We start from the raw sequence: 72,089 nt of genomic DNA on the forward strand, positions 1-72,089 counted from the left end.
GAACTATGTAAAGAAAGTTTTTGTCAGTCATTCTTCTAATGGGGTAGCTAGTATTTCTCCGTCTATCTTTATATACATATATATTTTTTGTTTTTCCCACTTGTAATTTTCTTCTTTTATGCGCAGATGGGGTAATTCATTTAATCCAAATTATTGAGTTATTAAATTAAATAATTAAATCCTAAATGTTTGGAACAACTTAATTGAGTAATTTAATGGTGAATTATATAATCATATAATCATATAATTTAATGGTAAAATAATCAATTTGGTACCTTGAATAAAAAAAAGTCAAAATTCAGTTATTTTAATTAAAAAAATGTAAGTTTGATTTTTGAATAAAAATATTAAAAAATTAATTTATTTAATTAAAAAAACAAAGTTGAATACCTTGGATGAAAAAAAGAAAAAAGTGATAGTTAAAGATGAATATACTATAAAATGAATGCACAACAATCATATTTTAATGTTAAAAAAAACAAGTTTAAGATTTCAAGTAGAGCTTCTTGTTTGGGAAATGTTAATTGCATGTAACGAAGCTAAATTTTCTTTCCTAGATTAATCAAGTTTCGTTTTCAAAATAAAAATCCACTACAACTTTTTTTCAATCCAACCATCAAGAAATTGATAACTCGCTATTTCAGAAAATGAAAACTCAACAAAAATATTATACATCAATTTGTTTAATATAAAAAAAATATTTATTTTCCTATTGACAAAAAGGGACACAGAACATTTTGATTAGTATATATACGAACTCGAATTAAATGACATAAGAAACAATTAATAAATTTAATGACACAAATAGTTGGTTGAAGTGATTTTTTAATAAATAATATGTATTATCTAATAATAATAATAATGACAAAATTCAAACATCATTTAAGCCTGATGTAGTCGACCTAAAACTAGTGATAGTAATTTCGATTTTAATTTAAAATTTTCAATCTATCTTAATTCTAAATGGGAGGAGATTCTTTATAAAAATAGAAAATGAGACAAAAAATATTCTCATAACTAGGGATAGGTATATGAGATATTAATTAAAATAGGCAATCACTTTCCCGTTTAAACCTTTTTCGGTAACAAATTTGACGTTTTACCTTTTTAAGCAAACTGTATTTTTCAATCTGAAAATACCCCTCGTTTAATTTCTCAACCTTACCGTAGCATTTCGTCAATTAATTGTCTACCTTCTGCGAAAAATATTAAGATTAAATTATCTGCCATGAATAAAATTTATAAATTGAAAAACGAATTAATTTTTTATAAAATAATTTATTGTTATATATCCAAAATAATGGATATATTGAGAACGGTAGGTTTTTCTTGAAACGGTGTGTTTTCTTCTCAAATAGGTTGTTTGAATTTGGAAAGGGGTGTGGGAAGGGAATGGATGCATTAAGAGCTACGAAAATTTGAAAAAGGGTGTGAAAATCTTGTAAAGGGGTGCGGATGCAGGTGCGGGAATGAGGGTGCGGGAATTTGGTAAGGGGTGCGAGAATTTGGAAAAGGGTGCGAGAAGAGGTGCTGGTGCGTGAAAGGGTGCGGGAAGAGGTGCTGGTGCGTGAAAGTGTGCGACAAGCATTCCAGGTGTGGTAAGCATTGTGGGTGCGTGAAAGGGTGCGACAATGGCTGAAAAAGTGCGACAATTATCGAAAGGGTGCGTGGAAGGGGTGCGCAGGCAACAGCGAGCGGTGCCCGCACGCAAGCACCAGTGCGTGCGCGGCAAGCATTGCGGCTACGTGGAAGGGTGCGGGGAAATTGCGAAAGGGTGTGGCAATGGCTGAAAGGGTGCGGCAAATTGCGAAAGGGTGCGGGAAAAAAAGAAGTGGTGCGGGAAAATTATAAAAAGGGTGCGGGAGAATTATAATATATATTAATACTTATTATATTATATTATATTAATATATAATATTATATTATATTATAATAATGGGGGTGCGGGTACGGGTGCGCGCACGCACTGGATCGTGCATGCGGGCGCACGCTAACGCCTGCATGCGTGCGGGCGGGTAGGAGCGCGCTGACGCCTATGTGCGTGTGCGTGCATGTGCGCTGGCGCCTCTACACCCCTTACCAAAATCTTGCACCCCGTTCCCGCACCAGCTCGTGCACGCCTGTAAGCAGCACCAGCGAGCGCCCGCCCGTACGCTGCACCAGTGCGCGTGCGCGCACCCGCACCCTTTACCAAAATCCCGCACCCCTTACCGAATTCCTACACCTGCACGCAACGCCAGTACGCACGCACCTGCCTGCACGCACCAGCGTGCATGCACTTGCACCCCTTACCAAATTCCTGCACCCCCATTCCCACACCTGCATCTGTACCCCTTTCCAAATTTTCGCACCTTTTTTCAAATTTTTGCATCTCTTAATGCACCCATTCCCTTCCCGCACCCCTTACCCTTTCAAAAACTGTCGCACCTTCACAGAAGCTGTCATACCATTTCCACAATTTCCGCACTCTTTCAGAAACTACCACACCCTTTCAGCAATTACTGCACCCTTTTAGAAGCTGCCACACCCTTTCCGCAATTCCCACACCCTTTCAGAAACTACCGCACCCTTTCAGCAATTATCGCACCCTTTCAGAAGTTGTCGCACCCTTTCGTAATTACCGTAATTTCCATGCACCCGCCATGGTTGTCGTAGCCTTTCAGCAATTCCTGCACCCTTTCAGAAACTGCCGCACCCTTTCCACACCTTTTCAACAATTCTTGCACCCTTTTTAGAAGTAATTGCACCCTTGCCGCACCCTTTTAGCAATTTTTGTACCCTTTCCGCACCTTTTCAGATACTGCTGCACCCTTTCCGTAATTCTCGCACCCTTCAGAAGCTGTCGCACCCTTTCCACACTTTTTTAGATACTACCGCACCTTTTTCGTAATTCCTGCACCCTTTCAGAATCTACCGTACGCTTTCGCAATTGCCACAATTTTCACGCACCCGCCATGGTTGTCGCACCCTTTCAGCAATTCTCACACCCTTTCAGAAGCTTTCACACCCTTTCATAAGTTGTCGCACCCGTTCCGCAATTGTCGCACTGTCCATGCACGCTTTCAGAAATTCCTGCACCCCTTTCCAGATTCCTACACCCACACCCCTTTCCACAAAGTTTTCGTACCCCTTTCCAGATTTCTGCACCTACACCCCTTTCCACAAAGTTTTCGCACCCCTTTCCAAATTTTTGCACCATTTTCGCACCCTTTCTCAAATTTGCGCACCTCTTAAAGCACTCATTCCCTTCCCAAATTCTCGAATCTCTTCGCGCAACCTATTTGAGAAGAAAACGCACCGTTTCAAGGAAAACATACCGTTTTCGATATATGCATTGTTTTCTATATAAAAGAATAAATTATTTTATAAAAATTAATTGTTTTTCAATTTATAAATTTTATTCATTACAGATAATTTTTAAAAAAGGGTAACATTTTTGATATATCAGAATAAATTATTTTATAAAATATTAATCTATTTTTTAATTTATAAATTTTATTCATTACAGATAATTTAGAGAAAAACGTAATATTTTTTATATATAAAAATCAATTATTTTATAAAATACTAATCTGTTTTTTAATTTATAAATTTTACAGGTAGTTTAATCTTAATGCTTTTCGTGAAAGGAAAGCAATTAATCGGGGAAATGCTATGGTAAAGTGAGAAATTAGGCGAAGGGTATTTTTGGAATGAAAACACGGTTTGCTTAAAAAAGTAAAACTTAATAATTGTTGCCAAAAAAGGTTTAGGCAGGAATGGTGCTGCCTATTTTAATTAATATTCCTATATATATCCCCTCTTGGACCCACCTTATCCTAGCTCTCCCTGTCATCCTCCTCGTCCCTATCTCATTATTTTATTATATTTAATTAAAATACTAATATATTATTTGTGTATTTTGTTGTGCATATTAAGTGATTAAACATAACATAAATATATTAAACATAACATAGTTTTAGTTAATTTTGTTATTTAATATATTTATGTTATGTTTAAAATATACAAAAAGGGGATTTTTTTTATTATGTTATTTAATAATATACAAAAATATATTTTTGTTATTTAATTTTCTTGATGGTATAGAGATAGTGAAAGGATTTTTTCCCACAGGTGGAAGACAGAGAGAAGATTTTTTACGCAATTAGGAGAAGAAGAATCATTATTATCACTGTAACAGAGATGGGGTCATAGATAGAGAATAGGGTATTCGACCTTGTCTCTCCATTCTCATCCTTATTTAAGGCACTTGACAATAGAGGTGGCAATGACCCATTATAATGCGGGTCTTGCAAGTTGGGTCGTTCCAACTTGGATTAGAGGGCTCATGTGCTTTTGTGGGCCACCCACCTAATAGGCCATGTCAAGAAAAAAAAAAAAGGTGTGGGCCTTGCCGCAGGTTGATTTATATGAATATTCAATAGTCAATTTCAACACCAATTATTAACAAATAATTTAAAAATAATGGTATCTCTTTTTATATTTATATTAATTGCTTTTATCCATCTGGTGGAGAAGATTTTGATGAGTTTTATCTGACCAAGCATTTATTTACCGAATTTCTAATCCCATGTGCCTACAAAATAAAATCTGCATTTATTATCATGGGTACCTAAAAACACATAAGTGATTTTAAAGTGTCAAATGCATAAACTTAATATAAACATAATATAATATCATTAATGATGTCCAATAATGTTCATCCTTTCAATATATTCGTTAAATGTTTTGGGAGGTAATACTTTTGTTAAATGATCTACAATCATAAAATTAGAGCTAATGTATTTAATTGATACTCTTTGGTTATGAACTTGTTCATCAATGACAAAGTATTTTTTTTTCAAATGCTTATGACTTTTATAATATTTGTTGTTTTTAGAGAAGAAAACTGTGACAATGTTAAGTTTTCAGCGACTCAGTAATACTATTGACAACCTAAGTTATGAAACAAAGTTCTTCAACCATAATCCGAATAGTGGGAAACAACAATTGTTGAAGTTTTGGGTAAAACAACTGCACCTTGACTTTTTGAATGTAAAATCATATATTTTTTCACTCCTACCAATGTTACCATTTTCAATGAATCTAACATTTCTAAATTCAACTATTCTTGTGTCAACGCATCTAACATAGTTTGAATTTGAGAATTCAATCACTTCAAATTGATTGAGCCTTTTATAAGTCAGTATATGATCTTTAGTTTCTTTGAAGTATCTTATAACTTTTTTTACAACTTTCCAATGATCCATACTTAGATTACTTTGGTACCTACCTAGCATTTTGGTAGCAAAACTAATGTCTAATCTGGTGTAAGTTTTATCATATATTAAAACTCCTAACAATTGATGCATAAAATTTTTTTTTTTAATTTTCTCTCTTTCAAATTCATTTTTCAGACATTGCATAAGGTCAAATTTATCCACTTTTTGAATTCAAACTAACTCTTTTGAGCATATATCCATCTTAAATCTCTCTAAAATTTTATTAATATAGGTATTTTTTTGTAGACAACCTTAACAATCTTTATGATTTATCATTATTTTTATTCTAATCACATAAGTTGCATCTTCCATATTTTACATTTCAAAATTTGCAAAGAGATATTTCTTGGTTTATGCAATAAACAAAAGTTGTTTATAGCAAGTAATATGTCAGCAACATATAAAACTTTAAAAATAAACTTGCTCCCACTAACCTTCATATAATAAGGTCCGATCAACAACATTTTCTTAACAAAAAAAGGCAAAGGACTATTTCTCACCCAAGTTTTAGGTTAATCTTAAAAAACATATTTGTAGCAATTGAAAAACTCAAACAACTATCTATGACCTAAGTATTGTCAAATTTTTTAGTTAGAGACAAAGGTAAAATAATCGTTTTACTATTAATATTAAAAAAACATAAAATTTATTATATTTTCTCCCTAAGTTTTAAAAACTAACGATTTCATCCATGTTTAAAGTTTTCAAACTTTGAAAAGTAGCATTCCTCCTCCCCCCCCCCCCCCCAAACCTTTTCAAATTTTAATACATAATCATAATTATAAAGCGTGCAAAAAAGTGATGTAATAAAAATTAGCTACTTTATTAATAAAACTTGTAAGATAGTAATTATATGAAAATCTTTGTTATAAAATAACTATATAACTCTTGGGTAAATCAATATGTCACAAAATAATGATAATAATAATAAAGATAAATATATGTCTACCAATACTAGAATGACATAAACGCCCTTTTCTCCTCATGCAGCTGCTCACTAGATCGTTAGATCCTTGTCTACCCCGCTACTCACCTCTACTTGTAAACACATTAATGTGTGAGTAAAACTCAGTAAGTGGAGACCTTTCAGCATCCATGGCTATTAAATTATCTGGTGGTAAAACTCGCGTTCTGTTTGTAAGCGAACTATTGTCACATCATAACACATCGGTGCCCTGACATGGGTCATCCATGAAAATTATAAAGACCCAAACTGGAATTGACATATTTGATGCCCTAGTGAAAACTACTATAATGTCTTGCGTATATGTCAAACAACCTATTAGGCTATCTAATTGGGACACCCTGATCATATGAGAAAATCTCTGATAACAGTTTATTCTTTTACCACATAAGCTGATCGAAACTATTGACTAACTATCTGAAGATGACCCTTACCTCAATTATATACATGATGCATCTCACTGATCATGTGAATAATATCTAAATGTTACATCCTTACCATACACAGTTGAACTAAATTGGGTGGCTGTGTCTTAACATCAAATGCATGATGCATTTCATAGGTATTCAACCCTATTGCTCTTACAAATATCATCACTTATGTACATAGTTGGTGACTATCTAGTTGTATGACACTAGCCTTAAGGTTACTAATTTTTTTACTCAAATTCGACTTACTCTGAGTATATGTCATCACCCATACAATTGTGCACCTTATCTCTATCTTTCTTGAATTCTTTATTCTCTATTAGCTCAATATTCTTCTTAGGTACATTGTCGTGTGCATCTCAACCCATGACCGTGTGCCTCTTGAACCATATGCACGGGCGTGTGACACTCAACACACGTTCATGTATAGAGTAGATGCACATGGAAAGTTGACCTGGACACATTCCTATGTACTTGGATCCACATGTATGAGCTACGTGTCCTATAACATAACTCGTCTACTTTTGGAAAGCCATACATTCCCATACCACACGATCGTACATTTCTCCCTTTAAAACAAGTGCAAGATCTTTAGACTTTCAAAATTTTTGGAATAACACATGAACATGTATGGAACCATACACGACCATGTGTCGTTATCTAGAAATCGTATTCTAGGATTTCTACACTTTTTCGATCACAAAACCAACAAGACTACTTTTTCTAAGGCATACATAAAAGTCTTTACACACCCTAAACATGATATTCATATGATTTATTTAATCAAGTGCACATACATGGCTCTAAAGCATTAATCGAGCCAAAACATATAACATTCATACAATCAAGAGATTAAACATGCATATAACTCTTCATATTCATATATAACATCAATTTCATCAACTAGATCATCACCAGTATATTTAAACATTTTTAGATCATGTATATGATAGAAAATTCCAAGGATTACATGATCAAATAAAGGAAGTTGATCATTTACTTGGATTCCAATGACAAAGCCTCCCTTGCATAGCTACAATGATTTCGGTGATCGACTATGACTTCTTAGGCAACCATAGATTCCTCTGTCACACTTTCTCACTTTTTGAGCAATTGGAAAGCAAAAGAATGTAAGAGAATTAGGGTTGATCGCGTTTTTATTTTATCTCCAAGACACAACACATGGGCGAGTATGGACCATACACGACTGTGTGCCTAGTTACACAATTAAAACAATTTCATGTTTCGCCACGATCACAATCTAGCCCAAAGTTTGACTTTTTGTTGACTCTACACGATTGTGTATATCTCCATACATGGGCGTGTACTATTGGAATTTAAAAATCACCAAATTTAAAACTAAAAAAAAGAATAAAATGCCTTTGGGCTTACCTATGGCTGTTACACTAGGGGTTCTATCTTTTTCAAACTGTTGTCCTCTTTAGAACTTTCAAAAATGATAGTTTCAACCCCACTCTTGAACTTTAACTTTTGACATCCCTTCTAGTATCCTTTTTAGCCTCCTATTTCGTCTGAGTCAATGGGAAAAGGTGGTATGACAAAAAAATGTTTCTTCATTGCATTGTGTGATGAAGAGGTATCATGCGATAAAGAGAGTCTTTTCATTACACCATTATGAGATAAAAAGAGTCTCTTTGTCATACCACCGTGAGACGAAGAGACATCTCTTCATCATACTAGTTTTACCATTGGCTCAAGCAAAGGAGAATGCCAGAGAGGACACCGGAAGAATGTCAAAAAGTGAAGTTTAAGAATGAGGGCAAAATTGCTATTTTTAACAGTTTTGGGAGGGTGATTGAGTTTAAAAAATATAGAAACCCTAGGATTGGGGGGGAAGATGTTAATTTTCAAAGTTTGAAAACTTTAGGTAAGGGTGAAATTGTTAATTTTTAAAACCTTGGGAAAAAATATAATGAATTTTATGTCTTTTTAATATTAATTATAAAATGAAGATTTTATCTTTACTTCTAATAGAAAAATTTAACAACAGTTAGGTCATGGGTGGGTGTTTGAGTTATTTAATTGTTGCAAGTGTGATTTTGAGATTAAGCTAAAATTTGGGTGGGAAATAGTCTTTTGCCTTAAAAAAAAAATTGATAGTATCATTAAACTTAAAATACCATTGTAGGGAGATTTTTTTAAATTGATATATTGATTTCTTTAATTTATACATTATGTGATCCTAATATTTTAGAAATCTTTTCTAGCTTCATGATGACTTAGGAGGTAAACATAATAAGTTCTTTGATTCTTTAAACTTGTCTCCTTTTAAACAAGCATATTTGTCAATTCATTAATATTCCACTTATCCTTTATAGCGTTGTAATTAATTTGAAATGACCCAAATTGTTCGGTAGGAAAGGAATTAAGTATAAATTGTAGTAAGAAGTATACGTCCACATTCATTCGAAGGTCTTTAATTTTGTTGCTAATTTTGTTATCTCAAGAACTTGCTCATGCATGGTATGTGAATATCATATTTCATGGTGGTCAAAATACTCATTAATATACCAGCAAATGACTTACTAGCAGTTTTGAAAATGCTTTCACCTTTATTAGCTTGACATCTTGGCTATTAAGGTAGTAGTTCATTTTATGGATTTTTGTTAAACCATTAGAGTTCTCAAGATTCATGACTTTACCTATACCATATGATTTGCTTAACCTATAACTATTTGTATCTGACAAACAATCATTCATCATTTGTTCACGAGGAACGAGAGTTAATGGTATGATGAATGGTTGTCCATCATTCTTCAATGAACATCCATTTCCTCATTCTTCTAGTCATCCTTAAGCCCTAAGGGTAATTTGGTCTTTTTATCTTATGCATGATTGTTCATATTTGATGAATAATCGTTTGAGAGGTCTTTTCTGACATTGATGAATGATGAGCAGCACGCATGCATGTTTGTCAAAACTTGATATAAAAAATTAAGTCATGAATAAGTGTTTGCTATCATACAAATGGTCGTTTATGAGGTGTAAAAACACCAGGCTAGGCATGAGACAGTCGTTCATCTTAAACAAATAGTCATCCATGACATTTGGAAGCCTAAAAATACGTTATTTTGAATTGTAATGTCATCTAACCTACTCCCAAACAGTCATACATGTATTCCAATATTATTTTAACACTTAAAACTTTGCCACAACATAAACAACACATAAACATAATTGGTACATATAGCAAAGTTTCCTAAATCATGGAATTCTTTATAAACAACTCAATCAAAGTATAGGTAACATAGTCGACATATCATAATCATTTTCCATCAATCTATAAATTTAATAACTATAAAAACCAACCAATGCATATCTAATTATGCTTTGTAGTGCTACATCAAAGAATTAACCGCACATACACTCATGTATTCAATGCAAGAAAATAATCCTACATCATATTCAATAAACATGGCAATAAATCCATCCACACACATTATACATCTCAAAATTCTTATCTAGACACTAATTAACAACTTGCTTTTTCACTAAATTTTGAGAATCGAATGAGCTAGAATTAAACACCTAAGATGACGATATAATTAATTCCAGATTGAGGATTATGACAAGACACACTCTCAAACTTTCCCAGTTCTTGAAGTTGAACATAAATTATCAGAATATGCTTTTTTGCCTTCTTGTTAAATTGACAATGTTGTCCAAGATTAACAAACCACCATTTGACAAACCTCTTGTTAGCTTTGCTTTCATCCTTCAAAAACTTTTAGGACAAGCCATCGATGCATGTTACTGATGTATGGATTTTCATACATAAAAAATTAGTATGTACTGTGCTTTTAGCCTGAAACATGAAGAGTAAAAAGTCAATAATATACATATATGATATCGTAAATTTAGAGATTTTAAGGAAAAATAAAAGTACAAACTTTTATTCTCCTTCAAACTAACAATTTCAACTAATAGATATATGATAAAGCATTGAAGATTCAACTAACAAAGTGTGATAGAAAAAGAATTTGGATGTGCACATGTTTGTTTTGGATTGGTAGAGAAGAAAATGATAGGGGAAGGTATGGAAATAATTGCAGAAAAGAATGAAAATTAGAATTTGACATTTGGTTTTGAAGGGCATTGACCTTTCAAATTGCTAGAGAATTTGAGTTCTTAGGTTGTATTTTTTGTTGTTTCTTTTTCTCTGTACTCTAAAAGCTCTATCAAAGTTTCCAAGTAGAATTAGAGTTGTAATTGTTGTTAATGATTCTAGTTAGTGAAAAGCACTTTAAGTTGGTGTTAGAGCCGATAATATTGTGGTATGGTTTCAATTAGAATGGAAAGTAGAAAGGAAAGCTCACAATCCAAATCTAAAAGGTCACTTCTCTATTGTTACTCAAAACCGATTGTCAATGCATCAAGAGAACAAATTGTTGGTTGAAATTTTGTTGCACAATTATCATAATACAAGATCGACAACAATTGAGATGAATCCACAATGCGATCAAGACTCATGACAATTTCCTCTATATTTTGGTGACATATTCAACTTGATGGAAAGTCCAAGATGTTGAATCAATAGATTTAAGTGAAAATTGACTATCAAAATTGGTTACCTTGTTGTTAGTCTTGCCCCTCAGATGATGGAGATGAAATTAGAAACGATGGAGGAAAAAAAGGTGATGGAATTAGATGAAAAGGAGGAAGAAGATGTGAAGGGAGGAAAGGAAGGCGTAGTGACATAACCTAGTCCAAATTTAATTCCCAACCCATCTCAATTAAATCCAAACACTAACCCAAAACAACCCCTTAACCCTACTCAAGACTAGACCATTAGCCCAGTAACTTATCATTCTAACCTAAACTATTCAATAACCATCCACCCAAATTCAAAATTAAATAATTATCTCACAACCTCAATATTTCACCTCCTCAATCTAACTACGCACAAAATTCTAGCCAACTATCACTAAATGAAACCCAACCTAATTACACAAACACACCCATCCCTAACTCACTTGAACAAACACAACCCAATTGTTACACCTTTAACCTGAGCCAACTGAATTCTTGTAACCTAACCAACTCATCTTATCCATTTCTCTTTATTTCCCAATTTAACTTTACCATAACAACAAAACCGACATCTCTAACCACTTTGCCACTGCCAATGCCCTCCCAAACTAAATTTCAAATTTTAATGTTCTTTCTTCTTTACCAATAATTTCCACACCTTCCCATTTTATTCTCTTCTCCATGAATCCAAAACAAGCATATGGACATCCAGATTCTTGGATCACACTTTGATTGTTGCATAATGAAAGCTCTATTAATTTGTTGGGTTTGCATTAATATACAATAACACTTTATGCACTAACATTGATTATACATACAAGTATAAATGTTGATATGTCATAATGCAATTAAAAGATTTTTAAATTAGAGATAACGTAACATCTACTCAAATGATAACATATCAATACTTATACCTGTGTTTGTAACCATTATTTTTTAAAATCATTCAATCTTATTCACATAATTAATTATTATTTGTTATGAAATGATAGAAGGGGAAAAATGAAAAGAAGAAGGAATCTCTATATATGATAAGAAAAGAGGAAACTTCAGAATGTATAAAGAAAATAAAAGAAAGTATATAATTTATCTTTAAATAAAAATGATTCTATCCTTTGCATTTGTTGCCACAATTACTTGGTTACAAGATCAATCTTTTCTTTTACAAAATAAAAAATGTTTGGTTGCAAGATTAGTCTTTTCTTTAACAAAATAAAAAAAGCACAAACATGAGAAACATGAAAAGCAAAGAATACATGTATGTTAGAAGAGATTAAAATGAATGACATGATCAAGCAAGGTATATAGTTGATTCAATCTTCAAATTATAAAGAAATGATTCCATTTTGTGCCTATGCTCTCAAGTATATATATGAGCCTGAACCTTTTATCATTAATATCATATATCAAAACCATTGGAACGGTAGTTGAGTGCATAGCTACTTACGCATGGAAGCTGAGAGGTTGCAGATGCTACAAAATTTTGCTGCGGAAGGAAACGTGGATGCTTTATTTTCAGTACTTGAAGAGGATCCCCATGTTTTCATTTCTTTCTCAATCTACACTATCTTACGTAAGATTTTGACTAATTCTCCTGTCTAAAGTCAGGAACTTGTAATCAAGTCATAGCATGAAATATTCCTGCAATGAAATTAACTGTAACGATCCAATTCACTGCGGGTCAGTAAAGATAATATCAATGTCATAAAGGAAAATTGTGAGTGAAACGAAATCAAATTAAAATGAAGATAAATGATAATAGATACAAAGAATATGATAACTGTATATATAAAATATTTTAAAGAAAAAGATTTTTCTTAGAATTCAATGACAAAGGTATGGTTTAGAAAGATCTTGATAATAAAAATATACATTATATATAGCAACGCAATGGATTTAGAAAGCTCAGAGTTGAAGCAATAGTCTGGTTCCATAAATAATGAAAATTTTCGTTCCTTTTCATATTTTCTTAAAATAAAAAGTAAGAGTTTGGGGAAAAGAATAGAAGAGAGAGAAAGAAGTAGAGTGATTTTGAAGTATATTACTCATTCAGTGAATAATGTTGCCATTTCAACATCAGGAAATTTATTTTACTATATTTCTTCTTTCATGTCCATGCATTTATCTTCTTATGTTTAACCTTGATTAGATGGGGCCATAAATTTATAGGAACCATATTATTCGCTTTCTATGTATTTTACTCCTAAACACCAGGTGTGAGCACTTGTCGTTGTTAATGAATGAATGGGATGAACTGCATTTTCCTATTTTATTTAACTGAGTTCATAAAATCCAGATTGAATGTTGAATATTGAAGCTGTGTAAACTGCAGTTTCCATTTCTTTCTACCAATTTATAATAGGAGAGATTGCAGCTTGAGCAGGTACGCTACACATTCACAGAGCTCGAATTTGGGTTCTGAAAAGGAGAATAAAGATAAAGCAAATGAGGTTGAGGAGTATATGGCTACTCCAGTTTTTGTGCATACAAAGTGGGTAATCAAATTCTTAACAGTACTAAAAAATTGCTGCAGTTTTTTCTAAGTAAACCACAAGCCATAAATGAGTGATCATAGTTGGCAAGCAAAAATGATTCATCAAATATCTCAAGGATGTGTTTTGTTTTACTATTCTTAGCTCATAATTTTCACCCTGTCATTCTTCTTACTATTTCCTGATAAAATAAAACCTTAATAAATTGGGTTTGATTAGAGAATAGAATCTATTGTTTGGATGTTAATCAAGTCATCCTTGGTGGTTTTCTCATTACTTTAAGGTCATTAAGGTGTATAATGCCTTAGGAGACTACTGTTGGGATGATATTGCGATATTTATTCAGTCTGTCAGCATCCAGAAATACAATTGTCACAATATCTGTAAATCAGTTAATTTATAATCTGGTTGTACTATACAAATTTTTGTTCAATGATAGTCCAGCTTTGAATCATCAAAACATGGAGTGTAGTAGGCACCATTATGCATAGAGAAGGTTTTAGCTAAATACAAGCAACTCATTCAATTCTGTGTTTCTTCTGTTCTTAGACTCCAAGATCAAGATCTTACTCCACATACTTTGGAGCAACTGAGGAAGGCACTTGGACAATATTTCAGCACCTCTTCATTTGTTAGAAATGGGTGTGGAAACGCAGCCATTGAACCTGTAAATCCAAGTACTCAATGCAGAGTTTCAGATTCAACAGTACCATAATTATTTCTGATCCCGCCTAAGAACAAAGATGATTCTCCCTGTGCTCTATCTGAAAGTTACATCTCCTCACTATGGAAATTGAGGAATCAGGTCTTTTTCTTTCTTTTTCACCCTCTCCATTGACACAAAAAAATAAATAAATAAATAAATGAAAATGATCATGCTCACAAGGTTGACATACAGTGATAAGTTTCACCATCAGTTGTTTTCATGATATTGGCATGCTTACAACTGTGATGCTTTGTGAGGCTGCAAGATTTGGTTTCTTTTGTAAATAAGAACTGAACTAGTTTTCTTTACTTCAGGTTCTATCTATGAACTGCCCTTCTTTTGCAAGGACCATTTCTGAGCGTGAGTGGTTGAAAAATTCTGCCAAGATAGGGAACTTGTAAAAAGCTCTCCTATCATCTCAGATTATTGTAAAATGCTTCAAAGTTCTGGTATGTTTAGGAAGTAGTCAGCTCAAAATCCTTGTTTGCCATTTTGCTATTTTCTTGTATGCTTTATTAATGATAATTTTGAAGTATCAATTCCCTGATTAGGATTTGTGTCAGCTAGAGCCCTTGATTTTAAGTAACTTGCACCTTAGAATTTGATTTTTTCGTCGATATTTTAATATTTGTCTCTTTATATATACCCTAGTTAACACGAATAATTCGCATTTACTTTGCGTTCTTGTTCAATTTACATATTAAATATCACGTATCATATTTTTGAACTTAAAACCTATTAAACGATCGTTTAATGTGTGTTTCCTTTTCTTATTTTTAAAGAAATTTAAAAAGACGTTGTGATATTTAGATCTAAAGTACAAAAATATTCTTTTAATTTTTAATTAATTATCATAATGCCAACAATAAAATTGATTTTTTTTTTCAAATCCCTAACTCTAACTTCTCTATTCATTGTATTAGGTTCACATTCATAACCGAAAAAAAAATTCACATATTATTTTTACACCAGATCGGTGCATTTTTGTCGGGTTTAACTCTTCGTCTTCGTTTTTCTTTGAAAAACTTTCATTTTCTTATTTTTAACTTAGCCATGTTTGTGTGCACTCGCTTGGGTTATTTTCATTCCTGTGTGCACACGTATGGATTTGTCTCATTTTTGTAGATCTCTTTATGGCTATGTCATTAAAGTTAGAAATATGTGTGACTTGTTTTTGGTGCTTGCTTTGATTTTGGCAATAAAACCAATTTTTTTTTCAAACCCCTAACTTGAAACTCTTCATTCATTGCATCAACATTCATTTAAAAACATAAAAAACAAAATTTCACATTTTTTTTAACACTAGATCAATGCATTTTTTGTTAAGTTCAACTCTTTATCTTTGTTATTCTCTGGAAAGCGTTCATTATCATTTCTTTTTATTGTTTGTAACTTTGTCATGTTTGTGTGCACTTGATTAGGTTTGTTTCATTCCTATGTGCACCCATTTGAGTTTGTTTCATTTTGTAGATCTCTTTATAGATTTGTCGTCAAAGTTGGATATATGTGTGACTTGTTTTTGGTGTCTACTTAGATTTCAGTTTGACCTAGTTACAACTTACATAATTTTGTCTATTTTATGTGTTTGTAATTTGAATAGAGTTTTTATTAAGAGTTTTGATACTATAATTTGAATTTGAATTATGTATCATGATATATTAGATTTAATAATCGATCAAATACTTTATATTTGAATTAGTACATTAATTTTAACTAGAAAATCTATGAAAAGTATTAAAATTATTATTGATATTGTCGTATTTTAAAAATATATTATTGACGATGTGTCATATTAAATTTGCATATACATATTTCGTACTTGAATTTGCATATACTATTTGTGGCATCATACCTTTATAATTCTTATATCATTTTCTTTTTAATTATGCATTTACTATAGGTTTATATTAATGATTGTGAATTTATCAAACTTCTATAATACACTATATATATTGTATGATACAATATAATATGATATATGTAAAAAATAATAAATATTCGTGCCTTTTAAAATTGGTAACACAACAATGCTTTGCCTTTTAAAAGTTTAGCCTCCAATCTAAACCCCCACTGTTATTTGTGCTTTGCTTTCGTTCTTTCAAACAATTACTACCCTAAAAACATATATTTTTTTTTGGAGTAAGAACAAATATTTTAGCTTTAGCTAAATGAAAGAAACTCTCAATATTTAGAGGGGCAATGCGAGGAGGCTCTACATAGGATTATATCTATGCAAGATACATTAAGTAATTACTTTTTTTTTTTGGCATTTTCTGGCTTCAACTTGACCCTAAATAAAAATCTTCTAAACCAATAAAACTAAAGTAGAATGTCTCAGAATGGTCAGACAAAATGAAAAGATGAATAGGCAGAATGCTATTAAAACCAAAGAAAGCTACTGCTGTTGGATAAACAACAGAGTATAAGAATACTATTAGTGACAGACAATCCAGTTGACAAAGTATTCTCTAATAGTCAACATACATGAACACAATAAAAGCTTTCATTATTCCAAAGAAGAACAACATTGCCTCAGAACAAAAGTATTTGAAGGTTTACAAGCATGTATATCTAAATTTCTGTAATAAAGAAAAAAATACACAGTGGGAGTTATAAATACAAGCAGCATGAGGCCATGTACCTACACAACTACATGCACAAAGCAGCACATTTAGCTACAGAATCACTAAGTTCAGAATGGCATAACTTCTCCACAAAAATACTAATCAGACACCATACTGATAATTCAGTTTTGAGCACATTGGTTTCCTGTTATCATTTACAAAACAATAGTCCTATTTCTAATGCAACAACTCAAACAAAATCCGGAAACATTTGAAGACAGCTCTTTTTCTGAATCATGCTAAGTGATATTTTTTCCCCACTTGGCTTGCAAAGTCAGGTGTGAAAATTTAGAACCATCAAGTACCAACAATTACACATTTGAAACCATACATTTTACCAACTAAATTTGGCACCTTTATCGTCAGTTTAATTTTTGTCCCTTAAATTAATCTAAGAATTAATTTAAAAAAAAAAAACTGAAAAAACATTAAAAAAAATACTTATAAAAACCAACATAGGTGTATGTTTTCTCCAAACTTATCCATTTTCAAGCACCTTGTAACAAATGACCATTCTACCCTTACAACACACATAAGAGCATGTGAACACCCTCACACGAATGCAACAAGCAAAATGAGAGGCAAAATTAAAAAATAACCTTGGATGTACATGTGAGTGTTATGGATGTCCTTCTATTTCACTTGGCATGTTAGTTTGATAATAAATTTTAATTAATTGATGAATCAAGCAAGATAATATTAGTAATAAAAAAAATATTACTAGAGTAATATATACTAAATCCCCCATTTATATTACACTTACGTCATGTTTATAATGTAATTAAATTTGGGGTTGATTTTATTTTAGCTTATTATATAAAATTAAAATAATAATTCATCTATTTATTTTAGTAATAATATTATTATATAAAAAATTAGTTAATACATACAACTTCTTCCATAGTATTACAAAAGTCTTAATGAATAAAAAAATAACAATAAAAAATATAAAAAGAATATATAATTATACATATAGTATATGTAAAGATATTTATAGATTAACGTAATCAATATTATGTGTATTTTTTACTTTAAAATTATTGCATACATTCCTTCAATTTTGAAAAGAAAATACGAAAAAAAATAATATTCTATATATTAATAATAAGTATAAGTATGAATATAAATATCGATATGTTATTATATAATTAAGTGATTTTAAATTAAAAATAAAATAAAAATTAATCACGTAATAACACGTAAATATTTATATTTGTTTTTATACCATTATAGGTGTTTATACCCCTTTAAGAACTATGTAAAGAAAGTTTTTGCCAATCATTCCTCTAATTGGTTAGCTAGTATTTTTCCGTCTATCTTTATATATTTTTTTTTTCTTTTTTCCCACTTGTAATTTTCTTCCTTTATGCCCGGATGGGGTAATTCATTTAATCCAAATTACTGAGTTATTAAATTAAATAATTAAATCCTAAATGTTTGGAATAACTTATTTGAGTAATTTAATGGTGAATTATAATCATATAATCATATAATTTAATGGTAAAATAATTAATTTGGTACCTTGAATAAAAAATAGTAAAAATTCAGTTATTTTAATTTAAAAAAATGTAAGTTTGATTTTTTAATAAAAATATTAAAAATTTAATTTATTTAATTTTAAAAAACAAAGTTGAATACCTTCGATGAAAAAAAAAAAAGTGATAGTTAAAGATGAATATACTATAAAATGAATGCACATGAATCATATTTTAATGTTAAAAAAACAAGTTTAAGATTTCAAGTAGAGCTTCTTGTTTGGGAAATGTTAATTGCATGTAAAGAAGCTAAATTTTTTTTCCTAGATTAATCAAGTTTCGTTTTCAAAATAAAAATCCACTACAACTTTTTTTCAATCCGACTTTTGAGAAATTGATAACTCGCTATTTCAAAAAATGAAAACTCAACAAAATATTATACATCAATTTGTTTAATATGAAAAAAAATATTTATTTTCCTATTGCTGAAAAGGGACGCAGAAAGTTTTGATTAATATATATACGAACTCGAATTAAAAGACACAGGAAATAATTAATAAATTTAATGACACAAATAGTTGGTTGAAGTGATTTTTTAATAAATAATATGCATCATCTAATAATAATAATAATGACAAAATTCAAACATCATTTAAGCCTGATGTAGTTGACCTAAAACTAGTGATAGTAATTTTGATTTTAATTTAAAATTTTTAATCTATTTTAATTCTAAATGGGAGGAGATTCTTTATAAAAATACAAAATGAGACAAAAAATATTCTCATAACTAAGGATAGGAATACATATATCCCCTCCTCGACCCACCTTATCCTAGCTCTCCCTGTCATCATCCTCGTTCCTATCTCATTATATTATTATATTTGATTAAAATACTAATATATTATTTGTGTATTTTGTTGTGTATATTAAGGTGGGTAAACATAACATAAATATATTAAACATAACATAGTTTTAGTTAATTTTATTATTTAATATATTTATGTTATGTTTAAAATATACACAAGGGGGATTTTTTTTTCTTGATGGTACATAGATGGTGAAGGGATTTTTTTCCATAAGTAAGAGATGAAGAGAAGATTTTTTTCATAGTTAAGAGATGAAGAATCCTTGTTATCACTGTAACAGAGATGGGGTCATAAATAGAGAATAAGGTGTTGGACCTTGTCCCTCTCCATTCCCATCCCTATTTAAGACACTTAACAACAGAGGTGGCAATGACCCACTATAATGTGGGTCTTGCAAGTTGGGTTGTTCCAACTTGGATTGGAAGGCTCATGTGCTTTTATGGGCCACCCACCTTATAGGCCATGTCAAAAAAAAAAAAGGGGGTGGTGGCCTTGCTGCAGGTTGACTTATATGTATATTCAACAGTCAATTTCAACACCAATTATTAACAAATAATTTTAAAATAATGGTTTAAGGATAATGGTCTCTCTTTATATATTTATATCAATTGCTTTCATCTGACCAAGCATTTATTTACCGACTTTCAAATCCCATGTGCCTACAAAATAAAATCTCCATTTATTATCATGGGTACCTTGGACTTTTGATTTCTTTCTTTTCCGTACTTGGATTACATCTCCGTTTTGGTTATCAGCATGTATATTGGAGAATCACTTTTTTTTTTTTCCATAAAATTTGACATAACTTTTAAATAATTAGGTTTAAACATTTAATGTTACATACCGACAAATAAATTGCTAGAGTTTGCAGAAGAATATATTATAAAATGAATGCATGTGATCTGCATAAGAAAAATGAATAAAGCTTTTTTTTTCGTAATTTAATCTAGATAAATTATGAAATGGATTTAAAGTTTTTATTGGTATTTTACATGGTAAATTCTTGCTGAAAATAACCTCAAATCCTCAATTTCACAAATTTTTGTATAAGACATAATTACATTAATAAAAAAATAATTAAACATCAAACTATCATTAATGTAAATCACAATTATATTCATGAAAAAATGATTAAACATCAAATTATTATATTCATAAATCTTAAACTTCATATTTTTCATATAACTTAAAAAAATATATATTGATCTATCGTATTTCGAACATACTAAACATAAAAGAGAATTCATGAAAAATTTAAAAAATATTGATTTCTTTCACTTGACTCCTTGACTTGATGATGGATAAAAGAATATACGTTTTTTCTATTTGTGAGTTGTTAATATTGTGTGTAGTGTAAGTGTGTTAAGTAGTAGAGAAAGAATCAATTTATATTTATAAAGTTAGTTGTGATTTCTTATCAAAAGTCACGTGCTTATAAATAGTCTCATTTTTTCATTTTGAAAAGTCATATGTTTTCATTACCATAAGAAGTTATATCTTTACATTACCAGTAGAATTTAGGCATTGAAACTCTCATTAAATTTTAATTATTTTATTAAATAAATACAATTATACTTGATAAAATAAATTCTTAATGTCACGTGAGTTATAATCTTACATTCTCTCACTTGACTTATATGATATTACTTTTATAATTTAATAGGAATAACATAATATGCACAAAATTTTATAACAAAATCTTTCTTGGACCGATTATAATATTATATCATTATTAAGTTAAAATATTAATGTAAGTCATGGGAGTTACATGTTATTTTTTCAACACAGTCCTCTCCATACATACCGCAACACCAACTTTCAACTTAAAATGACTTTTAATAAAGGTTATTATAATGGTCTAACTTCAACGTCTTTCTTATAAGAGTATTCATGCCAACATATTATTCTAAAACAACATGTATACAAATAGAAAACAAGAAATATCAGAAACACATAAGTGATTTTAAAGTGTCAAATGCATAAACTTAATATAAACATAATATAATATCATTAATGTTGTCCAATAATGTTCATCCTTTCAATATATTCATTAAATGTTTTGGCAGGTAATACTTTTGTTAAATGATCTACAACCATAAGATTAGAGCTAATGTATTTAATTGAACTTTTTGATTATGAACTTGTTCATCAATGACAAAGTATTTTATTTTCATATGTTTATGACTTTCGTAATATTTGTAGTTTTTAGAGAAGAAAACTGTGACGATGTTAAGTTTTCAATGACTTAGTAATACTGTTGACAACCCCTAGTTATGAAATAAAGTTCTTCAGCCATAATCCATGAATAGTGGGAAACAACAATTATAGAAGTTTTGGGTATAACAATTGCACCTTGACTTCTTGAATGTAAAATCATGTATTTTCTCACTCCTACCAATGTTGTCATTTTCAATGAATCTAACATTTCTAAATTCAACTATTCTTATATCAACACATCTAACATAGTTTGAATTTGAGAATTCAATCACTTCAAATTGATCGAGCCTTTTATAAGTCAATATACGATCTTTAGTTTCTTTCAACTATCTTATAACTTTTCTTACAACTTTCCAATGATCCATACCTAGATTACTTTGGTACCTACCTAGCATTTTGGTAGCAAAACTAATGTTTGATCTGGTGTAAGTTCTACCATATATTAAAACTCCCAACGATTGATGCATAAAAAAAATTTTTTCATTCGCTCTCTTTCAAATTCATTTTCCAGACATTGCATAAGATTAAATTTATCCCCTTTTTGAATTGGAACTAACTCTTTTGAGCATTCATCCATCTTAAATCTCTTTAAAATTTTATTAATATAGATTTTTTTTTGTAGACAACCTTAACAATCTTTATGATTTATCACGAAATATTTCTATTCCAATCACATAAGTTGTCCTTTCCATATTTTTTATTTCAAAATTTACAGAGAGATATTTCCTGGTTTATGTAATAAACCAAAGTTGTTTGTAGCAAGTATGTCAACAACATATAAAACTTTAAAAATAAATTTGCTCTCACTAACCTTCAAAAACATTTTCTTAACAAAAAAGGGCAAAGGACTATTTCTCACCCAAGTTTTAGCTCAATCTCAAAATCACATCTGTAGAATAGCCACCTATGACCTAAGTATTGTTAAATTTTTTAGTTAGAGACAAAAGTAAAATCATCATTTTACTATTGATATTAAAAAAATATAAAATTTGTTATATTTTCCCCCTAAGTTTTAAAAACTAACGATTTCATCCATATTTAAAGTTTTCAAACTTTGAAAAGTAACATTCCCCTCTCCCCCAAACCTAGGTGTAACACCCCTCTCTAGATACATACCCTTGATGGAAATATATCAAAAGAAATATGTACAATTGGATTATTTGAAAACTTTAATGCATGATCATAATTATAAAACATGCAAAAAAGTGATGTAATAAAAATTAGTTGTTTTATTAATCAAACTTATAAGATAATAATTATTTGAAAATCTTTGTAAAAAAATAACTATATAACTCTTGAGTAAATCAATGTGTTAGAAAATAATGATAATAATAATAAAGATAAATATATGTCTACCAATACTAGATGACATAAGCGCCTCTCTCTCCTCGTGTAGTTGCTCACTGGATCGCTAGATCATCGTCTACCCTACTACTTACCTCTACTTATAAAATATTAATGCGTAAGTAAAACTCAGTAAGTGGAGACTTTTCGACATCCATGGCTATTAAATTATCTGGTGGTAAAACTTGCGTTCTGTTTGTAAGCTAACTATTATCAATTGTAGCACTTCGATGCCCTGATATGGGTTATCCACGAAAATTACAAAGACCTAAACTGGAATTGACATATTCGATGCCCTGGTGAAAGTTACTATAATGTCTTGCACACATGTCAAATAACCTATTAGGCTATCTAATTGGGACACCCTGATCATACGAAAAAATCTCTGATAGCATTTTATTCCTTTACCACATAAGCTTATCAAAACTGTTGACTAACCATCCGAAGATGACCTTTACCTCAATTATATACGTGATGCATCCCGCTGATCACGTGAGTAATATCTTAAAGTTACATCTTTACTATACACAGTTGAATTGAATTGGGTGGCTATGTGCCTTGACATCAAATGCATAATGCATTTCATGGTATTCAACCCTATTACTCTCATAAATATCGTCACTTATGCATATAGTTGGTCACTATCTAGTTGTGTGACACTAGTCTTAAGGTTACTAATTTTTTTACTCAAATTTGACTTGCTCTGCGTATATGTCATCACCCACACAATCGGGCACATCATCTATATTTTTCTTGAATTCTTTATTCTCTATTAGCTCATTATTCTTCTTGGGTACATGGTCGTGTGCTTCTCAACCCATGTTCATGTGCCTCTTGAACCATATGCATGGGTGTATGACACTTAGCACACGTTTGTGTATAGAGTAGATACACATAGAGAGTTGACTTGGACATATTCCTATGTACTTGGATCCACATGTACAAGCCACGTGTCCTCTAGTACACCTCGTCCATTTTTGGAAAGCCATACATAGGTGTGTATTTCAGACCACACGATTGTACATTTCTCCCTTTAGAACAAGTGCAGGATTTCAGACTTTCAAAATTTCTGGAATAACACATGAGCGTGTATGGAACCACACACAACCATGTGTCGTGATCTAGAAATCGCGTTATATTATTTCTACACTTTTTGGATCACAAATCCAACAAGATTACTTCTTATAAGGCATACACATACGTCTTTACACACCCTAAACATGATATTCATATGATTTATTTAATCAAAGTGCACATACATGGCTCTAAAGCATCAATCAAGCCAAAACATATAAAATTCATACAATCAAGAGATTAGATATGAATATGACTCTGCATATTCATATATAACATCAATTTCATCAACTAGATCATCACTAGTATATTTAAACATCTCTAGATCATGTATATGATAGAAAATTCCAAGGATTACATGATCAAACAAGGGAAGCTGATCCACTTACTTGGATTCCAACGACAAAGCCTTCCTTGCATAACTACAGTGATTTTGGTGATCAACTATGACTTCTTACGTAACCACAGACTCCTCTTTCACACTTTCTCACTTTTTTAGCGATTGGAAAACAAAAAAATGTAAGAGAATTAGGGTTGATCGCGTTTTTATTTTATCTCCAAGACGCAATACATGGGCGAGTATAAACCATACACAACTATGTGCCTAGTTACACAATTAAAACAATTTCTTGTTTCACCGCGATCACAATCTAATCCAAAAGTTGACTTTCTGTTGACTATAAATGATTGTGTATATCTCCATACATGGGCATGTACTATTGGAATTTAAAAATCACCAAATTTAGAACTAGAAAAGAGACTGAAATGCCTTTGGGCGTACTTGTGGGTGTTACATTAGGGTTTCCATATTTTTCAAACTGTTGTCCCCCTTAGAACTTTCAAAAATGATAGTTTCAACCCCACTCTTGAACTTTAATTTTTGACATCCCTTCTAGCATCCTCTCTAGCCTCCTCTTTTGTTTGGGTCAATGGGAAAAGGTGGTATGACAAAAAGATGTTTCTTTATTGCATTGTGTGATGAACAGGTATTGTGCGATGAAAAAAGTCTCTTCATTGCACCACTGTGAGATAAAGAGAGTCTCTTCATTGTACTGCTGTGAGACAAAGAGACATCTCTTCATCACACTAGTTTTATCATTGGCTCAGGCAAAAGAGAATGCCAGAGAGGACATCGGAAGAATGTCAAAAAGTGAAGTTTAAGAGTAGGGGTGAAATTATTATTTTTAACAGTTTTGAAGGGGTGATTGAGTTTAAAAAATATAGAAACCCTAGGATTGGGGTGAGGGGGGGAAAGATGTTACTTTTCAAAGTTTGAAAACTTTAAGTAAGGGTGAAATTGTTAATTTTTAAAACCTTAGAAAAAAAAATATAATGAATTTTATGTCTTTTTAATATTAACTGTAAAATGACAATTTTACCTTAACTTTTAACAGAAAAATTTAACAACAGTTAGGGTATGGGTGGGTGTTTGAGTTTTTCAACTGCTGTATGTATGATTTTGAGATTAAGCTAAAATTTGGGTGGGAAATAGTCCTCTGCCCTAAAAAAAAAAATTGATAGTATCATTAAACTTAAAATACCATTGTAAGGAGGTTTTTTTAAATCGATATATTAATTTCTTTAATTTATACATTATGTGATCCTAATATTTTAGAAATATTTTCTAGCTTCATGATGACTTAGGAGGTAAACATAATAAGTTATTTGATTCTTTAAAACTTGTCTCCTCTTAAACAAGCATATTTCTCAATTCATTAATATTCCACTTATCCTTTATAGCGTTGTAATTAATTTGAAATGATCCAAATTGTTCGGTAGAAAAGGAATTAAGTATAAATTATAGTAAGAAGTATACATCCACATTCATTCCAAGGTCTTTGATTTTGCTGCTAATTTTGTAATCTCAAGAACTTGCTCATGCATGGTATGTGAATATCATATTTCATGGTGGTCGAAATACTCATTAATATACCGGCAAATGACTTACTAGCAGTTTGAGAACACTTTTTCACAATTTTATTAAATTCTTTAATATCATTACTTGTAGGAAGAATTGACTTTAAGTTGTATGCAACTATCATTCATATTAACATTAAGCTTAATCTGTTTGATTTTTTCAAAACTTTAATATAAACATTTTTATTATTAGTACTTTTATAAGTAATAGTTGTGAGTTCTTAATTTGGAGTGTCAAATCAAGATCCAGAACACTTAAATAAAACTTAATTTGTTCACTTCAATAAAAGAAATTCAATCACTTAAATAAAGAAACAAAACAAACATGTAAATAAAGTGACATGAGTATGAATACTTGCAAATGAAAAAAATTAAAATGCTTATACATTAATTCTTTGATTGATAAAATTTATCATATAAATTCATATTCGAAATATAACATAAAATATATACACTAATTAAGATCTATTTTGCTATCTTTGGATATGTAAGATAAAAGTAATATAACAAACTAATTACTACAATCATATTTGTCAATTATGAGGATAGTTAATTAACTTTTGGACTAATCTTGAAGTGTCCCTTAATGGAAACTTCAATTTACTCATAAATAAGCATTATTGAATAATCTTAATGTCATCTTTAAGTATAAAAGTTTGTGGGTAATTGAAAATAATAATAAGAAAAAATTATAATTTAAAATTTATTTACATTAAGATTTGACTACTTTGGTGACTAATAAATCATTTATAAAATAAATTTTATATTATAATAAATACAAACTCATTAGAAATATTTACAATTTAAAATTTATTTACATTAAAATTTAGCCACTTTTATGTCTAATAAATCATTCATAATATAAATTTCAAATCATTAAAAATATTTATAATTTGAAATTTATTTACATTCAGATTTGGTTACTTTGATGACTAAAAGACCATCCATAATATTAATTTCAAGTTATAATAATTTTTTAATAATTTTTTTAATTCTTAATTATTTTCCATTGTTAATATTTTATATGTCAATGTTAAAGTTAATAAATTAAAAACCTTTTATACATATAAAATCCATTATTAAAAAGAAAAAAAAGTTTAAGAACTAATAACAATAATTGTTAAGAAATTAGGATTCAAAAACTATAGAACGATTTACACCATTTTTTTATCTTTTTTAATTAATGCAATAATTTGATTATGTGACTTTTCCTTGTAATGCCTCGAGGTAAGATTAAGTTTAAAGCAATCATTTTATAAGTTCTAAGTTGACCCATGTTGATTGTAGGCCAGAATGAGTTAAAATTAAATAAAAATATTTAATTTTAGGCTATGAACAATCATTTATAAGACAATGAATGTTTATGCAAAAGCTTTCCACATCTGTAGAGCGGGATAAACAATGTATGCAATTTAAAACAAGATGAACAATCGTTTATCTATAACATGAATGCCCGTTCCTTCAGTTATGAAAATTGCATTTAAAAGTGGCACGTTATCATGATTCTAGGGATATTTTACCCAAACGCACGAAACATCTAACCCTTGTAGGGGGTGTAAGGAATATCTCACAGGTGCTCTCTCATAACAACCTCAAGACTTGTACCTTTAACTATGATACAATCATACTAAACATGCATACTAACTCCAGTGACCTATTTATAAGCTCGTAATGCTTTAACCTTTATTAGCTTGACATCTTGTCGATTGAGGTAGTAGTTCATTCTATGGATTTTTGGTAAACCATTAGAGTTCTCAAGATTCATGACTTTACCTATACCATATGATTTGCTTAATTGACAACCATTCGTATCTGACGAACAATTGTTTGTAGTTAATGGTATGATGAACGGTTGTCTATCATTTTTCAATGAACATCCATTTCCACGTTCTTTTAGTCATCCTTAAGCCCTAAGGGTAATTTGGTCTTTCTATCCTATGCACGATTATTCATATCTGATGAACGATTGTTTGTGAAGTCTTTTCTGACATTGATGAATGATAAGCAGTGCACAAGCACGTTCGTCAAACCTTGATAAAAAAAATTGAGTCACGAATAAACATTTGTTATCATACAAATGGTCATTTATGATGTGTAAAAACATTAGTCTAGGCATGGGACGGTCGTTCATCTCAAACAAATAGTCGTCCATGACATTTGGAAGCCTACAAGTACCTTGTTTTGAACTGTAATGTCATCTAACCTACTCCTAAATAGTTAACACATAAACATAATTTGTATATATAGCAAAGTATCCTAAATCATGAAATTCTTTATAAACAACTCAATCAAAGCATAGGTTACATAGTCGGCATACCATAATCATTTTCCATCAACCTATATATTTAATAACTGTAAAAACCAACCAATGCATATTTGGTCTTGCTATGCAGTGTTACATCAAAGAATTAACCACACACACACACATGTATTCAACACAAGAAAGTAATCCTACATCATATTCAATAAACAAGGTAACAAATCCATCCACACGCATCATACATCTCAAAATTCTTACCTAGACATGAATTAATAACTTGCTTTTCACTAAATTTTTAGAATCGAATGAGCTAGAATTAAACAAATGAGATGACAGTATAAATAATTCCAAATGGAGGAGTATAACAAGACACACTCTCAAACTTTCCTAGTTCTTGAAGCTAAACATAAATTATCAAAGTATGCTTTTTTGCCTTCTTGTCGAATTGACAATGTTGTCCAAGATTAACAAAACACCTTTTGAGGAACCTCTTGTTAGTTTTGTTTTCATCCTCCAAAACCTTTTTAGGACAAGCCATCGATGCATGTTATTGATGTACGAATTTTCATAAATAAAAAATTAGTATGTACTATGCTTTTAGCCTAAACATGAAAAGTAAAAAGTTAATAATATACATATATGATATCATACATTTAAAGATGTTAAGGAAAAATAAAAGTACAAACTTTTATTCTTCTTCAAACTAACAATTTCAACTAATAGATATACGATAGTGCTTCAATGATTCAACTAACAAAGTGTGATCTAAGAAGAATTTGCCTGTGCACATGTTTGTTTTGGATTGGTAGAGAAGAAAATAACAGGGAAAGGTGTGGAAATAAGTAGAGAAGAAAGAAAATTAGAATTTGACATTTGGTTTTGAAGGCCATTAACCTCTCAAATTGTTAGAGAATTTGAGTTCTTAGGTTGTACTTTTTGTTGTTTCTTTTTCTCTACTTTCTGAAAGCTCTATCAAAGTTTCTAAGTAGAATTGGAGTTGTAATTATTGTTAATAATTCTAGTTAGTGAAAAACACTTTAAGTTGGTATTAGAGCCAATAATATCGTGATGTGGTTTCAATTAGAATTGAAAGTAGAAAGGAAAGCTCATAATCCAAATCTAAAAGGTCATTTCTCTACTGTTACTCAAAACCGATCGTCAATACACTAAGAGAACAAACCGTTGGCTGAAATTTTGTTATAGAAATATCACAACACAAGATCGACAACGATTGAGATGAATCCACAATGCGATCAAGACTCATGACAACTTCCTTTGTATTTTGGCAACATATTCAACTTGACAGAAGTCCAAGATGATTTAAGTGAAAATCGACTATCAAAATTAGTTACCTTGTTGTTAGTCTTGTCGTTCAAGCAATGGAGATGAAATTAGAAATGATGGAGTAAAAAAAAGTGATAAAATTAGATGAAAAGAAGGAAGAAGATGTGAAGGGAGGAAAGGAAGGCGGAGTGACCTGACCTAGTCCAGATTTAAATCCCAACCCATCTCATTAAATCTAAACACTAACCTAAAAAATCCCTTAACCCTACTTAACAGTGAACCATTAGCCCAATAACTTATCATTCCAATCTAAATTCAAACTTAATCAATTATTTCACAACCCCAATATTTTACCCCTTAACCTAGCTATGTACAAAATTCTAACCAACTCTCACTAAATGAAACCCAACCCAATTACACAAACACACCCACCCCTAACTCACTTGAACAAACACAACCTAATTGTAACACTTTTAACCTGAGCCAACTAAATTCTTGTAACCTAACCAACTCATCTTATCCATTTCTCCTTATTTCCTAAATTAACTTTACCATAACAACAAAACCGACATCTCCAACCACTCTACCACTACCAATGCCCTCCAAAACCAAATGTCAAATTTTAATTTTCTTTCTTCTCTACTAGTAATTTCCACACCTTCCCTTTTTATTCTCTTCTTCACCCATCCAAAACAAGCATATAGACACCCAGATTCTTGGATCACACTTTGTTCGTTGCATAATAAAAGTTTTATTGATTTGTTAGGTTTGCAACAATATACAATAATACTTTATGCATTAATAATGAATATACATACAAGTACAAATGTTGACATGTCATAATGTAATTAAAAAATTTTAAATTAGCGATAAGGTAACATCTAATCAAATGATAACATGTCAATACTTATATCTTTGTTTGTAACTATTTTTATGTAAAATCACTCAATCTTGTTCACATAATTAATTATTATTTGTTATGAAATGATAAAGGGGAAAAATGAAAAGAAGAAGGAATCTATATATATGATAAGAAAAGAGGAAAGTTTAGAATGTATAAAGAAAATAAAAGAAGGAAGATATGTAATTTATCTTTAAATAATGACGATTCTATCTTTTGCTTTTGTTGCCACAATTGCTTGGTTACAAGATCAATCTTTTCTTTTACAAAATAAAAAATGTTTGGTTACAAGATTTGTCTTTTCTTTAACAAAATAAAAAAAGGTTGTGTAATGTTTGTTTAAAAACTATAAGGGTAGTAATGTAATTAGAGCTAAGGATGCATGGGTCATTTCTTTTAGTTAGTTAGGGCAGTTTGGTAATTCTATTGGGCTTTCACTTGTGTTGACCTAAGTATAAAAGCTTGCGTTGGCTGAGAGCTATAGAGAGGAGAGAAATAAAAGAAAATAGAGGCGGCAGGCTGCTGGTTTTCTTCTTCTCTGTTTTGTGCTTTTTGTGGCTGCTGTGTGGCTGAGTTTTGCTCTCTGAGTTTGATTAGCGGTGTCTTATCGGTGAAGTCAGGTTCTCTTTGACTTTGTTTTATCATGTATTTACTTTGTATGTTGTTTTGGATGTACAGAGATTGAGATCCGTGTATTTGTATATTGTAATCGAACTTGATATTAGTGGATTTGACTAGAGGAACACATCTGCCTTGGATGTAGGATTTCTTTTACAAAATCTGAACCAAGTATATCATGTTGTTATAATTTTTTCCTGTTTTTCACTACTATATTATTCAGATCAGATTATCTTAGGGTTCGGTAATATAAATCTATAACAAGTGGTATCAGAGCCATTAAAAATTCTTTCGATCTATGATTTTTTGACCTATTTTCATTTCTTTTCAGTTTATATTCGACTGATTGTGTATATCTTGAGATGTGTTTGGCTTTCGTGCTTTTCAATATATTATGGTGAAATATATGTGTTGTGTCTCTTGATATATTTGAATATATTTTGAAAAGATTGTGTTCTTGTTGTGAGTACTTTGTTTTCTTGGTACTGCTATGTATTCTTTTGGTATCTGTAGGATTAAAGAAACTAAAAGAAATAGCAAAGAACATAATGGGGTCAACAAGACTAGAAATAGAACAATTTAATGGAAAAAATGAGGGTTGTTTTGGTGCATCAAAGGTGTGCAAAGGCCTTGGAGGGTGTAGATGCTTTACTTTCTGATATGATAGAATCTCAGAAGGCTGAGGTACTTGAAACTGCCTATAGCTTGCTTATTTACATCTTTCTAGTAATGTTTTAAGACAAGTTGATGATGTTAATACTACTGCAAAATTATGGTTAAAGCTTGAATATCTTTATATGACTAAATCTTTGACTAATAAAATATATTTGAAAGAGCAACTTTTTGGTTTTAAAATGGATCCAGGAAAGTCTTTAGAAGAAAATTTAGAGGAGTTCAATAAAATTACTATTAATTTGGCTAATATAGAAGAAAAAATTTCAGATGAAAATCAAACCATTATTATTTTGAACTCACTGCCTGAAACTTTTAAGGATGTAAAAGCTGCTATCAAATATGGTAGAGAGTCTCTTTCTTTAGAAGATGTCTTAGGGGCTCTTAAGTCAAAAGATTTAGAAATGAAGATAGAAAAGAAAACCATAGGTGAAGGTTTGCAAGTTAAAGGCAGAATTGAGAAGAAAATTCAACAAAAAGATAAAAGAAATAATATAGCTAAATCTAAGCCAAAAAGAGTTTGTTGGAATTGTCATAAAGAAGGCCATATGAAAAGAAATTGCCCTGAAAGAAAGAAAACGAATTTTCCTTCAAATAATGAGAAACACGAGTCTGTAAATCTACTTGATGGCTATGACAGTGCTGAAGTTTTGGTATTATCTGAGGGGTTGTCTAGGGAAGAATGGGTTTTAGATTCAGGATGCACCTTTCACATGACACCTAGAAAAGACTGGTTTTTAGATTTAAAACAGATAAATGGGGGAAAAGTCTTAATAGGTAATGATGATGCATGTGAGGTAACTGGTATTGGTGCAATTAAACTGAAACTTGTTGATGGTTCTATTAAAATTCTCAATGATGTTAGACTAGTTCCTAAATTGAGAAGAAACCTAATATCTTTAGGTTTGTTAGATTCCAATGGCTATTCTTATAAATTTGAAAAAGGTGTGTTTAAAATAATGAGATGAGCTTTAGTAGTAATGAGAGCTAAACTGATAAATGGGTTATACATTTTAAAGGGGACAGTTGTTAGTGACTCAATGTCGTCTAAACCTGATAATGTGGATGAAACTGTTTTGTGGCATAAAAGGCTAGGACACATTAGTTTTTTAGGCTTGCAAGAACTTTGTAAACAAAACTTGATTAATTCTAAAAGAATTTTTGCATTAGAGTTTTGTGAGAATTGTGTCTTAGGGAAGTCATAAAGGTTGAGGTTTGCAGTTGTTACTCATAGATCAAAGAATATTCTTGATTATGTGCATTCAGATCTGTGGGGTTCTCCTCAGGTACCTGGTTCTCTATCTAATGCTCATTATTTTCTAACCTTTGTGGACGATTTTTCAAGAAAAGTTTGGGTTTATTTCTTAAAAACAAAAGATCAAGCCTTTGAATTTTTTAAAGAATGGAAAACTCTTGTTGAAAATCAAACCAATAAGAAACCAAAGGTTTTAAGAACAGACAATGGTCTTGAATTTTGTAATAAACAGTTTACTGATTTTTGTAAACAATTTGGAATCTTGAGACATAGAACCTATGCAGACACTCCTCAGCAAAATGGTCTTGCAGAGAGAATGAATAAGACCCTGCAAGACCATTCTGAACAAGGTAAGATACATGTTAGCTGACTCAGGATTGAGTAAGAAACCTTGGGCTGAAGCAGTTGCTACTGCTTGTTATTTGATTAATAGATCACCCTCTTCTACTATTAATTTTAAGACTCCTATTGAATTGTGGTCTGGTAAATCACCAAATTTAAATCATTTGAGACCTTTTAGATGTCTTGCCTATATCCATGTGAAACAGGGTAAGTTGAACCCTAGAGCCTTAAAGGCTGTTTTCTTAGGATACCCTACAAGCACTAAGGTTTATAAAGTCTGGTTAATTGATGACTTAAAATGTGTGGTTAGCAGGGATGTTGTGTTTAATGAATTTGTTTTTTATAAAGATTTATATATTTCTAACCAATCTCAGTCTAAACAAGTTTATATTAAGGTAGAGAATTCTGACTTGAGAAATTCTACTAGTGTTGAGTCAATTGATGGACCTGGTTTGGGCTTAGATCCAATTCATGCTCCAAAGTATAAAGATAGGGGTTTGAACCAGTAACCATCACAGAGTCAGAGTCAAAGTAGTTTAGACAGTGATACATATTCTGATCTTTCTGATAATCAATTGGCTAGAGATAGGTCTAGAAGAGCTATTAAACTACCATCTAAATATGCTCGTGCAGATCTTATATCATATGCATTTAATATAGGTGATTGCATTGAATTGAATAAACCATTAAATTTCAAACAAGCCTATATGGTAAACACAGAAAGGAATAGTTAAATGCCATGCAAGCTGAAATTGATTCCCTACATAAAAATAACACATGGATTCTTGTTAAAAGACCTGTAAATAAAAATATTATAGGTTGTAAATGGGTTTTTAAAAGAAAACCTACTGCTCTAGGCTTTGAAAATGGAAGGTTTAAGACTAGAGTTGTTGCAAAGGGTTTTTCCCAAATAGAAGGAATTGACTATCATGAGATTTTTTCACCTATAGTTAAACATATATCAATAAGACTTATTTTATCTGCTGTGGTGTTATTTGATTTAGAACTTGAATAGCTAAATGTTACTATTGCCTTCCTTCATGGCAATCTAGAAGAGCAGATTTATATGGAGCAACTAGAGAGTTTTGAGAAACCTAGATCTAAAGATATGGTTTGCTTACTAAAAAGGTCATTATATGGCCTAAAACAGGCACTAAGACAATGGTATAAAAGGTTTGATGACTATTTGCTCTCCATTGGCTTTTCTAGAAGTAACTTTGATAACTGTGTTTATTTTTATAAAACTGAAATAGGCAACTATGTTTACTTGTTGATATATGTGGATGATATGCTTATTGTTTCAAAGAAAATAAGTGAGTTGAATAGGTTGAAAAAATTGTTAAAGGATGAATTTGAAATGAAAGATTTAGGACCTGTAAAAAGAATCCTAGGAATGGATATTAATAGAGATAGAATTAAAGGTATTTTAACTCTGTCTCAATCTGAATATGTTAAAAAGGTTCTTGAATTATATGGTATGCCTGATGCTAAATCTATTAATGCTCCTATAGGAGCTCATTTCAAATTAATGTCTATTTTGCATGATTTACTTACTGATGAATCTAAATATATGAAAAAGATTCCTTATGCAAATGTGGTAGGTAGCTTAATGTATGCTATGATAGGATCCAGGCTTGATATTGTTTATGCAATTAGTTTGGTGAGTAGGTTTATGGGAAAACCTTGTAAAACACACTGGAATGCTGTGAAATGGGTGTTGAGATACTTGAAAGGTTCATGTGATTTTGGTCTTGCATACACTGCATCTGATACTAATAGTTTACATGTTAAAGGATACTGTGATTCAGATTATGCTGCAGATTTAGACAAGATGAGGTCTCTAACTGGCTATATTTTCACATTTCAAGATAATGTGATAAGTTGGAAGAGTTGTCTTCAACATATTGTTGCTTTGTCTACAACAGAAGCTGAATATGTTGCATTGACAGAGGCTACAAAAGAAGCTTTGTGGCTGAAAGGTATAACAGAAGAGTTGGGGTTGCATTGTGGTACTCCTATGATCTATTGTGACTCACAAAGTGCAATATATTTGTCTAAAAATAGTGTTTTTCATGTGAGAACAAAGCATATAGATGTTAGGTTGCATTTTATAAGGGAAATTTTGTCTAAAGGTCAGGTAATTCTGGAGAAAATTGCTTCAGAGGTTAATCTTGCTGATGTTTTGACAAAGGTAGTTCCAATAAACAAGTTTAAGAGTGCTTTAGACTTGTTACAAATTGGAAAGGTGTGAGTCTGTCTTGCAGAGGTGTTTTTTGCTAGTTAAATTCATGTTTTGAGTCTTGTAGTTTTCAAACAAGGTGGAGTTTGTAATGTTTGTTTGAAAACTATAAGGGCAGTAATGTAATTAGAGCTAAGGATGAATGAGTCATTTCTTTTAGTTAGTGAGGGCAGTTTGGTAATTCTGTTGGGCTTTCACTTGTGTTGACCTAAGTATAAAAGCTTGCGTTGGTTGAGAGCTGTAGAGAGGAGAGAAATAAAAGAAAGTAGAGGCGACAGGTTGCTGGTTTTCTTCTTCTCTGTTTTGTGCATCTTGTGGCTGCTGTGTGGTTGAGTTTTGCTTTCTGAGTTCAATTGGCAGTGTCTCATAAGTGAAGTCAAGTTCTCTTTGTTTTGTCATGTATTTGCTTTGTATATTGTTTTGGATGTATAGAGATTGAGATCCGTGTGTTTGTATATTGTAATCGAACTTGATATTAGTGGATTTGACTAAAGGAACACCTCTGCCTTGGATGTAGGATTTCTTTTATGAAATCTGAACCAAGTATATTGTGTTCTTATATTTTTTTCCTGTTTTCTGCTGCTATATTGCTCGGATCGGATTATCTTGGGGTTCGGTAATATAAATCTATAACAGGTTGAACATGAGAAACATGAAAAACAAAAAATACATGTATGCTAGAAGGGATTAAAATAAATGACATGATCAAGCAAGGTATATAATTGATTCAATCTTCAATTAATGAAGAAATGATTCCATTTTGTGCCTACACTCTCAAATAAATATATGAGCCTAAACCTCCTATAATTAATATCTCCAAGGAAAGGAGCTCAGATGGCTAGCTCTATGATATCACCTTCAAGTTATACGATACTTAGACCTAATTATACATAAAATTGGATCGAAATTATGTATAAAATTCTAAAGAATGTTTACAAATTTACATTAGTTTAAATAGTTTCCACACCATTTTTGGCCTTTTTGATGTTGGAATAGAATTACATGTACGAACTTTATTTTTTTCTGATTAATTATTCATATAAACTAACATGTAAAAAGTGATTAAATGATATAATTTTTATTTAATCTCCTAGAAATAATTTGTGTGAAAAAGACTTGAGATTTTAAATTAAAAGTAAAGATTTAAGTTCTTTCCAATAACATTTTTAAGATTAAACTAAAATTTTATTGTCACCAAAATTTTTTTTTATTTATTAATTTTTTTGGTTATTTCAAAATTATTAAATGACAAATTTTAAAATAAAGACAAGCAAATGTGTTTGTGTCCTTAGGTTATCATGACCGATTTACTATAAATGAGGTCTACAAATTTTATGGGCTACCATTACAATAGCTCTCCAACAATAAAACTGACTTTTTTTTTCAAATCCCTGACTTTAACTTCTCTATTCATTGCATTAGGTCCACAGTCATAACCCAAAAAAAAAAATTCACATAATATTTTTACACCCGATTGTTACATTTTTACCGGGTTCAACTCTTCATCTTCGTTAATCTCCAAAGAACTTTCATTTTCTTATTTGTAACTTTGCCATGTTTGTGTGCACTTGCATGGGATATTTTCATTCCTATGTGCACTCGTATGGATTTGTTTCATTTTTATAGATCACTTTATGGCTATATTGTTAAAGTTAGATATATATGTGACTTGTTTTTTGTGCTTGCTTTGATTTTGCCAGTAAAACCAATTTTGTTTTTTCAAATCCCTAACTCAAAACTCTTCATTCATTGCATCAACATTCATAAAAAAAAAAAAAATTCACATAATTTTTTTTACACAAGAGCAGTGCATTTTTTGTTGAGTTGAACTCTTCATCTTTGTTATTCTCCGAAAGGCTTTCATTATCTTTTTTTTTTGGTTTGTAACTTTGTCATGTTTGTGTGCACTTGCTTGGGTTTGTTTCATTCCTATGTGCACCCATTTGAGTTTGTTTAATTTTTATAGATCTCTTTATAGCTTTGTCGTCAAAGTTGGATATATGTGTGACTCGTTTTTGGTGTCTGCTTAGATTTCAATGTATATTGGTAAATCGAGGTTATGACTTACATACGATGAGAAAGTTGTTTAAATCTATGTTGGAAAAAATAAAACTTTTTGGAATGTCATTATATTTGAATCGGTGTTTGCTTTGATTTCAATGTATGTTGGTGAATCAGTTATTTTGGTTTTGATTATATTTGCTGAAGTGCTTATAAACAAAGCAAAAAATTGATACGTGTCCTTTTATACAAAGGGGTTGAAGCCAACAATATACAATATAATATGATATACGATACAATACAATATGATATATGTAAAAAATAATAAATATCATATGATATATATAAAAAACAATAAATATCAATAGCTAGGTCTATATTAAGGATCGTGAATTTATCAAACCCCTACAATACACAATATGTATTGTATAATATAATACAATATGATATATATAAAAAACAATAAATATCTTATAGTATCTTTAAAATTAATATGATATAACAGAAATATCATATGATATAATTTATATTACAGATGTATATGATTACAATTTTTTTGAAGAAGTGATAATGTGATAAGAGTGTATTTAAAAGATTTTAAAATTTTAGTCGGTGTTGTCATATTTTCACGATAATTACAAAATTTTAAATTTATTATTATTTTATTATTATTATTATAAAAAAACTTATCATATAATTTAACACACAATATAAAAAATTAATTTTTTAATGCATTATATGATACATGATTTAATTAGCGTAAATTTATGTTAAGAAATTTCTCCTATTGAAAAGGAAAAAAGTCTCTAAAAAATAATTTGATGATTTTAAACATTTGAATTTTACTTTTTTTTTTTTTCCCTCAAATTAAGACTCCTTTTGTTGATATGTTTTGATAAAAGTAACACTGACACTTATATGGACTTTCTTTTTTTAATCTGTTAATAAATTATTATGTAAGTATATAATTTATTTATATAATTATATAATTAAATAATTTATATTATCATATAATTGAATAATTAAATAATTTATTTTATTTTTAATTCAAAACTATCAAAAAATACGATATAAGAAACCATACGGAGAATGAAAAAATCATATTCATTGAACTACAAATGACTAAATTACAGCCGAGTTGAGTAATACAGCAACTACATAAAACAACATACAAGGATTTTGAGTAATTGATTCGTTTATAATTAGTCTACCATGGAATCCGGTGAAGCTTCGACAGCAGCCGGTTTCAAGGAGCTTTTACCTGAACATTTAGTGACATAAATTAACATGATATAACTTGAGGTCTCCCCAAATTATCAAAGAAGAAAGTACCAGTATTTGGCTGCATATAAACATGATAACTCACCTTTACGCTTTAAGTGTTTAAGCTTCAAACCCCTTTTCATATGAAATTTGGTTGGCGTTTTGTGGGCATCTTCTGATTTACCTACATCTAAAAAATAAGATTCTTGGATCACACTTTGATTGTTGCATAATAAAAGCTCTATTAATTTGTTGGGTTTGCATTAATATACAATAACACTTTATGCACTAATAATGATTATACATACAAGTATAAATGTAGATGTGTTATAATGTAATTAAAAGGTTTTTAAATTAGAAATAATGTAACATTTAATCAAATGATAACATGTCAAACTTATACTTGTGTTTGTAACTATTATTATTTAAAATCACTCAATCTTATTTACATAATTAATTATTATTTGTTATGAAATGATAGAAAGAAAAAAAATGAAAAGAAGAAAGAATCTATATATGATAAGAAAAGAGGAAACCTTATAATGTATAAAGAAAATAAAAGAAGGTATGTAATTTATCTTTAAATAAAGATGATTCTATTCTTTACTTGGTTACAAGATCAATCTTTTCTTTCACAAAATAAAAAATGTTTGGTTACAAGATCAGCTTTTTCTTTAACAAAATAAAAAAAGCACAAACACAAGAAACATGAAAAGCAAAGAATACATGTATGCTAGAAGAGATTAAAATGAATGACATGATCAAGCAAGGTATATAATTGATTCAATCTTCAAATTATAAAGAAATGATTCCATTTTGTGCCTATGCTTTCAAGTATATATATGAGCCTGAACCTTTTATAATTATTATCATATATCAAAACCATTAGAACGGTAGTTGAGTGCATAGCTACTTACGCATGGAAGCTGAGAGGTTGCAGATGCTAGGAAACGTGGATGATTTATTTTCAGTACTTGAAAAGGATCCCTATGTTTTGGAGCGTATTGAACAAATACCATTTGTGACTACTCCCTTGCACACAGCTGCAAGCGAGGGAAATGTCTATTTCGCCAAGGAAATACTAAACTTAAAGCCTTCATTTGCTAGGAAGCGAGACCATCTTGGGCGTAGCCCCCTCCATTTGGCTTTGGAGGGGAAACACCTGAAGGGTAAGCTTACGTACCAGCAACTTGTAACATGGTTGATAAAGCATGACAGTGAGCTTGTCCGTGTCAAAGCAAAGGGGATGATTACTCCTTTGCACTATGCAGCTCAAGTAGACGACGAATCCAATTTGGCTGATTTTTTGTATGTTTGTCCATCATCAATCAAAGATTTGACTGTTAAAGGTGAAACTGCTGTCCATGTTGCCCTCAAAAACAGGAGTCTCAAGGCCTTTAAAGTCTTGTTAGGATTTCTTCGACGCTTTGACAAAGAAGAGATTCTAAACTGGGAGGACGAAGAAGGAAAAAATGCATTGGATACTGCAGTATCTGTAAATCATCGTGAGGTATATATATAAGCATCCCATTTGTTTTTAACTTCTGGAAGGCCGGACTAATGAACCATTTTGCCTTTTCATTTTCTTCTCAATCATACAGGCGGTGAAGCTGTTGATCAGACGTGTCAATAAAAAGAACGGTAAAGGTTTAACAGATTTGGACACCTTCGATGATCGCAAAGATTCGCTACATTTAGTACTTAAGGACTGTCAACCTGCTCCTCCTAAAGTTAAAACAACACCCATAAGTCTTTCAAAAAAAATTATTATAGATTTATTTGGTTCACGAAATTCACTAGTGGAGTACTTTTCTAGGCCCCTAAACTTTTCAGCACTAATTCTGAAAAGTTTAGGTCTGGTTTACCAAAGAATAAACCAGATTCATTTGGATGCCCGAAACATACTACTTGTGGTGGCTGTATTGGTAGCCACAGCCACATATCAAGCTGCACTAAGCCCACCCGGAGGATATTGGCAAGATGAGGGCAATCTACAGCCTGCCAACAGCACCACCAACATCTTCAATACAGGTCCATCAACAGAACGAGCAGGGCATATGATTCTAGCGTCTTCAACGCATTTTGTGTTTTTGATGTGCAATTCTTTGGCTTTTTTCATGTCTGTGTACGTAATTTTGATTCTCACAACTCTCCACCAATTAGTCATTCTCCCGACAACCCTTTTGGTATTTTCGTTTTGTCTTGCGGTTGCTGACACTTCCTTTTACAAGAAACTTACAGCTGTAGGGTATTGTTTTGATATTTTTCTGTCTGTAAGTGCACTTATAGCATATGGTATCCCACTATTATATCATCTCCAGGGAAAGGAGCTCAGACGGCTAGGCCAGCGGAGGAATCTACGTCTGGGAAGCTTTTAAAAACTTAAAATGTGAAGTCAGCATTGTTTGTAATGTTATACCTGCTTTGAATATTTAATAAAGTTGCTTCTTTTACAAGTAGAATGGGATCTCAGCTAGCTCTATGATATCACCCTCAAATTATACGATGCTTAGACCCAATTCGATATAAAATTGGATCGAAAATTAACCTAACACCTCTAAATAAAATTGTGTATAAAATTCTAAGGAATGTTTACAAACTTACATTAGTTTAATATAATATAAAGATTGTTTATATTATTATAAACTTGGGAATTTTAATTTCTTGATGCTGCATACATGAGCTTTGAACTGCATAGCTACCTACCAACCTGACCAAGAATAAATCCTCATAATGAAGAGGAGTTGGCTCTCCTTACCTTTTTAGAATGGCAATTAGATACCCAACACCATTTTTTACTAATTAATTATTCATATAAACTGACATATAACAAGTGATTAATGTTGGTATAATTTTTATTTAATCTCCTAGAAATAATTTGTATGAAAAAGACTTGAGATTTTAAATATAAAAGTAAAGATTTAAGTTCTTTCCAATAACATTTTTAAGATTAAACTAAAATTTTATTGTTACCAAAAAAAAATTATTTATATATTTATTTTTTTTGTTATTTTAAAATTATTAAATGACAAATTTTAAAATTAAGATGAGCAAATGTTTTTGTGTCCTTAGGTTGTCATGACCAATTTACTATAAATGAGGTCTACAAATTTTATGGGCTACCATTACAAAAGCTCAATACCAAATTTGAAGTCGCATTTATGATAATTATGGGGTCAGCTTTTTAATAATATTAACAATTTGGAGCCTAGTGAAATTTCTAGAACTTCCGACGAGATAATGTAATAAACTAAAATTGTGAAAGGCACTTTAAGGTCATAATCACCCAGGCATTAACTTCTCAAGCGTGCAACAATGGCTGCCTCTGGCTCTTCCAATTCTTCACCTGTTCCTTCGGGCCCCAAAATCCTCCTGGCGAAGCCGGGTCTGGTCTCTTCAGGACCCGTTTCCGGTAAATTCGGGCGCAGTGGTGCTGAAGACGAAACGACGGTTCATCGATCTCGTCTTCCATCCCTCAATCTCCTCTCCGATTCTTGGGACTTCCACATCGATCGCTTTCTCCCGGTAACGTCTCAGTGACAGCTCTGTATATGTGAAATATCCGTTGGTATTTTTACTTGTTTTATGAGTTCAAGGCCGTCTGTTTTCCTGGAAAATGAGAGAAAATTGAAAAAAATTGCAAGTTTTCAATTTTTTATAGAAGTTATAAATAGTTTTCAATTGGGTATAATTTTGAAGTTCTTAATCATGCTTAAAAAATTGCAAATTTTTAGTTCTATCTAGTAGCTGTAAATAGATTTCAAATGGCTATTATTTTGAAGCTTTTAGTCATACTTTAAATTTAAAAAAAGGGGCAAATTTTGAGTATTATGTAGTAACTATATAGAGTTGTAAATTGGCTATTATTTTGAAGTTTTCTAATCATACTTTTAAGTGTAACTTGCTGACTATGAGCTGAGGTGGCATTCTAGAAAATGCTTACGTCTGCTAATATGTGTAATGACTGTGAGTAAATTAAAGTAATTTGTGATGAGTTGGTTATGTGCTGCAGTTTTTGACTGAGAATACGGAGTTCACTGTGGTGGGTATAATCGGGCCGTCTGGAGTGGGCAAGTCCACAATTATGAATGAGCTTTATGGGTTTGATGGAAGCTCACCAGGTGAGTTACCCACTCCCTTAAAGTTGTTTATTTGTTATGAATTAAGGTACACACTTATTGTTACGTATATTATGTTCTCTTTTGGTGGCTACGATTTTAGGGTTAATTTTGGCATTGTGTAAAAGGCTGCACTGAATTTTAGTTTTGGGTTGAAAATAGGTAGTCATAAGCACCATTAACGAGTGATTTTAAGCAAAGCTTTTAAATACCCAAAAATGCTTTTGTGTCGTCTTTTAGTGTTAGCTGAAATAAGTATTGGAAAACAGCATTTTGAATTGCATTTTAGTGGAGCTTTCAATTGCCTAGAAATGTGTTTGCGTCAATTGTTTCGGTTTTGACTGAAATAGCCAATCATAAACAACATTTTGAAATTATTTACAGTGACGCTGTCAGTTTGATTGTTTAATCTTGGCTTAAAGAAGCCAAAACATGAAAGCTTTAATTGATGGTAGCTTTTTTCGAAAGCGATTTTGCAATTTAAAATTGTTCTTCTTAAAGCGATTTTAATTGAGTGGTTTTAGAAAAACAAAACAATTTTGATGGTGTCTTGTTATTTCTAATTATTTTTTTAATTCTTCACTGAAATAACTTGTGTGCTTGTCTGCAGGGATGCTGCCTCCTTTTACTATACTATCAGAAGATACTAGAGCCATGGCAAGGCATTGTACTTCAGGAATAGAACCAAGGATTTCTGCTGAACGGCTTATACTTCTTGATACCCAGGTTTTCATTTCTTTCTCAATCTACACTATCTTACATAAGATTTTGATTAATTCTCCTGTCAAAGTTGGGAATACAGAGATGTTCCAAATTTATAATGTAGTCAAGAACTTGTAATCAAGTCATAGCATGAAATATTCCTGCAACGAAATTAAATGTAATGATCCAATTCACTGCAGGTCAGTAAAGATAATATCAATGTCATAAAGGAAAATTGTGACTGAAACGAAATCAAATAAAAATGAAGATAAATGATAATAGATACAAAGAATATGATAATTGTATATATAAAATATTTTAAAGAAAAAGATTTTTCTTAGAATTCAATGACAAGGTATGGTTTAAAAAGATCTTGATAATAAAAATATACATTATATATAGCAACGCAATGGATTCAGAAAGCTCGGAGTTGTAGCAACAGCCTGGTTCCATAAATAATGAAAATTTTCTTTCCTTTTCATATTTTCTTAAAATACAAAGTAAGAGTTTGGGGAAAAGAATAGAAGAGAGAGAAAGAAGTAGAGTGATTTTGTTACCAGAATGTTTTAAGTGAATAATAATTACTAGTGGAAAGAGAATGAAAGCATTTATTAGTACAATGTTATCTCAAGTTTGTTAAATTTGGGGAGGGCATAACTTGGTAAGAAAATAGAAGAAAGACAGAATTAAAACAATTTTCAAATATTATTTATGATTACTATCTCTATGTTTGTTTATTTAATTTTAATAACTCCATATCATCTTCATTCCTGGTCATCTAATCGATTATCATCTAATGGCGGTAAAAGTTTGTCAAATCTTCTGAATAAAATGAGTGGCTGCTAATATTTGAAAACTTTGAAGTATATTACTCATTCAAGGAATAATGTTACCATTTCAATATCAGGAAATTTATTTTACTATATTTTTCTTTCATGTCCATGCATGTATCTTCTTATGTTTAACCTTGATTAGATGGGGCCATAAATTTATAGGAACCATATTATTGATTTTCTATGTATTTTACTCTTAAACTATCTTCTGCAGCCTGTTTTAGCTTCTTCTGTTTTAGCTGAGATGATGAGACCTGATGGCTCATCCACAGTCCCAGTTCTAGGTGGTGAATCTTTATCTGCTGAGTTGGCACATGAACTTATGAATATTCAGGTAACTGCAAAGCAAAATCTTATTTTATTGGGAAGGGAATGCTTAATATAATAATCTGAAAAGTTTGTGATATGGGCATTTGGTGAATATTGTTGAAGGTAGAATGCCTAATAAATCAGTATCTTTTTGGTTTGCTGCAAGGAATCCTTCTAGCTTGGTGTTCTACTATCTTCCATTTGTCACATTCTGCTGGTGATATCTGAGGGGATCCATGATGATAACATGTGGCGTTTGATGTTGACGGTAGTATTTTTGTCTTGAGCACTACTTTCTACTCGTTTTCATCGTTATAAATTCCAAATAGTTAATGCCAGTTATATCTTAAGTTGACAGTTTCTTGTCTTTAGTTTATTTGATGTGTTATGGAGATTTTTTGTTTTTGTCATGTGTCTTTTGTTTGGTCAGTGGACAAATTTTGTGCAGCCTATTTCTGATTTCTTAGATCATCGTTTTGAATTATTTCTGATGGTTTGGGTCCTTGGCTTTTCCATGTTTAACATGGTTCCATGGTAAAAGTCATGGTTCTCAAATTTCTGCTATAGTAGTGGTGTATTATGATTTGGAAGTGTAACCTATTCTTGTGGCCTTCAGGCTCTTTATATTTGAAATAATAAAGGAAATAAAATAAATAAAAGAAAGAGAATTTCTGGTATCAACTGGTCTGTCATTAGGGTCTCTTACATATATTGGGTGGTTCTCCATTTCTGAATGGTGATACTCTTGTCATTACTTGTGATCTACACAGTGGCCAGCAAAACAGTAGTTCTCTGGTGAAGCCATTAAATGTTTACTTGGTATTAGCTCTGAAGGTAACTGGACAAGTTGTTTGCAGATCCAGTGAAGGTCTGTCAGTCAAAGTTATCATATCATTAACATGACCAGATTTTGGGGTTGTTAATATATCATTATTTCTTGGGAACCTATGCTGATAGGAATGTATTGAAGGATCAATCAGTAAATAGTTGGAAGTTTAGAAGAGCGCAGCTATTATGGAAATTGAGTAAAGAAACATGGTCAGGGAGGATTTTAGTTAAGGTAATGAAACATAATTTATGGCTTATTAGACAATGCCTTTAATTGGGAAATAATTCAAAAAAGTAGACTTTTAAAGATGTATACAATCGAACTCAAGATGGATACAGGTTGAATATCGAAAAAAGATTTAAGCTTTAAACAAAGCATAAAATCTCATTGTCTCCCTTTCAATTTCTTGTGCAAAGTAGTATTGTGTTTCAACAATTATAAGTAGGTTTGGTAAAAAAAACCTCTTATTGTCACTTTTATTTATTTATTTTTATATATTCTCTTCCCCTTTATCTTTGTTGCAGTCGATGCCATGCTTTTTTAATTTGGGAAATCTAGTTTTGATCATATGCACTAGATCTTCAATTCCATTTTCAATTGTTTGCAGGTTGACTTATTAAAACATGGCATACCCGATCCATCTTCTTTATCCTCTTCCCATTCACAGAACTCGAATTTGGTTTCTGAAAAGGAGAATAAAGATAAAACAAATGAGGTTGAGGAGTATATGGCTACTCCAGTTTTTGTGCATACAAAGTGGGTAATCAAATTCTTAACAGTACTAAAAAATTGCTGCAGTTTTTTCTAAGTAAACCACAAGCCATAAATGAGTGATCATAGTTGGCAAGCAAAAATGATTCATCAAATATCTCAAGGATGTGTTTTGTTTTACTATTCTTAGCTCACTATTTTCACTCTGTCATTCTTCTTACTATTTCCTGATAAAATAAAACCTTAATAAATTGGGTTTGATTAGAGAATAGAAAAAATTTCTATTGTTTGGATGTTAATTAAGTCATCCTTGGTGGTTTTCTCATTACTTTAAGGTCATTAGGGTGTATAATGCCTTAGGAGACAACTGTTGGGGTGATATTGCAATATTTATTCAGTCTGTCAGCTTCCAGGAATACAATTGTCACAATATCTGTAAATCAGTTAATTTATAATCTGGTTGTACTATACAAATTTTTGTTCAATGATAGTCCAGCTTTGAATCATCAAAATATGGAGTGTAGTAGGCGCCATTATTTATAGAGAAGGTTTTAGCTAAATACAAGCAGCTCATTCATTTCTGTGTTTCTTCTGTTCTTAGACTCCAAGATCAAGATCTTACTCCACATACTTTGGAGCAACTGAGGAAGGCACTTGGACAATATTTCAGCACCTCTTCATTTGTTAGAAATGGGTGTGGAAACGCTGCCATTGAACCTGTAAATCCAAGTACTCAATGCAGAGTTTCAGATTCAACGGTACCAAAATTATTTCTGATCCCGCCTAAGAACAACAATGATTCTCCCTGTGCTCTATCTGAAAGTTACATCTCCTCACTATGGAAATTGAGGAATGAGGTCTTTTTCTTTCTTTTTCACCCTCTCCATTGACACAAAAAAATAAATAAATAAATGAAAGTGATCATGCTCACAAGGTTTACATACAGTGATAAGTTTCACCATCAGTTGTTTTCATGATGTTGGCATGCTTACAACTGTGATGCTTTGTGAAGCTGTAAGATCTGGTTTCTTTTGTAAATAAGAACTGAACTAGTTTTCTTTCCTTCAGGTTCTATCTATGAACTGCCCTTCTTTTGCAAGGACCATTTCTGAGCGTGAGTGGTTGAAAAATTCTGCCAAGATATGGGAACTTGTAAAAAGCTCTCCTATCATCTCAGATTATTGTAAAATGCTTCGAAGTTCTGGTATGTTTAGGAAGTAGTCAGCTCAAAATCCTTGTTTGCCATCTTGCTATTTTCTTGTATGCTTTATTAATGATAACTTTGAAGTATCGATTCCCTGACTCGGATTTGTCTCAGCTAGAGCCCTTGATTATAAGTAACTTGCACCTTAGAATTTGATTTTTTTTGCCCATATTTTAATATTTGTCTCTTTATATATACGCTAGTTAACATGAATAATTCGCGTTTACTTTGCGTTCTTGTTTAATTCACATATTAAACACCACGTTTCATATTTTCGAACTCAAAACCTATTAAACAGCCGCTTAATATGTGTTTCCTTTTCTTAATTTTAAAGAAATTTAAAAAGACGTTGTTTCGATGTCTAGATCTAAAGTACAAAAATATCCTTTTAATTTTTAATTAATTACCATAATGCCAACAATAAAACCGATTTTTTTTTCAAATCCCTAACAACTTCTCCATTCATTTTATTAGGTCCACATTCATAGCAAAAAAAAAAAAAAAATTCACATAATATTTTTACACTAAATTGGTGCATTTTTGTCTGGTTCAACTCTTCATCTTCGTTATTCTCCGAAAAACTTTTATTTTCTTTTCCTTTGCTTATTTGTAATTTTGCCATGTTTGTGTGCACTTGCTTGGGTTATTTTCATTCCTATGTGCACTCATATGGATTTGTTTCATTTTTGTAGATCTTTTTATGGCTATATCGATAAAGTTAGATATATGTGTTATTTGTATTTGGTGCTTGCTTTGATTTTGACAATAAAACCAATTTTTTTTTTCAAATCCCTAACTTGAAACTCTTCATTCATTGCATCAACATTCATAAAAAAAAAAAAAAACCAAATTTCACATAATTTTTTGGACACCAGATCGACGCATTTTTTGTTGAGTTCAACTCTTTATCTTTGTTATTCTCTGAAAAACTTTCATTATCATTTCTTTTTTTTGTTTGTAACTTTGTCTTGGGTTTGTTTCATTCCTATGTGCACCCATTTGAGTTTGTTTCATTTTTGTAGATCTTTTTATAGCTTTGTCGACAAAGTTGGATATATGTGTGACTTGTTTTAGGTGTCTGCTTGGATTTCAATGTATATTGGTGAATTGATGATTATGACTTACATATGATGAGAAGGTTATTTAAATCTGTGTTGGAAAAGATGAAACTTTTTGGAATGTCATTATATTTGTATCCGTGTTTGCTTTGATTTCAATATATGTTGCTGAATCAGTTATTTTGATTTTGATTATATTTGCTTAAGTGTTTATAAACAAAGCAAAAAATTGATACGTGTCCTTTTATGCAAAGGGGTCGAAGCCAACAGTAGCATGAACATATTATTTACCATGGAAAGATTTTTAGAAATTATGGTCATTTGTCAAAGTTAATTTGACCTAGTTACAACTTACATAATTGTGTCTATTTTATGTGTTTGTAATTCCAATAAAGTTTTTATTGAGAGTTTTGATACTATAATTTGAATTTTAATTATGTATCATTATTATATTAGATTTAATAATAAATTAAATACTTTTTATTTGAATTATTTTTTAACTAGCAAATATATATGAAAAGTATTAAAATTATTATTGGTATTGTCATATTTTTAAAAATGTATTATGGATGATGTGTTATATTAAATTTGTTTGTACACATTTCGTATTTGAATTTTTTGACTATTTTTTACAAATATATTTTATACTATTTGTCGATCATACCTTTATAATTCTTATATCATTTTCTTTTTAATCACACATTTACTAGCTAGGTTTATACTAAGGATCGTGAATTTATCAAACTCCTACAATATACGATATGTATTGTATGATATAAGATAATACGATATATGTAAAAAATAATAAATATCTTATAGTATCTTTAAAATTAATATGATATAACAGAAATATCATATGATATAATTTATATTACAGATGCATATGATTACAATTTTTTTGAAGAAGTAATAATGTGACGGGTGTATCTAAAAGAATTTAAAATTTTAGTCAGTGTTGTCATATTTTTATGATAATTACAAAATTTTAATTTTAATTTTATTTTATTATTATTATTGTAAAAATACTTATTATATGAATGGATACTCAATATTAAAAATTAAATTTTTAATACATTATATAATGCATGGTTTAATTATGGTGAATTTATGTTAAGAAAGTTATTTATTTCTCATATTGAAAAGGAAAAAAGTCTAAAAAATAATTCGATGATTTTAAACATTTGAATTTTACTTTTTTTTTTTTTTCTCAAATTAAGAAAGACTGCTTTTGTTGACATGTTTTGATAAAAGTAACAGTGCACTTCTGGACTTCCTTTTTTTTAATCTATTAATAAATTAATTATATAATTAAATAGTTTATATTATAATTTAATTATTTATTTTATTTTTAATTCAAAATTATCAAAAAAAAAAAAAAAATACAATATAAGATACCATACGGAGAACGAAAAAATCATATTCATTGAACTATAAATGATTAAATTACAGCCGAGTTGAGTCATACAGCAACTACATAAAACAACATACAAGGATTTTGAGTAATTGATTCATTTATAATTATTCTACCATGGAATCCGGTGCAGCTTCGATAGCAGCTGGTTTCGAGGAGCTTTTACCTGAACATTTAATGACATAAATTAACATGATAAAACTTGAGGTCTCCCCAAATTATCAAAGAAGAAAGTTTAAGTATTTGGCCGCATATAAACATGATAACTCACCTTTACGCTTTAAGTGTTTAAGCTTCAATCCCCTTTTCATATGAAATTTGGTTGGCGTTTTGTGGGCATCTTCTGATTTACCTGCATCTAAAAAATAAGATTGGATTGTTTTCAGAATCAAGTTATTAAATTGGCAGATGAAGATAACATGCAAAAGCATGAGTCAAAACAACTTAAAAATTGGTAACACAACAATGCTTTGCCTTTTAAAAGTTTAACCTCAAATCTAAACCCCATTGCGATTTGTGCTTTGCTTTCGTTCTTTCAAACAATTACTACCCTAAAAACTTTAATTTTTTTTTTTTTGACTACGAACAAATATTTTAGCTCTAGCTAAATGAAAGAAACTCTCAATATTTAGAGAAGCAATGCCAGGAAGCTTTACATAGGATTATATCTTTACAAGATACATTTAGTAATTAATTTTTTTTTTGGGGGCATTTTTCTGGTTTCAATTTAACCCTAAATAAAATGTTCATATCAAATCTTCCAAACCAATAAAACTAAAGTAGAATCTCTCATAGTGGTCAGACAAAATGAAAAGATGAATAGGCAGAATGCTATTAAAACCAAAGAAAGCTACTGCTGTTGGATAAACAACAGAGTATAAGAATAATATTAGTAACGGACATTCCAGCTGACAAAGGATTCTCTCATAGTCGACATACATGAACACAATAAAAGCTTTCATTATTCCAAAGAAAAACAACATTGCCTCAGAACAAAAGTGTTTGAAGGTTAACAAGCATGTATATCTAAATTTCTGTAATAAAGAAAAGAACACACAGTGGGAGTTATAAATACAAGCAGCATGAGGCCATGTACCTACACAACTACATGCACAAAGCAGCACATTTAGCTACAGAATCACTAAGTTCAGAATGGCATAACTTCTCCACAAAAATACTAATCGGACACCATACTAATAATTCAGTTTTGAGCACATTGGTTTCCTGTTATCATTTACAAAACAATAGTCCTATTTCTAATGTACCAACTCAAACAAAAACCGGAAACATTTGAAGACAGCTCTTTTTCTGAATCATGCTAAGTGATATTTTGAAACCATACATTTTACCAACTAAATTTGGCACCTTTATCGTCAGTTTAATTCTTGTCCCTTAAATTAATCTAAGAATTAATTTAAAAAAAAAAAACAACTAAAAAAACATTAAAAAAAATACTTATAAAAACCAACACTTACCTTCAGCAACAACCATCTCCACATCTTGCATGCTCACAAGACCACTTTCCACAGCCTCCTTTTGCTCCTGCAAAATTAAACCCACAAAAGAAAAAAAAAAAAACCATATGAGATTCCAACACATACAGTAGAAAAAATCACAAATTCACTAAAGAGAAAACCACTTCTTAGCATCAACACATACTCGGCGCCATTTCTTTAAGAGCTTCCGTTGGCGTTTGCCGGATATAGATAGACTCTGAGGCTTGATCTTGAGCTTCCCGGTTTTTGGGTCTCCATGTCTGGCTCTCTTTCTCTCTGCTTTCTCAGCTTTCTTCCTCTTCTGCACCACGTTGTATTTTGCCATCTCTGAGCTTTTTCCTTGTTTCCTGCCGAAACCCTAAATTTAAGAAAACCTTTCAACAGTAAGCATCTTTGCGTGGAGGGTTTGGGGTTTGTTTTGGGCATGGTTTTGAGATTGGTGCAGACGCATGGGCCTCAGTCGGCCCATATTTCTAAACTTCCTGTTAAACAATTGATGTGATAGATCTCAACTTGCATACCTGCCAAAAACCTTATTCCCACCTCCGTCTGCTGAATCCCTAATTTAACATCCATCAAATATTGTAAATTGAAACTTCTATAGTAGGGGTATTAAAATTAATCGAATTAATTAGTTTTAAGATTAAAATTATCATTTAACTCATTATATATTAAAAATAATAAAATTTTATTTTATTTTTTCTCTTAGTTTAAAAAATTAACAACTTTTTTATAATTAAGTTTTAGAAAATCACATTTTTTTTTTAGGATTTTACTTCCAACTCATCTTTCTCTGGTGATCGGAAACCACTCATAACGTTACTTTTTGTATTGCCAATAGTCTCACTCTGACATCTTTTTCTCTTAAATCCATCGTCAACCAGATAAATTTAATTTCTTCATCTCTTACGAATACGAATTACTTTGATAATTATTTTTCAACTTAATTGAACTTTGTAGAGTCACTTCAAGAAACTCATCCTTCTCTGGTGATCAGAACCCAATCATGACATTACTTTTTGTACCGCCAATAGTCTCACTCTGACATCTTTTTCTCTTAAATATGTCGTCAGCCAGATAAATTTGATTCCTTCATCTCTTACTAATACGAATTACTTTGATAATTATTTTTCAACATAATTGAACTCTGTAGAGTCACTTCAAGAATCTTTGAAAACTAATGTTCTGGTTTATGTTATTCTATCTTTAAAATGAAACAAAAAAGACTCTGTCATCTCGGAGAAACGCAAACAAAACTACTTGCTCGAATAAAACAATGTTTTATTTTTGTCGTAGGAAAGAAAATTAAGATCTGACAACTCACATAAGAAGCTCGATTATTTCTAGATAAGTTTTAATTTTTCTCCTTAAAAACGAAAAAACAAAGAAATTCCAGAATCTTATAACAATTTCGCTCATTTCTCACCTTTTTGCCAGGAAACAACCAGAAAATAAACGAAACTGAGATCTAAAGCAACTGTAAAAGTTACAATTATTACCAAAACAAGTGAAAATTTTTCTCCTTCAAAACGAAAAAACAGAGAAACCCCACGAAGGAAAGAGCTTAAATCATTTCCATTTTCACTCAGCTCTCAAGTTTTCTCGGGAACCAAGCAGACACAAAGATCTGAAACAAGTGTTGGTACTACACAAGACCTTAGAGTAGAAAAACTATTAGCGGTTATAAGCCAGGAGAGTTGCAGTCCTTTAAACGAAAGAGAAAAACAGAGCAAACCCATAAAATAAAAATCTTTTTAATACATGTCTTTCATTCCATAGCTTGAATGGTTCTTTCACACATCTACACGAAAAAAACAACCAATAAAACAGAAAAACGAGAGAGAAAGCTTTGACCTTAGCTGCCTCCAATGAGGAGGAGGGTTTTGTTATTAATAAAATCAAATAACAAAACATAACTAATTAAGCATTTATTTATATAAAGTGATACTTTAAGCAAATCAAATCTCATTAACAAATATATGAATTACGTGGGTTAAATAATAATTATAAAATTAAAGGTTTTAAATATAAATTTTTAAGTTAAACTCGAATTAATTAATATTGTCTCTAACTTAAATTCAAGTCAAGATCTCACTAGTTCAATAAAGTCAAACTTACGCTACACTTTAAAGTAATCAGATTTAGTTCAAGGCAAACATTTCTTAGTTCGTCTTAATTACAAGTCTATTTATGACTTATTTTGACACCTTGTCTATCATGCATTTAGATGTTATTATCAAACTTCAAACCAAAATGTCACTAACAGGGATCAAATTTGTTATTAAATTATTATATGGTATAAGTGTAATTGATCCAAAACTCAGAGATAAAATTGTTATTTTTCATTTATAAGAATTAGATTTACTTTTTATGAAGAAATTTTTTTATAACATATTAAAATTGATTAAAGAAAAAACTTTGAAGAGAAGTTTTATTGTTCAAAGGATAAATACTCCTAAAATTAAGGGAAATTAGTTAAAATGACCAAATTTGAGAGTACTTAAGCGAAACTGATCAACTCTTTTGTGTTAAACGGACATAACCAATACATTACATTTTGACCAAAAAGCCCATATATAAACAAGTGATAGATTCATTTGTGCTTACAAAATCGAAACCAATTTTGGCCATTTTGCTTGATTTTTGACAAAAAGGGAAAAAGATTAGTATATCGTTCCTTATCATGTTTAATAATTATTGGGTCAAGGTTCACCCATGATAGGTTGATTTAACCCGAATACTTAAAACTGTCAAGGTAGTTACTTGAAAGCTAGAGGACAATTAGACATTTATAAATTTGTTTAAAACTGCCTCCCCAAGGTGTGAATCATGCTAACTTTGTAGAGAAAATTTTCTTCTTCTCCTCTCAATAACTATAACACATAGATCATGTCTCCTAAGGATTATAGTACTCGAGCAAATAGGAACGTGGAAATGGACAATGCCTTGTAGTGCATTCGAATCATTCGGAAACCATAATGCAAAATCAAGTACGCATTTGTGTTTACAGAATTTCATAGAATGATTTATGACATGTTTTACATTTTTCAAAATTGGTATCAGAGCCTAGATTGTTTGTATGTCATGTATTCTATGCAATTAAATTTTGGATGTTGTGAATTAGTTGAAAATTTTGTAAAAATTTGTTTTTGGGCTTGAATTAAATTTGATCAAATTGCATGAAATTGGATGTTAGAAACATGTTATATTGTATCTTGGAATTGTGTTAGATGATTAGGATTGAAAATCGCGTTGAAATCTGGCTAGAATGGTCAAAAAACCAAGACCCAAACCGTGTTCTTCTCATCATTGTATCGTCGAATTGCCCAAGTAAGATGACCATTTGAATTGGTAAGAGGATGAATTCCTACTTCTTTATTGTGTGAGTGTAACACCCATAAGTAAGCCAAAGGTATTTCAGCCTTTTTATTAGTTTTTAATTCAATTATTTTTTTTAAATTCCAGTAGTATACGTCCGTGTATAGAGATATACACAACCGTGTATGGTTAGAAGAAAATTAAACTTTTGGATCAAATTGTAATCATGACAAAATAAGAAGTTGTCTTAGTTGTGCAACAGGCACATGACTATATATGGTCCATACATCTTCATGTTTTGTGTCTTGTAGATAAAATAAAAAATGATCAACCCTAATTCTCTTACATTCTTTTGCTTTTCAACCGCTCAAAAAGTGAGAAAATGTGAGAAAGGAGTCTGTGGTCACCTGAAGAATCGCTGTCAATCACCAGAGTCACCATAGTCATACAAGAGAGATGTTTTCAACGGAATTCAAGTAAGTGGAGTGGTTTCCCTTATTTGATGAAATCCTTGAAGTTTCTCCAATATTCATATGATCTAGAGTTGTGTCAACATGAATGTGATGATCTGTATGATGTACTTGTTTTTGCACGCAATTTTGATAAGACATAAGCATGCCTAGCCTCTTGAGTTTGGATATTAGGTGTTTTGAGTTGATAGTTCAATAACAGTATTGATGTGATGTATGTATTTGTTATAAAGCATGATTTCCAATGAATAAACTATTTAAGGGACTTAAAGACTCTTTGTATTAGCTTGAATGTGTGTTTGAATGGCCTTATGCTCGATTGGAACAACGTAGAAACCCTAGGGTGCGATTTTCAGATTGCAACACATGAATATTTATGGTCTCATACATGCTCGTGTGTCATTTTAGAAATTTTGAAAACCTGATAAACTTGCATCCATTCTAATAGGAGAAACACATGGTCATGTGGTATGAGACATACACTCGTATATGACTTTCTAAAATTGGATAACGTGTGTTGGAGGACATGTGGTTTGTACACATGGACCTAAATGTACGAGAGTGTGTCCAAGTCAACTCTCTGTGTACCCTTAGATAAGGGCAAAGGATGATTATACCCCTAGGCTTTGTGCATAAAAAAGGGAGAGTTACATAAAAAGAATAATGAGCTAATAGATGATAAAAAATTCAAAAAAGACATAGATAAAGTGTTGACTGCGTGGACAACATCACAAACTCATATCAAGTCCAATTCAAGTAAAAAAATTAGCAACTTTAAGGTTAATGTCACACAACTAGACAGTCACCAACTATGTGTGTAAGTAACGATATTTGTGAGAGTAATAGAGTTGGATACTTATAAGATGCATCATCCACTTAGTGTCAAGGTGTATAGTCATCTAATTCAGTTTTGGTGTGTATAGTAAGGATGTGACTTTTAGATATTCTTCATGTGATCAATAAGATGCACCACATATATACCCGAGATAGGGGTTATCTTCTGATGGTTAGTCAGCAATTTCGATCAGTTTATGCGGTAAGAGAAGAAACTACTATAAAAGAGTTCTTCATATGATCAGGGTGTCCTAGTTAGATAACCTAATAGGTCATTTGATATGTGCGTAATACACCATAATAGCTTTCACTAGGGCATCAGATATGTCGATTCCAGTTTAGGTTTATGCAGCGTTAGTGGATAACTTATGTCAAGGCACTGAGGTTTCATTGTGTGACAATAGTTAGCTTATAAATGGAATGCAAGTTTTACTGCCAAATAATTTGATAGCCTAGATACTGTAAGGTCTTCACTTACTGAGTTTTATTCAAGAGTTTCCTTTGTATGTTTTGTAGGTAGAAGTGAGTAGCGAGGTAGGTAAGAATCTAGTGGTCCAACAAGCAATTGCATAAGGAGTGGTGCGCTTATGTCATTACAGTATTAGTAGACATATATTTGTCTTTACTATTATTATTATTATTATTATTTTCAAACATATTGATATACTTAGAAGTTATACGGTTATTTTATAATAGAGATTTTCAGACAGTTATTATCTTATAAGTTTGATTAATAAAACAGTTATTTTTATTACATCACCTTTATGCACACTTTATACTTATGATCATACATTAAAGTTATCAAATAGTTCAGTTGTGTATGTCTCTTTTGGTCAATTCCTATCAGGGGTATGTATTGGTACCCTTTGACTCTTTACTATTATTCGATATTTACTCTTGGTGTTGTTATTTTAACCTAGCACCTATGATTATAGATGATTCAGTTTATAGAATATGATTAGGAAAGTAGCTAAGTTTAAATTGAGAATTTTGAGTAGAAAAGAAAGACTTTTATGTTACGTGTGTCCATTGGTTGGCTGATCATGTCACTCATGTAAGAGAATTAACTTGATCATGGATACATAGGAAAATTACACAATGATAAATAAGGGATTAAAAGGAGCTAGTGTTATTGAATAAGTTTGGGGTAAGTCTTACGCTTTATTATATTTTTATTTGGGTTAAAGTAGCTATGATATTCCTAATAGATGCATAGTAATAAACTCCCAAGTACAGGTTGCTCGCAAGGTCATATAACACATTTGCAAATATGAACTGTACTACCATAAAGGGCTTTTTGTATCTAAGTATTTGGCATAGGCCTTTTGTCATGTGTGAGTGGGAGATATTGGGTCCGAGTCCACCCATGATAGGTCGACTTGATTTGAATACTTAAAACTGCCAAGACAGTTACCTGGAAATTGGACGGTAGTTGGACATTTATAAATATGTCTAAAAGTGCCTCCCGAATGAGTGAATTACGTTAATTTTATAGAGAAGATTTTCTTCTTCTCCTCCCAAAAACCATAACATAGAGACCATGTCTTCCAATGATTGCAACACTTGAGCAAATGAGATCGTGGAAATAGACTCACGTCAATATCTCACAATACATTAGAATTATCCGAAAATTGGAATGCAAAATCGGGTACACATTTCTATTTGCAAAATTTCACAAAATGATTTATCTCATGCTTTACATTTTCCAACAATTATTTATAATATTGAGATTAACCATTTTGGAGTAAATTTATTAGGTTTAAAGTTTTGGTTTTACTTGTTGAGTTTTTGGTGTGAAATAGCTTTAATCCTTTGTGATTTTTATAAAATCTATTAATGGTTTTGTGTTAGAATTGGTGTAGCATCAATTGGTGTTAAAATCTAGTTTGAAAATGGAATATTTAGGGTAATTTCAATCAACACAAGATTTGTAGTCATAATGCAAATTATGTGTGGTGATAGAGGTTGAATATGAGGGTTATATATATATACAACCACATAACCGCTTGGCAGGGGATATTTGATAAGAAAATAAATTGTATGATTGCGTGGAAGGGGTTTTTTAGTCATTTTCTACAACATGTGTTTTATTTGGCATGTGCAGGATAGGTGGTGGGTTTTTAACTATTTACCAATTTTTTTCTTGAAGAGTTTATGATATATTTCATTTTGTGAGATATTTGATATTTTTTAATTTAAGGTATTTTTACACGTAGTTTTAAATTTTTGGAAATTTTTTTTCCAATAAAGTGCAAAATGTGCATATTTTATTAAAATTAACCTATTTATATATTTTTTTGATGCAAAATGTCGCATTTAGGAAGATTAAATTTTCTACCAACCACTACTTTAAGGCATAAGTCATGACTTGTGACCATTGAGATGCGATAACCACTATTAAGGCAACATTGATGAAGTAGCATATGCATGTTTTTAAAAGTTTTTTACTTACAAAATTCACATTTTAGTAGAGTGTTTGCTCACTTTTTATTCTTTGGGGGTGGTGAGGGCGAATTTCAGGGTAGGAGTGTTATAGTTTAGAGTTAACGGGATTGACATTTGTATTAACCTATACAAGTTTTCCCTTGTGAATTATAAACTTTATATGGTTTATGGTAGATTATTTTTTTCTCATAATTTAAATGTCATTGCACCAGTGCATCAAGAAGAGAAACATAGTCAACATCACCTCCCTTCTCCTAAAGGGAGGTAACACCTCCATGTCGCGATGACATCGAGGTAAGTAAACATAAATTATAAATTTTATATGGTTTATAATAGACAAATTTTTTTTTCATTATTTAAATATCATTACACCAGGGCACTAGGAAGGATGACATAGTTGATAGTTCCTCTTAACGGGAGACAACATCTCTATGTCAAGATGACATCGAGGTAAGCAAACATGAAATGGCAAAAGAGGAGTGCAATTGCAATGAGACAAAGAGACAAGTAATGTTGAATTTAAAAGATAACAAACAAAATTTTAAATTATATTATCAAAGTTTTGAGATATGACAAGTTTTCACCTTTTCAATTTCTATGTTATAAATTTTTATTTATAATTTCAAATTTATCCTCAATTTATAACATTACCATAAACATTTTGTGTTCATTCACATACATTTGTATATTCACATGAATTCAATATTTAACTATTCTCTATATTTGTTTGATTGTTGTCTTCTAGACAAACCATTACCATTATGCGATGAAGCAAACCTACCACCTTTAAAAAATTTGCATTAAGAAAATGTACTAAGCATAAAGGTTGGACTCTAACAATTTAGTCTAGTATATTCGGGTTGTAGGCATTAATTATAATAATATTTATCAATTTTTTTTCCTTCCCATGATGGTTGTCTATTATGGCTTAACGGTTAACCCATACATAAGTGTTTCATTTCAGGGGGATATATTATAAGAAGATTGTCTGGATGAACCCAATCTGTTGATCTCCTAAAGAATTAAACCTTTCCTTATAAACATCTTACAAGTAGACAGTTGAGTAAGATGGATTCACTCTTTAGTTGTAGTCTAATAGATTTATGACCTAGGTGATGAATGTGATGTATGTATAATGGATGTTGACTGGGATGAAAAACATGATGTTTCATTTATGAACATGTCTAAAATCTTTTTCTTCATCCCAAGCAGTTAGGATGAGTATATGAACAAATAAAAATTAAAAAATTTCAATTAGTAAATAATTAAGAACACAAAATAATTTTAAGTAATATAAGTTAAAAATTACTTGCACTATTTTGTCTATTGCAAAACCATGTTTGTAGGCCTCGTGAATAATTTTTTCAAGGATAGTGATCGACAAAATATGAGCATTCCTCACTAAGACATTGAAGGTCTCAACAATGTTCATCATCATTATATTGTATCAAAGGCCATGAGCACACGTCTATCTATAGTACCCAACATTAGTGAAATAGTCAGTTATGTCTAGCTTAGCCTTGTAAATCTTTTGCATAGCATCACAAAATTTGACACGATATGATTTCACATCTTCTTAATAAAATACCTTAATGGCCTTTGTCTTTTTATACTTAACACACATGTTGGCTTTGTTGGCTTTAAGTTGTTGGGCACAACAACCATGGTGGGTATCAAAAAAGATGTTGGCAACAATAACATTAATGGCTTAGTGGCAATCTACAATAATAACCAAGTCAATGCACTAATGTAAACGCCTTATAAACAAAGTCCATGACTATGTTTCTTCCTTTCCATCAATACCAAATGTGACCTAAAAAATCTTATTATTATTGTTTTTCCTTACAATTATAAAAAGTGTCTTGTGGTACTTGCCTTTCAATAATACACCATGATATAGTACTATTTAAATGCTCTTATTGAGAACCATAATGTTATGAAGAAAAACTTAAAATAATTAAAATCGTCAATCTCAATATATGTCATTGTGTCAAGGTTACATAACTTAAGGTTAAAATAAACTCTGGTAGAAGCATAAAAAACTCCTTTGGTAAACTTCTCATTACATTTAAAGCCCAATTCTTGACACACTAGGTTTCTATATACTAATCTTGAACCTCCCTATCATATCAACAATGATTTCTTCTGGCTATCATTATGGTCAACCATGATAAATATTATTTTTTAAATTTGTTCTAGTGCTCGTGCACTAGCTTATCTATGATGAGACATGATCTGATTTCAAAGAGAAACATGGTCACTATCTAAACAACATAATTTGAGAAAGTTATAACCATCAGCCCATGCCTGTCATTAGCATTGCTCATGAAAACATTTGAACTCTTATTGAGACTTGGTTGATCATAAAACTTTGTATTTGAAGCCACTCTCTAAAGCATATCTTTGAAATGCATCTTGTAGTGCTTCGTTATTATAAAAAATATTATGTACTTTAAAACTCAAATTGTGTCGTATAACGACATTACTAATACCCTTATACAAAAGATTTTTTAAAGGCAATAAAAGCCAATGCATTGATTCAAGAATAATGTCATGAAACTTATCTAAAGTTGCCTTATGATAAATCGGACCTTCATGCCTTCCACTAGACTTTGCTTTCCCCCTCCAATCCACTATTGCAATATGTGGACTTCTTTTAACATTAAATATTTTATCAAACTCATGATCGACTGTATCTTAAGTCGATACTTTATCCTTTCAACCACATACCTATTCCTCAATAGTCACATACAACTTTAACCATCCTTAAAATCTTTGTTGTCAACATCAATGTTGACATTACATATTTCATATTCTTTCGGGTCACATTGTGGTTGCGCTATTTTCACATTAATAAGTGCACAATAGTCATCATGTTTTATTGATGTCAAAGGTCCCTCCGTATGTTGTTTCTTAAATAGTTCGTCTTGGAATTTGGTTCTTCTTTTCTTACCACTCACAGTCACATAAAAGAAGTGTCGTTTATTTCATTTTTTTGGCTAACACTATCAGACATCGAATATCATGCATCTTGAATCACGTAAGACAATCCATTGATTTAGTTTTCAACATTCATTGATATGTGGATATGTTTATGCCTTAGATTGATTCCCAAATGAGAGCTAAAAGTCTCAATCAATCCTTCATAAGTAGTTTCTTGTTTGATTATCAATATTCTTTTATTCTCAACAATATATCTTGTTGTATTGTTATTTTTGAATATCCACTGCCTGCTATACCCAACCATAAATACTATTTGTCATTTTCTAAAAAGAAAAATTCCTAAGATTAGATAAACAAATTTGGTTATAACAACATTTGTTGGAATATATGAATATACAATAATAAAACATCTCCAGATGCCCACTACCCTCTACATAATGAAATTTATATTTGCAAAATATCATAAAACCCTCTACTTTATATTTTCAATTAACCTCCAAAGTTTAAAAATTGCATTTTAGCCCGCCCAACCCAACTCGTCTACTTCGCCTACCTGTTCACTATATCCAAAACACACCTACATTCGAGTTTAATCATTTTTTTCATAAATTATAATACAAAATTAGACAAATCTTTCATGAAACTAATATAGATTTTAAGTAAATAAATCATTTTTAGAACAAAAATTAACGACAAAACAACAAGAATTGGTAAAATAACAAGGTATAAATTATTACTACTATTACTACTCATACCTTAATCCTACCAAAGATGTCCACATATTTTGCACAAAATCTAACTCTAAATCATATAAACAAGGTTAATAATAATACTTATAACTTAGATCAACCATAACAATTGAGATGAGACCCAAAATCATCGGCTAGTATTGAAAATTGAAGGGTACAGTGATTACTTCTATCACTCCTCTAAGAAATCTTAAAATTTCAGTTTAATTCTTAAAATTAAAAAACAATGATATGCTTACTTGGATAAAGATGCATTTTATGTTGGATTTCTTTCATTTTCACTTAATCTTAGATGAAATTTTGAATGAAAAATATTTAAAAGGTTAGGGTTCTTAAAGTTAGGGATTAAGGTAAAACGAATAATAATTTAGGATATTAACTATATTGCATAATTTATAAAGTGTTGGCTAATATCATTTACACACAATACAAATAGGTTATTTTAATTAATTTCCTTTAATATTCTATGAGAGAATTTTAACTTTCGAATTAAGAATGAATTTCTTCATTTTAAAGTTATCTTATTACAAAAAATAAAAAACTCTTAAATATAAATATAATTAACCGTTTCATCTCTGTGTTCACATTTTTCCATTTTCATTGAATTTTCACAGTAAGATGTTTTTAAATTTAAGGTAACATTCTTTTATTTCTAATTTCTTTTTGTATTGAGGAAAAAGAATTGTTGTGTTAGTTATTATTGACTGAGTCATGTAGTTTGATTGGAATCTTCAAATTTATGGTTTTAAGAGTATTTGGGGTTTAATTGCCGTAATTTCTAATAAAATTCATACATTTTGGCCGGAAAATTAGGGTTTATATAAGCATGCATTTTTTCGACCCAAACCCAAAGTCTTGGCTAAAAATGTTGGGTTTTGCCATTAAAAAACTTAAAACAAACAAATCATAAATATTTTATTTAATTTTATCCATTCAAATTTATTGATCGGTTCATAACTTGCAATCATCTTATGGCAAGTTGCCAAAAATCATTTATTTAAATTGGGGTATTCTTGTATCTTTTGAAATCCTTGGGTACAAAGAAACTTTTCTGAAACGTTGAGGGGGTGAAAATTTTTTTAATTAAGGAAAATTATCATTCAGTAAAATGAAATTTCCATTAGTTTTTTTACATCCTTAAGAATTTAAAGAGAGGAAATTAGAAGCATTAATATTAATATTATGCTTATGCATCATCTTTTCACATATTACAAAGGGTTATAAGGCAGTAAATCATTTTAATGAAAAGTGCATGTCACTTTAATGCAGACAATGGATGGTGCCCAATTTGTACATCCCAACATTGCAGTAAATCCATGCATCCGTCCATCTAACTCTAGTGCTTGATATAAATTATCTATTGAATGGCGTCTAATATTAATGCTGCTAGATCTGAGTGTTTTTGGTAGTTAAAAACAGTAGCAGCATCCTTATCTCCGCGCCCACTGCAATTAACTACAACTTTAGCACCGTTGGGTAAAGTTGGAGAAAGTTTGTCTAGAAATGCGAATGCATGTGATGCCTCCAACGCCGGAAATATGCCTTCTAGTCTACATAGCCGCTTGTATGCTGTCATTTTACACAATAAATTAATAAACTAATTAGTAATATTTCATTTCTTATCAATTTTTTCAATGGCATACCATCGACAGCTTCGTGGTCTATGGCTGTATAGAACTCTGCACGTCCGGAGTCTTTTAGAAAGCTTATCTCTGGTCCAACACCAGGATACTCTAGCCTGTTTAGATCAAAATAAACATGTATCATGCTAACTTTTTAACCATTTATAGCATAATACAATGCAAAATATTTGAATCAACAGAAGAATCATTTTGTACAAGATGGAGGACCACTAAAACAAGATAAAATTTTTCTTGTTCCTCTCATTATGAATTGGGTATGATATAATATATATTTTTAATTTGAACCCATGTTTAAAGATGATAAATGTAGATATGTACGTACCCTAAACCAATAGAATGTGGGCATAAAATTTGTCCTTCTTCATCTTGCAAGAGGTAGGTGATGGCTCCATGATAAACACCCGCTTCTCCTCTTGAAAGAGTTGCAGAATGTCTTCCACTATCCAACCCAAAACCACCTCCCTCAACACCTATTAATCTCACTTCTTCATCTTTTATAAATTCAGCAAATAACCCTAATGCATTTGAACCACTTCCCACACAAGCTATCAATACATCTGGTTTTCCACCCCATTTCTCCATTGCTTGTCTTCTTGTTTCTTTTCCTATCACCGATTGAAATTCTCGAGCCATGCTTGGACATGGATGAGGCCCTACCGCTGTCCCGCACAAGTAATAGCTTCTTTCCAAGTCCCCCACCCAGTCCCTTATTGCTTCTGAGCTAGCATCTTTAAAGCCTCCATTAACAGCTTTAACATACAATACATATGTCATACACGCACACAAAATATAATATATAATATTATATATTTATATCAAACACGTTATTAATTTGGGAAAGTCTATGAGGTCACGGCTATCTACCTGAGAGCCTAATAGATTCATTAGAAGGACATTAGATTTAGAGGACTCTTTTTCCATATCATCAGTGCCCATGTAGACAGTGCATTCTAAGCCAAGTTTGGCACATGAAGCAGCCGTTGCGGCGCCGTGTTGCCCAACACCAGTGGCGGCAATCACGTTTTTCCGGCCCATGCGTTTGGCTATCATCACTTGTGCAATTGCGTTGTTTATCTTTTGGGCACCCACATGGTTCAAATCCTCTCTTTTCAGATAAATCTGTGGCCCTTCTCCATTTTCTTTCTTGTAGTGATTTGTGAGCTGCTTAGCGAAATATAGAGGTGTGTCTCATCCAACAAACTCTCTCAATGCCGTGGAAAGCTCCTCCTATACAAAAAAACAAACATTCGTCAAAGAAAATTAACAGATCATACGGATCCAATTTTGACATGTTAGGTTGTAAAATGTTACATTGGCGTCATTTTTTAAATTTACAGTACCTTGAACATCTTAGTGTTTAAGATAAAACAAATACGAAGTTACTTTTTTATGCTCTTTAAAATTAGTTACAGACCTGAAACGCAGCATCTTGCAAAACAAAGTTGAATTCAGTTTCAAGTTGCTTCAAAGAAGCGACCATTGTCTCAGGCACATACGTTCCCCCAAACCTCCCAAATTTACCTGGATTAACTTTCAACACACCGGTTTCAAGCGAGTCCTTACTTAATGGCTTATCTATGGAACCAGGACTCCAAGTTTTCCGAGTCGCTGATCCATTGATCGCCAAGGTTGCAGTGCAAATTCTAGTCTTAACCATAAATGGCCTAGTGATGCAGTTGCATGGCATGCATGGACACTAGCATGGGTGGTTACTTCGTAACATGGGCAGTCACGTGGTTGACCAAGTCTTTACTGTTTTATTGTCAGTTAAATAATAGCCCACTTTCCCCTGTTTATGTGAACAAACTGTGGAACATGGGTCCTTGATTTGTGTTTATTTGTTATTAGTTGTTGATGCACGTTCGTTAGTGCTTAAAATTCTCATTTTTGCTTCTGTATTAGACGGCTATTTAAGGCCCTGTTATGATGAATAAAGACAGATTAGTTTTAGTAAACTCTGTCATTTATTGGAGAGATTCCAATTAGTTCCCTCAAGATTTTGGTGAGATTCTGAAATCCTGAGAGTTAATTTTTTTTTTTTTAAAGTGTCATCAAGATTTGGTATCAGAGCCAGGTTCCGTTGACAACACTTCCTTTATGCCAAAAACCAGGAGTGGTCAACCTTATAATTTCATGGAGCAAAGTTCTAACAACCCACCAAACCCAAACACCAACACAGCCCAAGCATCTTCTAGTGTGCAACAACAAATTGATCAATTATCCCAAACTTTGAACGTAGTAATGCACCGTTTGGATGTGATAGATGAACGTAGCAACCGAGAAGTGGGGCGACCACCAAGGGAAGGAAGACATATTCCTAGAGGTAGGGAAGGGATTGGCGACAATGATGACGAGTTTGAAGAAGTGCAGCTGGGCAGGGTCAGACGTAGGGAGCCTAGGATTGATCATCGGCAACCACACGATGTAGATGCTCGAAGGAACTGCATAGACGAATTGACCAAACGAATGAAAGTCGAAGTACCAGACTTTGTAGGGAGACTTGATCTAGATGCTTTCTATGATTAGATTACTGCTCTTGAAGATTATTTTGATTGGTTTATGGTACCTAATGATCGTAAAGTTCGATTTGTTAAGCTCAAGTTGAAAGGACCAGCCCGTGCATGGTGGAGCAGTGTGGAAGAACGACTTAGAAAGACTTGTCAAGCTCCTATCACAAAGTGGGATGAAATGAAAGAACGTTTGGAATCAAAATACCTCCTCCTTAATTATGAACAACTTATTTATGAGGACATGCTTCAATGGAGTCAAAGCGCTAAAATTACAGTGGATCAATATACAAAACGGTTCCATGAGTTAACAGTTAGAAGCAAGTCAGTTGAAACTAAAGTCCAAGTGTTAGCGCGATATTTAAAGGGGCTGAAACCTGATATTCGTAGAGAAATGTTGTCTGCTGACCTTTATAATGTGGAGGAAGCATATCAACTTGCTTTGCAATTTGAACGACAGCTATCAAGTAATTCTTGTCGCTTTTACAATACTGATTCAGGAACTTTTCGTTTTCTAGCTCCTACTAGCTCAAAGCCTTCTGTTGACACACCTAAAGAAGTGATAGTTAGTGATAGCAAAGGCAAGGGTAAGACTTTCGGTGAAGAACCCCAATGTTATAAATGTAAAGGGTTTGGCCACTTTGCAGTAGTTTGTCCAATGCGAGACCAAAGGATAGCATTCGTATGTGAAAAAGACTTGATGTTCGATAAAGAGCCAAACAATACTCAAGACATCAATGACCATAAAGAGTCTGAATATGTGGAGGAGCGACTACAAGCCACAGATTTACCTCTTTGTGTGATTCAGCATATGTTAACAGGAAGTAAAACAAAGGTGGATCACTTAGAACATGACTGGAAGCGAACCAACATCTTCCATACTAGAGTTGAACATAGAGATAAAGCTTTGAATGTAATCATCAACAACGGAAGTAGCATGAATGTTATGGCTAAAGAAGTAGCTGAACGACTTGGTTTGTCTCAAGAAACGCATCCTACTCCATACAAAGTCAGTTGGATCAATGATAGCAATTCAGTTATGGTCCAAATTTGCTGCTTTGTGAAGTTTTCATTGGGTAAGAATTATGTAGACCAAGTGTGGTATGATATGATACCCATGACCGTTTGTCACTTATTGTTGGGAAGACCATGGATGTATGATCGTCAGGTTAACTATGATGGTAAGGAGAATACTTATGTGTTTCGATTCCAAGGACGAAGGATTATGTTAGAACCCCTACCAATCACAAAATTTGACAACCCAAGGAAGTTTAATAACATGCTAACTCTTTGTCAAATGGAAAAAGTTGTACAAAAAGGTACTACTATACTGTTCCTAGTTGGACGTGAGTTGAAACAAATGGATGGCATGGTACCCGAATGTGTCAAAGTTCTTCTCCAGGAATTTCATGACCTGATGCCAGATGAACTCCCATAGCAACTGTCACCACTCCGCGACATCCAATATGCGATCGATTTGGTACTTGGGTCGTCTTTACCAAATTTACCTCATTATAGAATGAGCCTAACTGAGCATGAAGAACTCCAAAGGCAGGTTCAAGATTTACTTAACAGAGGCTTCATCCGTGAAAGTCTTAGCCTATGCACTATGCCCGCGTTACTCACTCCAAAAAAAGATGACAGCTGGGGAATGTGTGTTGACAATCGAATAGTGAACCGGATCACAGTCAAATATCAGTTTCCAATTCCACGCCTAGATGACATGCTCGATCAACTAAGAGATGCTATAATCTTCACAAAAATTGATCTTCGAAGTGGATATCACCAAATTCGGATAAGGCCTGGAGATGAATGGAAAACAACCTTCTAAAATAAAGAAGGATTGTATGAATGGCTTGTAATGCCATTCGGTCTTACTAATACACTCAGTACATTTATGCGCGTGATGACACAAGCACTATGACCTTTCTTGGGTAAGTTTATTGTAGTATATTTTGACGATATACTTATTTTTAGCAAGTTTGTTGCAGATCATTTGGAACATTTACAACAAGTCTTTGAAACACTCCAAAAAGAACATCTTTATATTAACAAAGGCAAGTGTTCTTTTCTCAAAGAAAAGACCAATTTCTTGGGATTTATTGTATCGCATCAAGGCGTTGAAGTTGACCCAGTGAAAGTTCAAGCAATTCAAGAGTGGCCTGAACCACAGTCTTTCTTTGATATTCGTAGCTTTATTGGGTTAGCGACATTTTATCGAAGGTTTATACAAAGATTCAACACCATAACATCTCCAATTACTAAGTGTCTCAAATCCAAGACCTTCATATGGACTCCAATGGCGGCCAAAGCATTTCATGCAATTAAACAGAAAATGTCAACTGCCCCAGTTTTGAAACTGCCAGACTTCTCCAAAGTTTTTGAAATAGCATGTGACGCTTCCCATGTTGGCATTGGTAGAGTATTGAGTCAAGAAGGCCACCCTATTGCTTTCTTTAGTAAGAAACTCAACGAAGCTAGAAGGAAGTATTCGACTTATGAGGTGGAATTTTATGCTTTGATTCAAACATTAAAACATTGGCGTCATTACCTAAGCCATCAAGAATTCATTTTATTCACTGATCATGATTCTTTGAAGCATCTCTATTTTCAAAGCAGGATGAATTCCAAGCATGCTAGATGGTTTGATTACCTGCAACAATTTGACTTCATCATTAGGCACACATTTGGTCATGAAAACAAGGTGGTTGATGATTTAAGTCGAAGTCCCCATATCCTTGCTATATTCACTATCAACACTACAGGTTTTGATGCCATAAAAGATGATTATGCAGCTGATTCGGACTTCAAAGAAATATGGACAACCTTACAAAATGGTTCTTTACCCCACAGGACTGATTTTTCTTTAATAGATGGGTACCTTACCAAGAATGGTTGCATATGTATTCCACATGGTTCACTGAGGGATTTTATTATCTTAGAGTTACATGGAAGGGGTTTAGCAGTGCATTTTAGGTTTGATAAAACTTTCCTCCTAGTAGTTGACAGATTTTTTGGCCACATTTACGTCGTAATGTGCACAAAATTGTTGCTAGATGTCGTACTTGCTAGATTAATAAACGTACAAAACACAACACCGGACTCTATACACTACTGCTAATTCCTCATCATCCTTGGATTGATATCAACATCGATTTTGTTCTTGGATTGCCACTCACCCAACGCAATAATGACTCTATCATGGTGGTTGTGGATCGTTTCTCTCGTATGGCCCATTTTATTCCTTGTCAAAAAACATATGATGCTTTTAATATTGTTACACTCTTTTTGAAGGAAATTGCTCGGTTACATAGCCTCCCTAACACCATTATTTTCGATTGTGATGTTAAATTCATTAGCTACTTTTGGAAGACACTTTGGACGAAATTAGGTATGAAGTTGTCTTTCTCTAGTGTATTTCATCCCCAAACCGATGGGAAAACGGAGGTTGTAAATCTTAGTTTGGGAAATTTACTTCGATGTTTAATTCAAGACCATGTTTCAACTTGGGATCTCATCCTACAACAGGCTAAATTTGCCTTCAATAATTCAGTCAATCGTACAACTGGAACCACACCATTTCAACTTGTTTACGGCATGAACCTACGCACACCCTTGGATACAATTTCGTTGCCTCTACCACAGTGAACTAATGAAGCTGGACTTGATTTTGCAGCTCACATGGTGTCTGTTCACAAGGAGGTTTGGAGGAAGATTGCTCTTCAAACTGACGCATATGCCTAAAATGCCAATCTAAGAAGACAAGATAAACAGTTTACCGTTGGAGATCAAGTGATGATTCGCTTACGCCTAGAACGATTTCCTCCTAGAAGTTACAGTAAGCTTCATACTCATCGAGCCGGTCCATTCCAGGTTTTGAAGAAATTAGGTCCAAATTCTTATGTGATTGACCTTCCACCTGACTATTCCATCAACTCTATTTTTAACGTGGAAGATCTGACAGAATTCAAAGGTGAAGAAGTCCCTCCAAATTCTTTGACCGACACTCTTATTCGAATTTCTTCCTCTTCTAAGCAAGCTGATACTGTAAGTGCCATTTTAGACCACCAATTCATGTCCACACGCAGAGAAGGTTACTACAAATTTCTAGTTTATTGGACAAATAAACCTATTTCTGAATCAGTTTGGTTGCAAGGTGAAGAGATTAATCATCTCAATGCTGATTTGTACAGAAATACTTGTCGGAGGAAAGTTCTTTAGGAGGGAGGCAATTGATGCAGTTGCATGGCATGCATGAACACTAGCATGGGTGGTTACTTCGTAACATGGGCAGTCACGTGGTTGACCAAGTCTTTACTGTTTTATTGTCAGTTAAATAATAGCCCACTTTCCCCTATTTATGTGAACAAACTGTGGAACATGGGTCCTTGATTCGTGTTTATTTGTTATTAGTTGTTGATGCACGTTCGTTAGTGCTTAAAATTCTCATTTTTGCTTTTGTATTAGACGGCTATTTAAGGCCCTGTTGTGGTAAATAAAGACAGATTAGTTTTAGTAAACTCTATTATTTATTGGAGAGATTCCAATTAGTTCCTTCAAGATTTTGGTGAGATTCTGAAATCTTGAGAGTTAATTTTTTTTTTTAAAGTGTCATCACCTAGTAGATAGTTTACGATCAAGGACGAGACTTTCGATATTATTGCAAGCTATGTCATGCTGGGTTCCCAACATCATGTTCTGAATATGAATTTAAAGGTATGGTATTCAATATGCGATATCATATGATACTGGTAGTGGCTATTTATACTTACAAAAGAAATAGTACTGGTAAGACTTATATTTTCACTCAGGCCTTTGATACAAAAGCCAAATTAGGTCTTGTCAATATGTGATATCATTTGATGGTGAAATTACTTTTAGGACTCTACCATATATTCCACTATAGCAAGCATATGGTTATCATATCAACACAACTTCAATGGCAAGCAGATGAAAAGATGTTGAAATATATTAAAGGGACTATTCATCATGTTTGTCATAGTTAGATGTTCATATATACCGACTATAATTTTACAATTAGAAACCTATTTAGATATTGATTGAGTTGGTCATGTTAGAGATAGAAAATACTCCAGTGGGCATTTAGTACATTTTGGAAATAATATGGTGTAACGGAGCTCTCAAAAATAGATGGTTGTGTATTCATCTTATACTGAGACTTAATATAAGGCTTTAAGGCAAGTGGCTATTGCATTGGCATGACTTAGTTGTTTGTTTTAGGAGCTATTGATTTCTTATGTCACTTCAGTAGTAGTTTAGTGAGACAATTAGATTGTCAGTCTTTAGCCTTCTAATTTAGTTTTTCATAGTCATACCAAACATATTGAAATGTATATACACTTTGTTAGAGAGCAGGTGGCTACAAAAGTAATATATGTTTAGTATGCACTGTAAAATCGCACAAAATGGAGATTGGGGAGATTCTGAAGGGCCAATAAGGATCAGAGGATTGTTGGGACTTCATTCTTGCCATTTGAAAACTTTGCAAACGTCGAAAGAGAGGTAAGTATACTGGCATCTTTCTTCATCTTTGGTGTTGATCTATTGGTATTTATTTCAGGTTATTATGTAATCATGTTGGCATGAGAATGTGTCACTTAATGACCTTGCGAGGATGTTTTGGTGTTGTGCGATTTAGCGATATGATAATCATATTGAATTGATGTTGCATATTTCACAGTTAGATGTTGATTGATCTTGTTGTGTATTTCGACATTGATACATGTTAAACTCT

General features: G+C 31.6%; 3 protein-coding genes and 2 pseudogenes across 6 annotated transcripts; 3 read left to right on the plus strand and 2 right to left on the minus strand.

The window, feature by feature from the left end:
* Positions 1 to 15,007, plus strand: part of LOC123208512 — a 19,161-nt pseudogene extending 4,154 nt beyond the window's left edge.
* Positions 15,008 to 38,569: 23,562 nt separating this feature from the next.
* Positions 38,570 to 51,840, minus strand: LOC123209070. Of its 3 annotated transcripts, none has more exons than XM_044626809.1 (4): positions 51,589 to 51,840; positions 51,405 to 51,471; positions 38,858 to 38,944; positions 38,570 to 38,752 (listed from the first exon to the last, which is right to left on the minus strand). In XM_044626809.1, exons 1-4 carry the CDS (start codon positions 51,748 to 51,750, stop codon positions 38,694 to 38,696), a joined length of 375 nt encoding a protein of 124 aa, XP_044482744.1. In that variant the 5' UTR covers positions 51,751 to 51,840; the 3' UTR covers positions 38,570 to 38,693. The 3 variants fall into 3 exon arrangements, with proteins under 3 accessions (XP_044482744.1, XP_044482745.1, XP_044482742.1); XM_044626810.1 differs by lacking the exons at positions 38,570 to 38,752; positions 38,858 to 38,944 and adding exons at positions 49,916 to 50,095; positions 50,201 to 50,281; XM_044626807.1 differs by lacking the exons at positions 38,570 to 38,752; positions 38,858 to 38,944 and adding exons at positions 49,916 to 50,095; positions 50,201 to 50,287 and having other exon boundaries at positions 51,589 to 51,838.
* LOC123209068 (ankyrin repeat-containing protein BDA1-like) lies at positions 39,652 to 41,213 on the plus strand. The gene is made up of 2 exons (XM_044626804.1): positions 39,652 to 40,264; positions 40,356 to 41,213. Exons 1-2 carry the CDS (start codon positions 39,674 to 39,676, stop codon positions 41,130 to 41,132), a joined length of 1,368 nt encoding a protein of 455 aa, XP_044482739.1. The 5' UTR covers positions 39,652 to 39,673; the 3' UTR covers positions 41,133 to 41,213.
* Positions 42,025 to 47,616, plus strand: LOC123209069 (protein SMG9-like). Of its 2 annotated transcripts, XM_044626805.1 has the most exons (8): positions 42,026 to 42,279; positions 42,767 to 42,875; positions 43,483 to 43,598; positions 44,622 to 44,741; positions 44,895 to 44,984; positions 46,153 to 46,301; positions 46,858 to 47,113; positions 47,325 to 47,616. In XM_044626805.1, the coding sequence occupies exons 1-8, from the start codon at positions 42,070 to 42,072 to the stop codon at positions 47,475 to 47,477; spliced, it is 1,203 nt and encodes a 400-aa protein (XP_044482740.1). In that variant the 5' UTR covers positions 42,026 to 42,069; the 3' UTR covers positions 47,478 to 47,616. The 2 variants fall into 2 exon arrangements, with proteins under 2 accessions (XP_044482741.1, XP_044482740.1); XM_044626806.1 differs by lacking the exon at positions 44,895 to 44,984 and having other exon boundaries at positions 42,025 to 42,279.
* Positions 51,841 to 63,541: 11,701 nt separating the features above from the next.
* LOC123208513 lies at positions 63,542 to 65,484 on the minus strand (annotated as a pseudogene).
* Positions 65,485 to 72,089: the final 6,605 nt, after the last annotated feature.

This window comes from Mangifera indica, chromosome 2 (genome assembly GCF_011075055.1).
Source record: "Mangifera indica cultivar Alphonso chromosome 2, CATAS_Mindica_2.1, whole genome shotgun sequence".
NCBI classification, from domain to species: Eukaryota; Viridiplantae; Streptophyta; class Magnoliopsida; order Sapindales; family Anacardiaceae; genus Mangifera; species Mangifera indica.

What these genes read in the sequence shown, in the direction of transcription:
- LOC123209068 (XM_044626804.1), top strand. Translation starts at nt 39,674, where the DNA reads ATGGAAGCTGAGAGGTTGCAGATGCTAGGAAACGTGGATGATTTATTT. An exon ending in TATCTGTAAATCATCGTGAG is followed by an intron (nt 40,265 to 40,355) that starts GTATATATATAA and finishes TCAATCATACAG; the next exon opens with GCGGTGAAGCTGTTGATCAG.
- LOC123209070 (XM_044626809.1), bottom strand. Translation starts at nt 51,750, where the DNA reads ATGGCAAAATACAACGTGGTGCAGAAGAGGAAGAAAGCTGAGAAAGCA. An exon ending in TCTTAAAGAAATGGCGCCGA is followed by an intron (nt 51,472 to 51,588) that starts GTATGTGTTGAT and finishes TTAATTTTGCAG; the next exon opens with GAGCAAAAGGAGGCTGTGGA. An exon ending in TAAACACTTAAAGCGTAAAG is followed by an intron (nt 38,753 to 38,857) that starts GTGAGTTATCAT and finishes CTAAATGTTCAG; the next exon opens with GTAAAAGCTCCTTGAAACCG.
- LOC123209069 (XM_044626805.1), top strand. Translation starts at nt 42,070, where the DNA reads ATGGCTGCCTCTGGCTCTTCCAATTCTTCACCTGTTCCTTCGGGCCCC. An exon ending in TGTGGCGTTTGATGTTGACG is followed by an intron (nt 44,985 to 46,152) that starts GTAGTATTTTTG and finishes AATTGTTTGCAG; the next exon opens with GTTGACTTATTAAAACATGG. An exon ending in CCAGTTTTTGTGCATACAAA is followed by an intron (nt 46,302 to 46,857) that starts GTGGGTAATCAA and finishes TTCTGTTCTTAG; the next exon opens with ACTCCAAGATCAAGATCTTA.